This window comes from Camelus bactrianus, chromosome 11, assembly GCF_048773025.1.
Source record: "Camelus bactrianus isolate YW-2024 breed Bactrian camel chromosome 11, ASM4877302v1, whole genome shotgun sequence".
In the NCBI taxonomy this organism is placed as follows: Eukaryota; Metazoa; Chordata; class Mammalia; order Artiodactyla; family Camelidae; genus Camelus; species Camelus bactrianus.
Window position 1 is genome coordinate 22228329 of NC_133549.1, and position 72089 is coordinate 22300417.

Here is a 72089-nt window from a genome sequence, read left to right on the forward strand (position 1 = left end):
CTACACCATCCCATCTAAATTGGAAATTGTTAAAAGCAGAGCCTGTGCTCATAAACATTTAATATTTTATACTAATTTTTATTTTATGCCTGTAATAAAAATGATTTAACTGTGTTGTCTTCCATTTGAAAGGTTTGGACGTGCCTGTGATGGACTGTTACATTCTTGGCTCTCTGACCCGTATTCAGGATGCCATCTCTCAGCTTCCTTTTCCTTACATTTCAACAAGAACGAAATGGTTAGAAGGAAAACTCGCCACACTCTGGCAACTTAAATAACTGTGAGAACATTCCAGTCACAGGTTCGGATTTGTTCATATGAAACCCGGGGTGTAAGTTTGTCACAGCATTCACAGCTTTCTGATTCTCAGGAATCATCTCTGATTTCGACAACAGTCTCACAAGCTCCATCTCCAGGGGCTTCCAGGGCAGAGCTCTGGTCTTCCCTGAGTCCAGAATCCCTCGGACACACAGAGCATTCCAGCACCTCCGGGGCAGGGCTCAGAGTGCATCCAGGCACGATTTAGAACCCAGGCAAATTATTCATTGAAACCACAGGGCACCCCTTTTTGTTTTATATGTACATATCTACAGTCAGTTGCAATATGTCAGTTTCTGGTGTGCAGCACAATGTCCCCGTCATGCATATACATACACATACTCATTTTCATATTTAGGTATATTTTTTAAAGTTCCTCCAATCCAGGCCATTTTAAGCTTTTGTTTTACTTCTGTTCATTTTTGTGTCAGCTTTAAAAACAGTTTTTTAACCTGGCCAGCTGCGGCAGGGGAGGCAAGGGCCTGGAGCACCCCACCAGCCCCTCAGGTGCCCACTTGGCCGGAGGAAGTGGGGAGGAAACGGTTCTCCAGGATCCCCTGCTCCACTTGGAGTGCCCGCCCTCAGCCTCTGCGGGTCTCAAGCCGGGGAGCCTTCAAGGCCTCCTCGGGGGCAGGCCCCTCCTCGGAGCCGTGTCTGATCACCACAGCAGAAGCAAGCTCCCCTCCTTGGCAGAACTGCTGCTTTCGGGTTCCTCCCTGCCGGCCCTCACGGCTCCGGGCAGATCGTCGTGGCCACTTCTGTCCTTCGTGCCACCCTCTCATCTCTCTGGGCAACTCTTAAGTTCTTTGAGGGCAGGGGCTGAGCAGACTTCAACCTTGAGTCTCTCCTGGTGCCTCGGGAGCACGTAGACAGGTGTTGAATGGGAGGAGGAGAAGAGAGAACAGGACGGAATGCCAGGGCTGCGGCGGGTAAAGCCTGTGTGCGATGCAAAAATGCTGCGTAATATTTTATAATATGGCATAGCGGCGGCCGCTATGACAGTTAGTGACCGTTATCTTCAGCGTGAGGAAGTGCAGCTCACGGAGAGGATGACGGCTAACATGGCAGGGATGGATGCTACTCTCAAACTCCCCTGCGGCTTTGGCTCGAATACTCAGTTTCTTCTCCTGAAATCCCTGCAGCCTGGAGATGCCCTGAAGAGTCAGAGAAGCTCTCTGCTTCATAATCAGGAAGAGCTCAGGACTGGGGAGTGACGTTCAAGTAAAAACCCCAGTCTTTAAAGAAGAAACAAAAAGCCGTGTTTGTTCACTGAAGACAGAAACAGATGAGAACACAGCACAGTGATGATGGAGGATCCTTGTCATCCTGTGCGCCTGCCGCGGGCTCAGTCCAGATCGGGGGGCTGTGCCCACCCCCCGAAACCCGCTCCGCGTCAGCCTGACTCACTGCAGTTGAGGGGCTCCTTTTCCTCTCTCCCGATCGTGTGGCGTGGTTCTCTGGCCTCGGGCTGCGTTTCTCAGGGCCGGGCTTTGGACTCTCTCCAGCGTCTCTCCTCCCTGCTTACAAAAGAACTGGGCTGAGAGGGCAAATTGGGACCAGAAAAGTTTTTTTGGAACTTCTTTTGGCGACAAGCCTAAAAGGCCATTAAAGCTAAAAGCCATGTAATTTTTCTGCTGGGCAGAGAATGGAGTGGGGGTCTGGTTCTACTTATGAAGTAAGATTCCTGCTTTTGTGGGGAGTTCGTGGTAGAAACAACCCATTCTGTGTTTTTAGCTTAAAAAATTATTTCCTCTGCTCTCCTAGGTGAATACATAATTATGCGCTACAATGTGGGAAATCGTCGTTCTGGTCACAGAAGAAAGCCGCTGGCCACTTGGAAACGACAGACGATAAAGCATCCATGCTGGGTATCCGTAAGCCTTCACTTTTTCAAGTGTGTATCTTTGAAGAATGTTAAGGAATAAAGACATCCGGTAAAGGTCAAATTCGTGTTCTTATTTAAGGACTGTGTTCATTTGACATTTCGGTTGAGGAAAGACAGTTTCCCTGCTACTCAGAGAGGAAGTAAAAGTTGTCTAATGGCAGATGTAGTGCCGCTGTTAAACAAAGCCCCGATATTAATTTCCTCTCTGTTCTAAATCACTGGAGGTGGATGGGATGCTTGGTCTTTGCCAGATGAAGGGAGAAGACAAACAGTAAAGGAAAATAAAACAGTTCCCGGGCCATGAAAAGACACACACAAAGACCATGCTAAACGAAACATTTTTGACAGATGCCTTCAGTTTTAACGCACATGCCCGAATATGCAACCTAAAAAAAAATGGCTTTAGGGGAGAGAAAAGGAAACAAAATATTGGCAGACTGTTTTACAGATCTCAGATTGTGTGCTGACTTGGAGGAATAAAGTGCTTGATAAAGTGTGAGTTTGGACAGCTTGACATGCGTGATACTGTAGAGCCATGTTCAGCCACGCAAACCAGTGGAAGACCTTCCAAAGAAATGCCATTGTCGAAAGAGCCTTGATTGGTTTCTCCACCTCCTCCTGCCACTTCTTCCCAGGCACAGAGGCATCAAGGTGTCCAGAAGTCCTGGCTGGTAGGAGACACTGCTGCTGGACATGCCTGGGGTTCAGGCCCGAAGTCCCAGCCTCCGATGGCCTCTGGGCGCAGCCCAGCATCATTCCACCTGCCCACCTCAGACATCGTGGGTCCTGCTGAGCCCCACACCAAACTCCTTCCTGCCTCCTCAGCAGCCCCGGGAGCAAGCGTGCTTCTGCTGAGTTTAATTCATCTTCTCCTACAGGTTGTGTTTCACGCCAGCTGGCAAAGATCAACGCTTCTCGCGTGCGCGTTAGACCAGAGAGGAGATGAGCAGAGGTGCCCGCAGTTCACCACCGCCGAAACTGTCCCCGAACAGCTCTGTCTTCGAGGCCCTGGCCCACAGCCGTTCCCTTATTTGGACCATGGCTGGTGCCGGTGGGTTGAATTCTATTTAAGAAAAGTCGCCTGCCCGCCTGCCCACCTGCCTGCTCCTTGACATGATTATACCAGTTGAGATCCTTTGTGTGTATGCGGCCCTTATTGTAAAATCCTTGCTATCCGTTTATTATAAATAACTGCATTTTCAAGTTGCCAGAAAGATTCTTTTATATAAGGCTACTGGTGTATCTTTCTTTAAACAAGAATGATCCAAAAATTTAGGTAAATATTTATGGAAGGAGTAAAATAGGAAAGGACTGTTGCAAAAGTAATGATACTGAATGTTATTTTCAAAAATTCGGTTTATCACAACCTTTTAAGAGTAAATGCTCTGCGCATATTGTGGATACCTATGTGAGAGAGGAGCTTTTCCCTTCATGAAAGAAAGGAAAGAACCAGAAAGCGTCTGGAATGCGGGGTTTTAATTGAGCGAGTACTTAAGGGACGTGAAAGCTGTTATGTGTTTGGAGGGTGAGGAAGGGGAGAGGGAATGAAAATATCTTGCTCAACTGAAGGTAGAGGAGAATCAGCTCTGAGTTCTGCCTGAGATCAACCCCTGTGCCCGTTAGCACTAGGGAGAGTACCTTCCATCAGTGTTCGAGGACCTTGGGCTGCCTTTGCAAAGGACACTTGTGTTGATGACTCAGTGTTTTATTTTATTGGGATTTCTGGGAAGCACACGTCTTGGTAAACTCTGAATGCTACTTTCTGACTGCTCACCTCTAAATCTGTCAGGGTGGATGATAAAAGAGGGTCCTCCGCCCTCATCTCTCCCCAGCATCTCTCTGTCTCCCCCACCAACCCCTGTCTTTCTGTCTCTCTTTAAGATTCACAAGTAAAGTCTTCACACTGTGATAGTCTAAGACTCTTCCTGTGTTAAGAAAATGCTGGGACGGATAGGAGTTGGGCTACACAGGGTACGTATCGAGAAGATCACAATTTAACGCTTCAGTGGAGCACTTCATTATAAATAACAGGCAGTTCCCACGTTCTAGAAAATGCGTCGAAGTGCCCTCTAAGTTCTCTCTGCCTCTAAGATTCCCGAATTCGTTGTGTAATTTATTGTTGTTATTTGGATATCCTCCACTGAATGATGAGCAAAAGAGGCAATTTTTATTCTTTTTTTTTTCAATAAGTCAATACACACAAAACATTTTTATGCATTCTAACCTATTTGGTCTCCCACAACGCCCTTTAATTTGAAAGAAAATGAAGAATGACTATAGAAATCCACCAAAAAATTGTTTAATGCAAAGTGAGCGAGGCTGTTTTGTTTCTGCTACTGGTGCAGTATTTTCTCACGGTTATGTTCTTGAAACATGAATCTGTGATAGTTTAAGGGCTGAATACATAATTTCATACTGCCCAGGGCCAGCATTAGCTAAAGCAGATGTCTGTGAAAGATGCATGTCTTCACTGGAGGGTTGAGCTGCCCTAATTCGGTCCTTTTCACTCTGCCTCCCTTGCAGTGCTCACCAGACCCCTCTCTCCTGCCGTGAGGGAGACGCGGAACATCCCCTTTAAAGGTACCCCGCGAGGGCCCGTTACACACAAGACAACGAAGCGGCCCCGCATGCAGAGGGTGGTTGACTTTGAGGGCTGGTTTACATTTCCAGCTGTTGATACACCACTGAATCCCTGAATCTCACAATGGGAAGACCCTCAGAAAGCTACTGTTTTCTCCTTGATGCCTGGATTCTCTGCAGTATCCCAGCCAAATGCTCAAACACCTGCAGTGATGGGAAGCTTTCACAGATGCGCATTTGCACTGTTACAAGTAATTCTCACAAGGAAGCACCTTGAGGGTGGTGACTAAGAGCACCAGCTTTGGAACCCCGGCTCTGTCCTGTCCTTACTGTGCGAGCCTGAGCTAGTTCGTTTAACCTCTCTGTCTCTGTTTCCTCATGGCATTTACCTCATAGGGTTGTTCTGAGGAGCCAACAAGATAATGGATGTAAAACCCTTAACACAGTGTCTGACATATGGTAAGGAATATATGAGTGGAAATCATTACTGTAATTTAACTTTTAGTCAATGTCCTTTTCATTGGAATTTCTACCCTTTGATCCTGGTTCTGCCCCCTAGAGCTAGTTAGCTGCTCATCTCCCCTCCATCTGCCTGTCATCCAGATACCTGAGAGTGTTCATCATCTCCACGTCTTTCCTTTCCATCTACTGGATTCTTTATCCCAGTCACCCTTTATCACTCACATTTCTCCAACTGTCCGTGTTCTCTCCCATCCCTGGGCTTTTGCACATGCTGTTTCCTCTCAGCCTGGCTTCTTCCTCGATCACTTCCAACCCTCTTTGGCCTGATCAAATCCAGCTCAGCCTTCGGGTCTCAGCTAGAGGTCCCTTCTGCCGGCACGCTTTCCCTGCTCACTGACATATCTCCCAGCACCAACTGTCCCGTCTGGTCCCCAAGCACTACCTCCAGTTTTGCAAGAAGATACAAGGGAAAAATTAGGTAGAGGTGGAAGGACAAAAACAATGGGCCATGACTCGAAAATAAGTAACCCTGCAGCAATATGGACACTACACTAAAGTCGCTACAGAGGGTCATACTCATAATAATGTTATGTCCTGCGGGGCCAGTGACTTCACCTCTCAACGGCTGGGAGTGTTGGTCTCTAGGAGGCAGGTGGCTGTCTTCTTCACCTCTGATCTCCAGGGCCTAGCACGGGGCTTGGCACGCAGTCTGCCACTCACTAGGTATTTTTTAAACACGTTTGTAAACTTCTTTTTCGAGAGCTTGACACATCCCTTCTCCGACCTGCTCCTCCCCACAAAATCAGGAAGTCAGCACAGTATTCTTACTGTCACCCGTCTTTGCAGAGGAACAAAGTGCAAAGGAAGGGGCACTGGCTCACGTGTGACCGATCATAGCTACTGAGAGCAGGACTCTTCCAGGACACTGCCTGTCTCTCCATTTCCTTCCCCATCGCGCATGGAAGGCTACACACGTACAGCGTGACGAGCAAGCAGTTAAACTGATTAAACAGATATCTGCACAGACCCTTTCTCTCATGAGGGGAGAAAGGATTATATCTGTCATCTTTGTTTCACACGGAAAGTAAAGACAGAAAGGCAGATCTCTGTTTTTGTTTTTGTTTTTTAGTGGAGGTACTGGGGCTTGAACCCAGGACCTCATGCTTGCTAAGCATGCACTCTACTGCTGAGCTAGACCCCAGAAGGCAGCTCTCTGGTATCAAGAAATGGTAAGAGGTCAGCAGGTACTCGGTACCATCCCAGCTTAGCCTAGTTCTTGGCCTTGCTCTGTGTATGACAGTGTCATCTAAAAACCCACAGCTTGATCCTTGTACAGTATCTGGTGTTGGTTACGCCTGCGGGTGCCAGCTGTCGCCTCCTCTTAGCTAGTTCTCAGCCATTATTCACTGGGCCCTTCTAGGAGTCAAACAAAAGCGAGGGCCTTGCCTGTTCTGCAGGTTCCTCGCCCAGCCTTTGCAGTGAGGTGGAGGCCTTCTTACAAAGCCCAGCCTGAAGCTGGGAATGGGTCTTCATCTTCCTCTGTCTTCTGGAAAGAACTGAGCCCGGAGCTGATCCTGAACACTGAGCGCCTCTCCAAGTGTCTGGAAATAGTCGGAGAGACTTGACCGAGGCCAGAGAGACAACTGTTTGTTCCTTTTTGCTCTCCCAGCTCCGGGCTCCCCCTTGGATGTATGAGGCCCAAGCCAGTGACCACCCTGGCCAAATAGTGGGCCAGAGTCCACAGCTGAGCTTTGCTAGTGCCGAGACGTAACTGGAAAGCGATCATGAAGCTGGCCCTGAGGGCTTGGGGAGATAGGCGTAAACAGAACGCAGGGAGACTGGACTGTGAACCCAGACTCACCAGGCAAGAAGCCTATTTGGGAGCTCAGGCTTCCCCAGAAGCTTCCACTGTCCCAGCCACCCCAGTGGAATGCACTTACCCAGTGTAAGGAGAAGATGGGAGGCTGGACAGGGAATTAAACTCGTCGAAGGAGAAGGCACCATGGTGAGCTCGGAGGCCGGTAAGAAAGCAGAGCTCACGACAGTGTGGCCCAGATGGATTTTGAGCCTTTATCTCAGGAATTCTAAAATCAGCATGTCAGAGGTGATGGCATCTGACCCCTGAGCCCGCAAAGGCAAGGAAAGAAACCATGGGATTTGAGGAGAGAAGGGGTTAACACCAAGAAACTTACTTTTGTATGAGCCTTTGCCAGTCTGGTCTACGAAATCTGCCTGAGCATTAAAAAAAAATCCCAGATTTACTCACCTGAGTTAGACCACAAATCAGTATACAGTGTCCTTAAGTTTTGATTCTGAGTCATTTATCAAGATCCCATGTGAATCTTTTCGAAATTCTATGCAAGAGCCTGTGGCCACTGGACTATAGTAAATGGAGATACTTTAACTGATAGATTGATAGACAACATACAGCTCAGCAAGGTACAAGGAAAGAGAAGGCCCTTCAGTTACTCCTACTTATACACAGGATGATTCGTGTTTGGTTTAACTAATTCTCCTTTCGCCTCAAGAAATGGCTTGGGGTTATGTTCGTCTGTAGATGAGACAGGGGTGAGCCAACACGAACTGGTGAAGAGGATACCACACTGGCGTAAACTAAACGAAGGAGGCAAGAGACTCGACTGAATCTCAGGGAAACAAGCGCTATTGCTTGTGAAGTACTGAGATGGTAGATGTCAAAATTGGATCTGCAAGGTTTGGGGGCTGACGGAGAAGGCTGCTCACGTAGTTATGTCATCTCCAGAGTGCAGCCAGGGTTACAGAGCTTACTGTGGGAAGCTGTGGCATCGTCCCAGCTTCCTTTTCCTGGGAAGTAATTTTACATTATGACTACTCGTGACTAAAATGTAGTTCTATTGCACAATGTCATCATCAGAGCCATCTTCCTCTGTGTCCAGGCATCTGAATTACATCTGCAATGTGCCTTCAGGCATATTACACACAATTAGGAAATCTTCTTTAGTAGCTCATTTTTTTTTCCAAATATGTAATTTTGGCTGAATGATATTAAGGGATTTAAAAAAAAGATACCATTACATTAACTGAAATTATTACTATTTTAATTTGCCTGTAAAGCCTTTATTTCAAGTATCATTTCTTCTAACTTGTAACTCAGTGGGTATCATAATCCTGATAGAATTTCAGCTACTTGATAGCCTGAGACATTCTGGGGGAATCATTCCCAACAGAAAACCAGTTTAATGAGCATTTGTGGTGTTAACTGCGAACAGCTATTCTCCACACTCTTAAAGTACATGACTAAACCAGGGACTTATGCCACCTTTTTTAATGTAACACCTGGCGTTCTGTTCCTCCCCTCTCCTGACCCTAACAGTCATCCTCCAGTAACGCCTAGCCAATTTATGGAATTGATGGACTACAGAAAAAGCAGAGGAGCTGAGCCAACTTCCTGAAATAGCAAGTTTTAAGATGAATTTCTGGAAGCACCACCTGAAGGTGCAATACAATGAAACTTTCTCTTATAATTTTCAACCAGCCCAGCTTCTGCCAAGAGGCTATTATTTGTTAGAGGAAGTGACATCCCTGAGAATACAGAAAGCAAATCACTGAGAGCAATGGAAATATCTAACCCCTCACTGTATTTTCTCTTCAGCTAAAACGTGGTGAAAAACCGGGACGTGGCGTTCTGTGAAATGTTAATCATGCGTACGACATACGGTGGTCTTGTGATGAAGGTGGCGCTTGGAATTTTTCCTCTCTGCTCCAAACACAGCAATAACAAAATATGCAGCCAGCGTTTCATAAGCATTTTACAAATTAAATATTAAATATATATTATAAATGTAAAAGTATGGTCATGTTAAAAAATGACCTAACCAACCTAACAGACCAGAAACAGAACTACAAAGCAGAAAGCGCATCATTAGCCAGAAGTCTATGGGGCTTTGAGCACTGAAGCAGGCAGGGGGTAAAGATTTGATTCCTGTGGGGTAACCTGGACAGGAGCATCCTATGTACAGTTGGGGACCAAAGCTGGCCTTTCTGCAGATGACTAAGGGCTGGGTCAGGGTTTTAATATGTGAAATGAGCCAGAGAAAGCCCTAGTTGCCATTCACTGACTGTGACAGTGGCAGAAAGAAGCAGAGGGAACAGCACTGGCAGCACTCGTCCACTGGTCTGGTGGCTGGCTCTGGGACAGTGCCAGTATCATCATGGAAATGGACGCTGGATAACCAGGTTAAGACCTGGGGACCCAGGAAGCTTCCTAGTGTCCACAGACAGGTAGACCCGGTCGGAGAGTAGACAGAGAGGGGGAGACCCACTCAAGATGCACCTGCAAGCTGACACGTCAAAGCTCACGACAAAAAAGCAGCTCTCAGAAAAGCCCACGATCTGTGTCAGACGTATCAGTTTCCTGTTTCTGCTATAACAAATTACCACAAACTTAGTGGCTTCGGGCAACACAAGTTTATTATGAGTTTGTAGTTCAGAAGATGACAGGATCTCAATGTGTTCAAATCTAACAGGTTCTAACACGCTGATTCCTTACTGCAGGTTCTAGGGGAGAGTCCATTTCCTTGCCCTTTCCAGCTTCTTGAGGCTGCCTGCGTTCCTTTGCTCACGGCTTCTCCCTCCATCTTCAAAGCCAGCAACAGTGGGTCAGGTTCTTCTCACATTGCATCACACTGAGTCCCTCTTCTGCATCCGTTTTCCACATTCAGGGCCCTTGTGATTACATCGGGCCCACCAAGGTAATCCAGGATAATCTCTCTGTCTTAAAGTCAGGATTAACAACCTCAGTTTTATCTGTAACCTTAATTCCCCTTTTCCATGTAATGCAACATATTTATAGGATCCAAGGATTAAGAAGTAAACACCTTTGTAAGGGGACATTATTCTGCCTGTTAGATCAGGAGACTGATTTACTCCTGGCAAGATGGAAATGGTAGAGCAATCTCAAAATGACTTTACAATAACTGTGTGTAAGATCCCAAAAAAGATAAAAGAAGGAATAGCACCAATTTTAAAAAAGCAAAGAAATTATGAAGGATTTTATGCATGCTTAACATAGTAGAAAGTTTACGGGTTTGGGGGTTAGACTTGATAAACTGACTATCTCAGTGATGTTCTGATCTGCTAGCATGCTTTCTTGGATTGAAAAAACTAGAAAATTGAAACAAAACAAAACCTACATTTCCCAGACTCCCTTGCAGCTAAAGAAACCAGTGTGAACTCACTGAGTTCAGTGGAGGGAGAGGCAGGGACACAGGAGACACCCAGTTTCCTCTTGTGCATTTAGTGGGCACAGCATGGCCCTGAAGTCAAGAGTCCTGGCTGCAATTTCTCATCAGTAGATTGCAGCTTAAGTGGTGACTTTCTAGAGCTAATAACTGCAGTGGTGCCTCCTGATCCCTGGAAAGCAGCTAAAATCAGAGATCTGCAGCGATCCTGGGGGTGGCAGTTACCGCTGCGGCTTCCTGATTCAGTGGAACCCTCTGGAAGCTAGGTTCTGCAAAATTGTTCTCAGAGTCATTCCTGGAGGTCAGTGGAGAGCCTGCTCTTCTTCTAAGTCTTCCAATGAATGTTTAAGGTTCTAACTCCCTGTATAGCATCCCTTTCTGCCTAAAATAGTAAAAATGCCTTCTATTATTTACATCAGTACCCTGACTGATGTATACACAACATACATTTCCCAAAACTGGGGCTGAGGTCTGTTAATTCTTTCCTCACAAGAGTTGGTGGTACTCAGTTATCTTTCTCGTCTCTCATTACAAATTAGCTCCAGCGTACAGGTAAGCAACTTGTGCACTAACTAAACTTCAGTTTAAATTACAAACAAGTGACTTTACAAAGTTAAAAATAAGTTACCAAACAGCTGGAAAGAGACAAATATGACTTTCTAGGGAGGATCATGATTTCATTTTTTATTTTAATTAAGCAAGTATCTTGGAATTTGGGAACGTTAAAATAGTCCTGAGGTAACGGGGCGTAGCAGCCTTTGGTTAGCAGTGTTAGCAGATTATCTCTTTCTAATCCCTGGATGGCATGCATGAGTCAGAGCAGCAAAAAGGAATTCTTTTTCTTGATGACTTGTTTATTCCAAATGAGGCATTATAAAGAAAGAAGCTTGAGACTTCATGCTTTTTCCATTTTCTGATGACAGTTTTATGGCCATTTGGGGATGGGCTTAACTGGCCACATCACGCTTCTCTATGGCTGGCCCAGAGCTGTCACAGGAAGCTCCGAACTCCTTCACTTAAGGAATTTTTACATGAGTGTGAATGGGCCAAAGTAAGAACCTAGTCTAAACTGCAGGGTTTTGTTTTGTTTTGTTTTGGTACTGCTATGTAGAAAAATAATGGTGGGTCTGATTTGCTGAGTAGAATCAAAATAGCTAGGGGTCTAGCCCTAGAGAAAACTCAACAGCCATTGCTATCATTAGCATCTTTTTCCCATAGCCAAAAAAAAATCCAAATATCAAAGTTTAGATTTACTTTTGTAGCTTTCTCACATACTACCAGAGATCATAAATTGGAAGTTATACCACATTCTTTAATCTTTTTAACTTTAAGATCTTGACATGAGCCCATTCAGAGAATAACAGCCTCCCATTAACTTTTCCACCTGGCAGTTGTTTCCCTAAGAAATTTTTACATGCTGTTTGTTTTCTTTAAAACTCAGTTTTCAAAAACAGTGTCTGTTACCACAGAGGATGGTGAGTCAATGGCAAAAATAGTTGAAGCACAAAAATATATTTTTTTTTAATTAAGAGAAAGAAAAATCTGAAGAGAAAGCATCAATTATCTAACTGGAAAGTGGCCCTGTGTATTGGACCCAGGTAGCTTTGTTTAGACCAGTCAACTCTGATGAGATGCAGAGCATCCCTATTGCTAGGGGCAGTGTGGCCGCATCAGGGGTACCGCACTGCAGGGGGTGGGGTACCGCACTGCGGAGGGTGGGGTACCACACTGTGGAGGGTGGGGTGTACCGTGGGAAGGACATTGGAAATATGAGCGCCCTTTGTACACCGTACCTGAGCTCCCTCTATTAGCTCTTAAACTGTAGGAAAATGGATTTCCCTCCTTATCCTTATGTGGAATTTTGATCTAAAATGCACTTTGTGGTTCAAATTTGGCTCAGTGTTCCTCAGACAGAAATATGCAGAAATCAGCATCTAGAAGAAACTACTGCTGAGTAGGAAATCAGAAGCTAAGAAAAGAGTAAGTACATATAAGCATTAAAAAATTAAAATACAGTCAAACACCTAATTGGACAACTGCCTTCTACCCCTTCAGCACTTGAATCTTCCTGGCTACTTGCACAGCATTGTTAAAGCAGCATAAATCATTTGACATGGACTAGGTTTTAGGAAAATATGTGAGAGTCATTCAGGCAAAAAATCAGTTTGAAATAGATGAAATTTTCCATCTGAGTGGCTTCGACCGGGAGAGAATGTTTCTAGGAGTGCAGTATTTTTAATCTTGTTTTAAAATAAATACTTTAATGTATAAATCACTCAATTGTAAAGGCACTTCAATTTTATTTTCCTTTAGTTTTGAGGTTTTGGAATTGCTCTGTGCAGTTCCAAGTAAAAGCTCTTAGATAAAACTTCCATGCCGAAAACCACCATCACAAATGTGCAAGTACAACCATAAATTTATACAACACTCAAGCTGTTTGTAGTTTGCAAAATTTGCTAATAAAATGCAGAAGTAGGGTTTCCGTTTACACTCTCTGGCGCTGGCACTGCGTGTATAGCTCGGGTGCAGGCAAAAGATGGAAAATTCCATGCATGGAGAATCTTTTGTGGATGCGACAGTTTGCTAATATCTTAATGAGTGAATTATGATAATTATGTAAATCTTAGCTTTACATTATTGTGAAGTGTGTGTGTGAGTGTGTGTGTGTGACAGCCTTCCCAGGCAAACACAGCATTCTGATTCAGCAGCATTCAATGCGGGACATTTCTGTGCTAATAATACAAAATGGATCTTAAACTGCTGCGTATTAACCAAATTCATTAAAGTGTATTCATTAATTTGTGTGTATAACAGCCAAACCGGGAATGTGGAGTTTGCTAATTTTGCACAAAATACATGTATTAATGAATGCTAAAACTTCAACATGAGTACTAGCTTTAAAAATATTTTCATAAAGCAAAATTCTAAGGGTAATACTGATCATTTAAAAAGATATTTCCACTTTGGTTTCATTTTGTGTTATTTAGCTTTAAGTGGAAAAAATAAATGTGGAAGAAGAAAACGATTAAGATATAAAAGGTAAGCCCAAAATATTGTAAAGAAAAAAAAGAATATAATATTGGGCAACATTAGTATTTAATTTCCTACCTCTCATTCAAAATCAATTTAAAAATTGGTTCAGGGCACCTTCGACACGGTCACATCTCTACGTACAAAGAAACATGAATTTGAAGGTATATTAAGAAAGAGCCTTTCATTTCTTGTATGGGACTGGAGGCTGGGAGGAGCAAAGGAAAAGATAACATTTGAGGGTGTATCTGTATACTTGCATGTCTAAAACTAATGGACAATTGTTACATTTTCTCATAAGTCAGGAGATTTGAGACTTGAGGTAACAAATCAGTGACTAGTAAGTGCTCTTTTCAGCAGCACACCACTAAACTGGAATGATAGGAAAATCAGTGTGGCCCCTGCACAGCAATGACATGCAAGTGCACATTTTTTTAAAAGATAATACAGATGGCCAATAAGCATATGAAAAGATGCTCAACATCACTAATTATTAGAGAAATACAAACCAAAACTACAATGAGGTATCAACTCACACCAGTCAGAATGGCCATCTCCAAAAAGTCTGCAAATAATAAATGCTGGAGAAGGTACGGGGAAAAAGGAACCTTCTTACACTGTTGGTGGGAATGCAAATTGGTGCAGCCACTATGGAAAACAGTATGGAGGTTCCTTAAAAAACTGAAAATAGAGTTACCCTATGATCCAGCAATCCCGCTCCTGGGCATATATCTAGAGAAAACTCTAATTTGAAAAGATACATGCACCCCAATGTTCATAGCAGCACTATTTACAATAGCCAAGACATGGGAGCAACCTAAATGTCCACTGACAAATGACTGAATGAAGAAGATACACACACACACACACACACACACACATACATACACACAATGGAATACTACCCAGCCATAAAAAAGAATGAAATAATGCCACTTGCAGCAACATGGATGGACCTAGAGATTATCATTTTAAGTGAAAGAAGTCAACCAGAAAAAGCAAATATCATACTATGTCATTTATATGTGGAATTTTAAAAATAATAAACTTATTTACAAAATAGAAGTAGACTCACAGACATAGAAAAAAACTTATGGTTACTGAAGGGGAAGGGGGCACGGATAAATTAGGAGTTTAGGATTAGCAGATACACACTACTATATATAAAATAACTAAGTGACAAGGACCTACTATGTAGCACAGGGAACTATATTCAATATCTTGTAACAACCTACAAGAGAAAAGAATCTGAAAAAGAATATATATACATATATATAACTGAATCACTTTGCTGTACAGCTGAAACTAACACAACACTGTAAATCAATATATTTCAATTTTTAAAAAGGTAGCTATGTGGTATGATAGATGTGTTCATTGTGGTGATCATATCAAAATGTATACATCTTATATTGTACGCCTGAAAAACATACAGTTTTGTCGATTATTTGTCAATTTGTCAAAAAGAGGAAAAAAAATTACTACCTTTCTAACACATTTTTACCTGAATGTTAACTGCTCTTAAATACAGACCCCTTTTCTTGTCCTCTGCATCACTTAGCACAGTGCCTGGCATGGAATATGTGCTCAATTAATATTAAATTTAAAATAACTATTGTACAAAGCAAAATAATGGCAAGAGTTATAAGAGAGGTGTAAACATAACACCTGCAGGTTCAGAAGAGTCGGTGCAGGGAAACATTGTCAAGGCTTCAGGTGTAAATCAGGAAGCTTCCCCAGTTCCTTCTTCCTCTCCTGCCACGAGTTCTGTGCTCTATTTGTGTCTAACAAGCGCTCAGCGCAGGACACTCTAACTCTGGGAAAAGGCAATTAAACAAAGGAAGGAAGATGGGAATTTGTAGGTTGTGTTGGGTAAGCAAAAACAGTTGGGCTAGAACAGCATGACCCAGAGACGCAGGGCGTCCCATAGAACCCTAGTCCTGTGTGATTCAGGGGAGGGAAAGACTACCTAAGTGTAGTGTGAAATTCCTAAGTTTGATCCCAGACGTTGAGATTTCTTATTAATTAGGAGGAACCTGCCGACTCTCTGCCTGTGCGTCCTTGCTTAAGAACATAGCTGTACTTCATGGGCATTTCCCAAACTGTGTTCCCCAGGACTCTAGTGTCCTGTGAGGTGTAAAAAGGTAGGGAAATGTTCTTCATTTAACTAAGTTTGTAAAATCCTTCTGGTTCTCTTGTGATGAGAGCATTACAAGGTACGTGAACATATCGAGGGTTCAAAGAAGTCTTGTCCTGAAGACACCTGTAGACCTTGTATAAACTTAGTGCTTCCCAAAATGTTTTGCCCACAGAACCAATTTTCCCATAGGATCTATTAACACATCATGGGACACGACTGATGCTGCATATCTACAATTCCTCTGCTAAAAATTCTCTTGTGTTCTGTTGGCCGTAAGAGTCATAAAACCGTATAGAGGAGATCCAAGGGGGTTCACTGGTCTGTACCTTTGTCTTCAAGAACAAATTTCAATGGTTTAGGTAAGTGAGAAATTCTCCCGTATTTAATGAGCTTCTTGGCTTCACCCGCCTTCCCCTCGTAGTTTGCCTTCCACCCTCAACATGGCAAAATTCTCGTATTTATTTCCTATAAATGGCTAGTCCTGCCCTTTAAGAGACTGAGACAAAATGGTTCCATTCTCATTTTTATGTTTCTCTCCTCAGAATGGCTCAGTTGAAACCTCAGTTTTCCCTTCCTCAGACTCATATCATTCTCTATTTTTTTCTCAAAGGCCTGGAGTTGCAGCTCCTTTTTGTTGTCGTTACTGAGCTATAATCGACATACGACATTAGTTTCAGGCATACAGCATAATGAATCAATATTTCTATATGTTGCAAAATGATCACCACAGTGAGTCTTGGTAACATCCACCACCACAGAGGTACAAATTGTTTTTCTTGTGGTGAGAACTTTAAGACCTTCTCTTGTAGCAACTTTCAAATATACAATACAGAATTATAAACTATGGTCACCATGCTACACATTACATCCCTATGACTTACAACTGGAAGATTGTGCCTTTTGACCCCCTTCACCCATTTTGCCTGTCCAACCTCTGGCAAACATCAGTCTGTTCTTTGTCTATATGAGTTCAGGTCTGTTTTTTTTTAAGACTCCACACGTGAGATCATACAGTACTTGTCTCTCTGTCTGACTTATTTCACTTAGCATAATGCCCTCAAGGGCCATCCATATTGTTGCAAATGGCAAGATGTCCTTTCTTGTGGCTGAATAATACTCCATTGTGTGTGTGTATGGATAGACACTCAGGTTAATACCATGTCTTGACTATTGTAAATAATGCTGCAATGAAACAAACATGTAGGCGCATATATCTTCTCCAGTTAGGTTTTTCATTTCCTTCAGGCAAATACCTTGCAGTGAAACTGCTGGATCATATGGTAGTTCTATTTTTAATTTTCTGAGGAACCACTATGCTATTTTCCATAGTGGCTGCTCCAGTTTTCATGCCCACCAACAGTGCACAAGAGTTCCCTTTTCTCCACATCCCTGCCAACCCTTTTTATTCGATTTTTTGATCATAGCCATTCTAATAGGTATGAGGTGATATCTCGCTGTGGTTTCATTTTGCATTTCTCTGAGAGTTGTGGCTCCTTCTTACTCCATTCCAGGATCCTTTTAGATCCTCAGAAGGGAAGAAATGTAGAACTGGGGAAGCTCATTTGGTGAACACCTGACTAGTACTGAAGGTATCCGCCACGTGCAAAATTAAGTGCTTCATCGTTGGCTGGTATTAAATATTCTAATTCTGATTGCTGTATTAATTCCACTTGTACTAAACACTTCCCATCTCATACCCAGGCAGTTTATTTTTCTTTCTTAATTTTCCTTTTTTCACTGGCCCCTATTGAGTCTCTTCTCCCATCAAGGTAATTTTTGGTTCTAATATTATATTCTAACAATAGTTCTCAAGGTGCTGATCGCTAACCCTGCTTCTTTAGATGTCCTGTCTCTCAACTAGGATGACGAAGGGCAATTGTTTCCACTAATAATTAAAGTAGTGAAATTTGTGGACTGTTCACCTTGCTCATGAATAAAAGTAGATCCAGATGATAACACCGCCCTCATGCCCTGCAGTCCAGTATCCTCTGAGTTGGGAGAGAAGGGCCAGGTTCATGGGCTAGGAATGACACACATCTCACAGCCGTCTGCCATCGGCAATCTGGGTAAACCACAGGAGTGTGACCCCTGTGACGACCATCAGTCAGTCATGTCTGCAGAAGAAAGACAGCATTAAGATACCCACATGCCTTATAAATTCTACCTTGTCCTACCTGGTACGAGACGCCGAGCATCTTTTGGATATTGCTGTAGACAGTATGAAATAATGGGAAAAACACTGGAGTCAGAGGTTTGAGTTCAAGTTCTAGATCTAATCACTCAGTAGTTACGTGGCAGTGTGAGGACGAATTGATCTGACCTCTCATTTTCTCATCTGCAAAATGGAACGTCTCTGAACAGTATTATGAGGATGAAACGCTGCACGTGTATACAAGCTCACTGCAAATGTAGGCACTATGTGTGACACTGGTTCCAGTGCTCCAGAAATTCTAGAGCGTCCATGAAAGGGCTTGAGGGCCATGGAGAGTGCATCTAAAAGGCTGCCTCCTGGCCCCCACAAGCACTTTGATCAGAGCAGAGCCACCTTTGTCTGCTTTGCAAATGGCGCTTCCAAGTAAGGATTCCTCTGAAAGATTTCACTGAATAAAAAGGGGAGGAAAGTTGAAAACCGCTGATATAAAGTATTAATCCAAGTAATTACTATGATTGCAAAGTGATCATTTCGTATTTGTGCATAGCATATTCAGATCTGTACATGTAAATACGCAGTTTGTACATTCGTACATGTAATGCTCAAACACTAAAAGTAGTGTACTGCATAAAGTCTCTTGCTGTTCACAACATCACCATGAAAACCTATGTTTTGACTCTCAAAAAGTGGTGGCTTGGCTTCTTGTTCTTTAGAATAAACATATCAAGTGATGCTGTTCATTAAATTGCATGGTATAAAACAATATCGTACATGACACGTATACATGACCAACACAACCAAACATTAAGCTACACAACGTGAGCTCTCTTAATTATTAGCTGTCATATTGAGATTAAATTGGGCATTAAATTAAGTTTAAGGAGAGATTAAATGGTGACATGAGGTAAAGATACAATAGGCATTGAGAATAAAAGGCAATTATTCAGAATGAAATCACAGTATTAAGGACCTCAATACGTGTCTGATTTCAAATATAAATCTAATTTTGGTTTAAAAATAGGGATGAAAAGGTGAATTTCATCATCTTAGTCCCTTAATTTTGGAAATCTGCAGTCTATCACCTATTATCTATGGCTGAAGTTTTCAAATGCAATGCTGATTTTTAATTCAGATACTAGGACGTTTCCATCAGTCTATACCATATTTCCTGCTTTCATATGGTTATTTTCTCTACCTAAATTTCTTCTCAGTAGATAAATTCTTCAGGCCAGCTTAATAGTTTCTCAATCTTTTTTATTTTAACTTAATTAACTTTTCTCCTTTAACCACTGCATCTCCCCCATAAGCAAAAAAGATTCTGTCAAGCCTTAACTTCTGTAATTTGTATTGTGAAAAGATGAAGTCTACAGAATAGTCTTTCTCTACTACACTATGGTGTTTACCCTGGAAATTCCAATGTGCCCTCTACTTTTTCTGTCTCGCTCTTCCTGTTTGAAGGGCACCACTTTTAGAGAACATGGTGTTAAGAATATGACGTACACAAACTCGGAGTAACCTTGTCCGGCACACTGGTTTATGGTTGCAGCCCGCAGGCTACATTTCTTGGGGCTAAAGCTTATGTAGTTCTCCCTGTGCATTTTATTTTCATCAGAGATGCCTTCTTCTAAAAACGTAAAAATCAAAACCAAACGAAGAAAATGGCCTTACTCAAGGGATACAAATGATGTAAAATATTTTCTTTTAAAAATGAAATGATAAATTCACCACTTTACTTGCATAATCAGTCCATGCTGGAGATACTGTAATAAGCTCGTAACTTTAATGTTTAAAGCCTGGAATTTTAAGCTTCCAAGATGAAATTCTGTTTCCAGGATGGAAGTGCCATATTTTTACCCGAAATGATTCCTCTTTTTATGCCACTCTAGGATATAGTCCTAGTCCACGATTTGTATTTGGGTCTGGCATGGATTTTGAAATTTCATTAACAGGAACAAATCCAGTTTCTGGTTGATTTCTTCACAGAAGTCTTTCTACCCCTACAGACTGTCTTGTGAGCTCGTCCATAGGACTCTGGGAATGTGTGGTGCCTTGGATGGATCCAGGGTTCTGAACCCATGTCACCCATTCTACACAGGAAGCTGAATATTAAGACCTTCCACAAACACTTTGACAAACAGAAGCCTGTTTACAAAACGACTCCCAAAGCCAGCAGTCTCTCTGCCAGCAATTGTCTGTCAAGTGTCCAGGTTCTGAGGCACCACACAGCTTCACCACCACAGTTCTCCGCATGTGCCAGGCCACCCAGCCTGGGGAGAGGAGTCACGATGATGGTCACAAAACAGATTTCTCTAATTCCACCCCCCACGGAGCTGGGAAATTTCCTTTGTCTTATTTGCCACGTTCCTCCCATCCTCCCCAGCTGCCGTGGATGAGATCTGCTGCTGCTCCGGGGCCCGGCTCCACACCAAGCTCTCATAGAGGGACACCTCTGATTTCAAGGTGATCTGGGCTTTGCCCACCACAGCAAAGTGACAAAGCTCTGGGCTGGGGTACAATGTAAATGACACACTCCTGCTAACCCCCGGGTCCTCTTCCTCCACCACAAGCACAATCCTGTAAATGTTTTGCTCTGCATTTACTTCGAGGTGAGACAGAGCACCGCAGAGGTGAAAGGGTGGGTACAGAGGTGGGCCAACCATAGATGACCGGGGTTGCAGGCTGAGGGCACACCTACCTGGGCAAGTCAGAAGTTTATAGCCCATCTACCCCCTTAGGCAGTTAGTTTTACCCAAATCAGCATCTCAAAGAAGTCTTCCAACGCCAGAAGTGAGATGCATTGTTGTGAAAAAATACAATCTCCAAATCTGTATAGAATTCCAGAAGTATTCCAGATCTCCCTGTGGCCTCCTACAGCCTGGCACCTCGGACAGCTGCCCAGGTGGTCAGGTGCCACCCAGCCTCAGCCTCTGCCCGCCGTGAGAAGTCACTTCCTCTCCCTCCCGAGGTCGGTCCCCTCAAGTCCTGGGGTCCCTCGTGCAAACATCCTGGCGGGGCCTGACTGCCCGAAATCCTCTGAGAACAATGGCCTCGGGCAATGGCCCTGCTCCCTGGCCTAGGTCCAGCCCGGGTCAGCGGTAAGATGGTACATTCTTGGTAAATGCTCATCGCCTGTGAAGCCCCTCACCAGACACACTGAACGCTTTAATCTCTGAAGGTTATACCACGAATTTCTAGGAAGGTAATGCCTTTTCCCCCCTTTTTCCCCACCGTTTTCATCACCACCTTCCCAAGTGCTGCTTTGCTGTGAGCTTATCTTCAAACTTTGGGCCCTAAACTGAAATTCAAACAGAATCATGGGAACATTCATTTTTCATTTCTATCCAATTAACTATAGCCTTGTTCACAAATTTTAAAGTCATATAAGTAAATGGTACCCAGATAACTTCTTACAGAATTTATCCCACTACAGTAAACTAAATGTCAAATGAGAAAAGAAAAACGTGGATATTGTCCCTACGGTTTATGTGAATTTTCTCTCTACCCAGTCTTACTTGTTTTTAAGGGGAAAAAAATGAACTTTTTTTTTTGGTTGTGTGTTTTATTGTTAAATACAAATATTTAGAGTAAGGTAAGCACATAAAATTTAGAAATTGCCCAGAGATCCAATTATTTGCCAAAGCTTGCATCGCAAGGAGTAGCAAGACTAGAACAACATCCTGAATGTTTTGTTTTCCCTCTCAGTGCCCTCATTTCCCCTCTTGATATCTGTCAGAATTTATACATAACAACTGCAAGTTCAAGCATTATTTTCTAAATCAAAAAAGTGGAAACTTCTAGAGGAAGCTCAAAGGCTGTGCCTTGATTAGCATAGACAACTAGATTAGAATCAGTGGCAGTATCTCTCCCAGCAAAGTCTTCCAATTTTATTCTTGTCACTCCCTGGGGAGCAATTGCAATTGTGGGTGCATTACGCTCTCTGGCCTCCTTTGATCTCTTTATTCAGATCTCCTGTTTACTGTATTAAGACAATTCACTCCATTCATCCAGCAGTCTTTGTTCATCAGATCAGACATTTTTCACCTTTGTTTTAGTCAAGTGCACAGGGGTGCATTTGGCCTTGTTTGTAAGTCCTTTGACAAAGATTAAATTTTATTTTTTGCGTCTTTTGAAAGAGTTGTGCTATGGAGATTTACTAGATTAGGTGAGTATTGATCCCCCCCCCCCCCCCCGCACCCATCCCTCCTTTTGGATGCAGAGTCAAGTTTCCTTGCTAAGATTCTTGCTACTGAAAAAGAAAAGATGATCTCTTTGGAGATGTTTGGAGGAGCTGGGCATTGCATTTTAGAATGATGGGGTCAAGATGTTTGGATTTGTGACAACCCCTGTCTCTCCTGCTCTCATTCTCTCTGCAACAGGGGAGAGTGCCTTTTCTTTCTCTTCCTTGCTGTGCTGTTATTTGTCAGTGGGCCGAAGCTAGAAGGTGGTGCTGTTTAGCATGTAAATAAACCAACACTTTTTACAGTAAATAGCTCTGTCTAGCATTATATGCCAGGAACTCTCATCTGCACAATGATGAATTCAATTCCTGTATTGTGCCCTCCTTTCCTGTCCTTTCACAGAGGGAAAGGTGATCACACTGTAATTATAGAAGTCCTTTTTACTTTATGTTTTCTGATTGTGCTCCTAATTTTTCCAGTCTCCTGGTAGATAGCATTTCTCATTGCTAAGATAAAATTCCTAAGGCAGCTTTTTTTGAATTAATTTACCTCGTATAGTCTAGTGTTTTATAGATGATGTAAATGAAGGATGTGGCTTACAGATCTATTTAAAGAGACATGCTTATACTTCACTGTGCTGGCCAGATGAGTGGGCACATGCTTTTGCATTTTTATTTAAACCCCACTGAAATTGGTCATTATATTTTGAATGCCACAGCACGTCTATACTATTATTTAAAGGATCTTGTTCATTCATCCATATAATGATTGGCATTGGCTATAACTTGATGCAATGTTACACTATTTTAATTCTTTCTCAGGCAATGTTATCTTTGATCACTTCCTATTCACTGGGAAAAAACCCCGCACAATTGCAATCCCACATTACATTTCAGTGACGATGCCAAGAGCTCCCTGGAATATAGCTATTCAAGACACTTTCTCCTCCCTCCGGCTGCTCATTAAAGGGATGGCAGTTTCTAACTTTAATGAGTAAGGTAGCGTGCAAATTCCACTCTTCTTTCAGAGAGACTCTGTGGTTTCCAAAAAGTGTTTTCTACTGCCTATTTCTTTGTTTAACTGGGAATGGTGTACGCTCCTCCAAGATCACGGCTACAACTCAGTATGCAAAGTATTTCCTTGTCACTTTTCTGTTTTGGGGATTCAAGTGATATTTCATCAAAGAATCTCAGAGAAAGTTCTGCATCTTCCCTGAAAAGAAAAATGCACCACGTAATATGCATAGTGTATCTAGATCATCATCTTGTCTACAGATTAGAGTAACTCTTACATTCTTTGGTTTTTCCTCCCCTCTTCTAACCAAACAGTGATTCAGTATGTTCTTTTAACCCAGGGATGTTAGCGGCAGCTCCAAAACCTCATTGAAAAGTCTAGCAAGAAAGAGCCAAGAAAGAAGAATGACAGGGACCAGGGTTTAGGAAAGGCTGCCTTCCTTTCAAAATCTCGTAGCCTAAAACCCAGCCAAACTTAAGCTAGTTTCTGTGTTTAAAGGTATAAATTATCTTTCTTCTTTTTTAATAAATCAAGTAGAGTCTAACATTTTCTATTTATCCCTTACTGAAGCATGACCATGGAGCAACACTAAAATGCAGTACAGGAGGAATTTAAGATTTTTAAGCCACGTGTAGGTAACTCGAGTCATACCCGCGTTATGAAGTGATGCAGCAAATATGAATGAGCTTAGAGACATTTGTATCAAACTAAGTTTCTGGGACCTTCTTTCCTTAACTCAGAAATGGGCCCGTATCTGAGCCGCTGAGCACTAGCTGACTCACGGCTTTCTGGGGCAGCTGGATGAGAAGGAGCACCCCGAGGACACCAGCATGTGCATTCAAGCACTGAAGATGTCAGAGCAACTAACGGCACCCAAACCAAACCCTGCTCTCGCCATCATTTATTTAGTACCTGTTGTGTGCATGACAGTGTTCACACATCCTGGAGGATCCAAGGACAGGATCTGTATTCCCACGGGGCTTTGAAAATGCTTGGGGAAATGCATCAAATTTATCTGAAACGAGGAGAAAACAATAGAAAGCAGTTAAAACCAAGTGCTAGCTCACGCTCAGTTAGCACTGGACACACTTACACTAAAAAAAATTCTTTATCTGAAAGTCAGATTTAACTGGGCATCCTGTATTTTATCCAGCAATGCTACCTAGCCTTTCCACGGTGCACTGAGCATGAGCTGAGAGTTCAGGTCCCACTACTGCCTTCTACTGGCTAACACGTTCCACACGTAGGAGAGTAACCGTTTTCACACATGCACACTTACGATTTACAAAGCATTCCATGCACATATTTAAATTTAACCTTTCATCACAACCCTATGATATCACTATCATCTCATTTTTCAGATGGAGAAAATGAGTCTCAAAGAGATGATTTGATTTTCTAACTCAAGCATCAGTGGGGCTACTCAACCTGAATTTCAAGACTCTCAAGTCCAGTGTTTTTTTCAGACACACAGTTGCCAGCAGTGTTCCACAGCTGGTGGGCTTTCTTCACTCCACAAAGCTGCCACTCATTCAGATCTCCTGCCAAGTTTCCTTTTGGAATGGCAACTTCCTGTTCAGAGCTGTTCATTCTCCACCATTGTCCCTGGCTAGTGCTGCCATCAGCCTGCTTGGAGAGTGAAGTTCCAGGAATAAGTTTCTGGGAGAGACGGTGATGGTTTTTGCTGGGGCTCTTCTCTTAATCCCATTTCTGAATGTTCTTTATGAATGAACTAGCTAGCACCTTGGCTGAAAATTTGAAATTGCCTATGATGCTGAACTCGTCCAGTGGGCTAACCATGGAGGCTGGTTGCCTTTTTTTGTTGTTGTTCTAGAAAGTTTTATTTTGCTAACAAAGCAGAATACGAAAGTGAGTAAAGATACTTAACAATTTTTAAATTATTTCTGAATTTTAATTGTCATTTTCCTTGATTGTATAATGCCAACTGTAAAAATATTCAAACTATGTGTAAATGTAAGAAATAAAATAGAAATATTTTCATTCTACTTTTTTTCCACTTCTCAGAAATCTCCCTTGTAACAGATTGGTTTATATTCCTCCAAGAACATTTTCTATAATTATGCAAATATATGTCTTCTAAATATTTTACAAAAATGTGGTCACTTTGCTATGCAACTTTTTTTTTGCTTAAATAATTATCTTGGAGACTTTTATGTCTGTACACATAGATTTATCTTTTTATTTTTGATGGTAGCAGAGTATTTCATTGTATTGATATACCACAATTTCTTATCAATACCCTATTAGTGCACATTAGATTTTTCTACATTTTTTTCTTATTACAAACAATGTTACAATTTTTGTGTGTCTAGAGAATCAGTTCCTAGAAGTGGAATATCTATACCAAAGAGCAGGCACATTTTCTATGTGAGGGAGAATCACTAAATATCACTCTGTCAGGGTTTTGCCTGTTTCTCTTTCCATCACTTCCCTTTTCCAGTTTGCCTTGGGACTTTTTACTTTTTCTTATTCTCCACAAAGGATACACATTTTTATCCTATGTGTGTGGCAAACACATCCCCCAGCTTCTCTTTTATCTTTTGATTTTGTTTATGGTGTTCTTTATTGTGCTAAAGTGTTTACTTTTTAGGGAGCCTAACTGTCTGGTTTTGTGTGGTTTCTGGTTTCCTTGCCATATCAGGAAAGCTTTCCTCATGCCAAGATTATGCAAGTCACTCATGACTTCTTTTGGTACTTTCACAGTTTTAGATTTTTACATTTAAATCTTTGAAGCATCTAATCTATATCAGTGTAAACAGTGTGATAGAGACTTAACTTTATGTTTTCCAAATGGCTAGACATCTGAGTTATCCATCATTTCCTCATTGATCTGAGATGCCTCTTTTATCATACATTAAATTTCTGCATATGCCCCAATCTATTCTGGACACTGCATTCTGATCTATTGACATTTAGACAGAAACAGAAATATCAGAAACCTACTCCTGAGTCAGGATGGCACTTTTGAAATGCTGAGTTTTATAATATATTTTAATCTAAGGGCAAGTTTTATACTCCCCAAATAACAGAAGATCATTGAATAAAAAGCAAAATTCCCTTTCTTACCAAGCATGGCTCTGGTCCCAATCCTCTCATCTGTGTCAGCAGCTTAGTCTGGGTCCTTGCAGACCCTGATCTATGTATTTACAGACTTGAAAACACAGGTGTGTGCAGATATACAACATAAAGGGGTTTGTGCCAGGGCTGACCATCAGCCAGACGTGTCAGGAAAGCTGTGAAATATTGAACTAGTTCTACTCTAGTTGGTAAATGGCAGCAACCCCCAGGTCTCTCAAGAAACTCACTCTGGGCTCCCTCTGCTCCTCCCCAGCATAAAATTTATTATTATATCACATTTTGCATATGTGTTCACAAACAGCATTGGTCTAATGGATGTGTGTGCTGTTTTTGTCCTGTTTGGTGTCAGGAATATACTAGCTTTATTGAATGAGTTGAGAAGCCTTCAGCCTTTTTTTTTTTTTTTTTTTTTTTAATCTTTGGAAAAGGCTAAGTATCACAGGAGTCATTGGTTCCTTTGGAAAAACTTGCTTATGAAACCATCTGGGCCTGTTGCCTTTTTTTAGAGGGAGGGGAGAAGGTGGAGGTATGCAATTTTGACAGCCTGTTACATTTATCAAGGCTTATTGTTCTAGTTAGGTTTTTTAAATTCCCTTTATTAGGAAAATTGTGATAATTTTTGCTTTTCTGGAAAATTATTTTCTGTTAATAGTATAAGCAATAGAATCAGGTTGCTCTGTCCATATCCCAGCTCCATCAATCACTGGTTGTTTTTTTCTTTCTTTTTTTTTTTAATAGACTTCATTTTTTATTACGGTTTCAGTTTCGAGAAAGATTGAGAGTTCCCATATGCCTGGACCACAGTTTCCCCTGTCGTTAACATACGATGGTCCACTTGTAACAACAAATGAGCCCATATGATACCTTTTTATTAAATACCATAGTTTATTTAGATTCCTTTAGTTTTTACCTAATGTCCTTTCTGTTCCAGGATCTCATCCAGGTGACCAGGTGACATTTAGTCATTCTGTCTCCGTGGGCTCCTCTTGGCTGAGTTACTCAGATTTTCCTTGTTTCTGATGACCTCTCCAGTTTTGAGGAGTGCCGTTCAGGCATTCTGCAGGGCGCCCCTCCAATGAGATCTGCGTGATGTTTCTTCATGACAAGACTGGGGTTAATGGGTTATCGGGAGGAAGATCATGAAGTTTCGTGTTCACCACATCATATCAAGAGCACATACTCTCCATGTGGTTTATGGTTGTGGGTGTTGCCCTTGACCACCTGGCTGAGGTAGCACTTGGGAGGTTTCTCGACTGTGAAGCTACTCTTTTTTGCCCCCTTTCCATTCTCTACATTTTAGAAGGAAGTCACTATACTTAGCTGACACTTAAGGAGTGGAGGGTTAGGCTCCACCTTTTCAAGGGCAGAGTATCTACATAAATTATTTAGAATTCTTCTGCAAGATTTGTCTATTCTCTCCCATTTTTAACCTATTCAGTCATTTATTTATAACAGTATGGACTCATGGATATTTATTTTATGCTTTGAGTTATAATCCAGTACAATTTTATTGTGTTGCTTAAATTGCTCTGTCTTCAGCCTTTGAGAGTTCTTCTGGCTGGCTCCCGTGTCTCCTTGACATATCCCTGTTACTGGGGGCTCTTCTGTCTGTCTCTCTGTATGTTTTTTAAGCACCAGCACACTTTGTGGCTCTGCAGGATGCTCTGGGCTCCTCTTGTATATTTCCTGCCCTGGTCCTAGAATCATCCCTTTCTCCAAGGAGCCTTGGTTCCTTTCAGTGGAGAAGGGTTATCAGAGAACAAGACCTGGGCACTTGGCAAGTTTGTTGTTTGCTGGGGTGTTGTTTCTCTTTTAGTTTTCTTTTAACTCCTGCCCTTAGTTATGTGAACTATGTTATTTCATAGCTAGATATTTCCAATAATTTAGTGGACTCTTCTAGGAAAGAAACTTGGGGGGGAGGGGGGTCCTTTCTCTGGCTCCTGAGATATCTCTTCCAGTCTCTGCAGCGGCCTGAAGGGCTTCGGCTTCCTTAGACTTAGGAGCTCACCCTGAACACACAGCGCTACTCCCTTCAGCGTTTTGTGATACTAGGATTAGTCCTGAAGACATTTTATGGAACCCCAAGGGGTCTAAATATAGGTAAAAAGTTAAACTGCTTAAGTTTTGGCCAGTGTAAGTACATTTATTGAGGTGAAGTTGAAGTGAAGAGAGAGCTTCTAAGCAAAGCTAAGTTCTGCTGTGTGCAGGCAGTGATGGCAGCCACAATATACTCCTCTGTCTGGCAGCTGTCCTGTTTCTCTTAACATAATTTGTAAGATTTATTAAAACATCATCTTGTAAGAAAGAAAGTATACAACTGTTCTTATTAAATTTTTTCTATAACTTTATGTCTCATATTTCTTTTTTAATATTTTAATGTATGTTTGTTTTTTTTAAGGTTAGAATTTCCAGAGGTTTATCTTACCAGCTATTTGGAAGAATCTGCTATTGATTATGTTGATCAAATTTACCTTTTTGCTTTCTATTTCAATAATTTCTAATTTTATTCTGGATGTAAGTTATGAATAAGTCTTTCCTTTTATTCTTTTTCAAATTACTTGAGTTGAATGCTTAGTCATTTATTATTGTTAGTCTTCATTGTTTTCTAAAAAAATGTATTTAAGGCAATACAATTTCTTTTTAATAGAATTGTGACCACATCTCAATAACTTTGATTTGTAGTGTCTTGGTTTTTATCAGTTTTGAAATATTCTATAATTTAATTTTTATCTTATTTTTAACTTATGTTATCTAGAAGATAATTTTTAATGTCCAGAGTTTAGAGTTATTATGGTTTTCTATGTTTTCTAGTTTAATTGAAGGATAGTCAGAGAAAGTGGCATTTATGGTGTCTACCTTTGGGAACTGAGATTTCTTTAGGATATGATATGTGAACGTTCTGAAATGTTACATGGTTTTGAGGAGGATGACTGTTTTCCACTTGTTGGGCACATACTTCTGCGTATATCAAGTCTAATGTTTATAGTTTTAAATCCTGTTTTTCCAAATGTGTTCCTAGTTATGTTATCAATTTGTTGCTATTATAAATGGGATCTTTCCTTTTATTATATTTGCTAAGTAGTGATTGTATTTATGGATAGTAATTTTGTAGCCAAGCACCTTATTAAGTTATATTTTTAATAATAGTTTTTAGTTCATTCACTTGGGTACTCTATCAGTCATAACATCTAAAATAATGACAATTCGCCTTCTCCTTTTTATTGTTTATATGTCTTATTTGATTTGCTTGTCTAATTGCATCGGCTAAAACTTCTGGCATAAAGCTAAGTGAAAGTCACAATAGTGCCTGCTTTTAAAATGAATGCAAGACATTGGCTTTGTGCTGGTAACAAAGTATATGCTCCAGTTAGAAATTCATTTTGTTGGACATAATAGAAAACTTCGGTAATAGAGATTCAAACAAAAAGTTCTTTTTTCTCCAATAGCAAGAAAGCTGGAGGTCGAGGCTGTGAGTTCATTCCATCCCCCAGCCTTGCCCAGTGTCTGAGTCTCAGCCTTTCTCTCAAGGTTGCAAGGAGGCTGCAGCAGTTCTGGGAATGCAGCTGTGTTCAAAACAGAGGAAGGGTCAGTGCATCCATGCTTGTCTGTTAGCTGGAATGTGGACACTTTCCCGAAAGCCCCCAGCAGATGTCCCTTTAGCAAGGGAGGCTGGGAACCTGGGGGACAGAAATATAATGACTGACTTTTCATTCAGGTTTTCAAATGTATTAACTAGAGTTGAGCAAAATATTGTTCTGCGTCTTTTAACCCCCTTTGTATCTACGGTTGTTTTTCTATTCTTATTTCTAATTTTGGGTTTTTGTGATTTCTCACTTTTTTCTTGATTAGTCTATCAATTTGTTTGTTTTACTCCGGAGTTTTCCTCTTTCCTCTTAAAGAGCAAGGTCTTGATTTTATGTATCAATTCTTTCCGTTTTATTTGCTAATTCATTTATATCTGCATTAATCCTTATTATTAATTCCTTACGTTTGCTGTTTGTGTTTGTTTTGTTGTATTTTCCTAAATATTTGATTTGGATGCCTAATTCATGTGCTTCATTTTTTAATGATTAGTAGTGAAAGAATTTAAAATGGATGTTTGCATCTGGGTACAGCTTTAGGATTTATTTTTGCATTGTTTTTCTTGTCATTATTTTTAGCTACTTTACATTTATTGTTTTGATTACTTCTTAAGGCTTAAGAGTAGTTTAGGAGATGTTTCTATATTTACTAATAGCAGAGAGTTTTTATTTCTATTGTTTTCCTTTGCTGTTTAATTTTAAACAGCAGAGGTCAGAAAATCTGTACCTTTTATGTTTTCTTAGAATATGTTGAGGTTTTATCTTTCACTCAATTTTTGAAAAATATATGGACACTTAAAAAGGAATTTCGATTAGTTACATTAGTCAGATCCAGTGGGGTTGTATATGTGTGTATATGTCTTTCTGTTTACTTGTGTTAAGACTCTGGAAGTCACTAGTGAGTAAGAAAAGTGTGTTAAAGTCTCCCCTTACTATTTTGTTTTAATTGGTTTATCTTTATATTTCCTGCAGTTTTTACTTTATGTATTTTGATGCCATATTGTTTGGTGTATAAAGATGAATGAAACTTACATTTTCATTTTGAATTTTGTGCCTCAGCATTATAATGCTTTTCTCCTTGAATTCAACTTAATATTAATATTGCAAATCCTGCTTTCTTTTAATTTTATTTGCAGCTGCCTGGTGTATCTCTGGCCATTCTTTTACTTTCAAAGTTTGTCACTAAGAACATTTAACTGGCTTTAGTATTTGATCCCATTTGCATTGATTTTTTATAGTAACTATGTTTCATTTCAACTATATAATTCTATTTAATGTTTTCTGGGGTTTTGTGTCCTTAATTTTTTTCTTTGTGTTCTTTCTTTCACTATATATTTTGGCTTGTTTTTGATTCTTCATTGCCTTGGGAGGCATATGGAAGATACACAGTCTGTTTTAATTTCTAACAAATGGCTACCTTTACAACTTTAAACAATATTTTTAAATCTTTCTTCATTTCTCAATTTAGAAAATGAAACATTTCAATGAAATTAGTATCCTTACATTTCTTTTGCTTACTTCACTTCTTTTCTTCTTAATTTTAATGTGTACATTGTGGTATATTTAACATTGGTATATATTTTTAGATCTCAGTCTATTATCATTGTTTTTATTTTTGCACAAAACATTTACATTCTCTTTTTAGTACCAATTTTTGTAAAATTTTTAAATTTTTCATGTAAATTTACATTCTGTTTTTAATAGCATCACTGCTGTGGTTGTTTAACTTTATTTATGTAGATTCAGTGCTTACCTCTAATTCTTTAGAACCATAACTTTCTGTTTTACATCCTCTCTTCATTAAGTAGAAGTTTCCAATTCACACATAAGGGCAATGTATCTCTTTAGGCCTTGCATACTTCTTAGGAATGTCTGTGTTTTGTCATAATATATAAATGACAGCTTGGCTGCACAAACAGACTTGGGTCACTTATCTTTTTCCTCAAAATCTATAACGTATACTCCACTATCTGTTGGCGTTAAATATCACTTACCTAAGCTCTGAGGCCAGCTTAACTTTTCACATTCAAAGAGACTTGTCCTGTCTTTCTCTCTGCACGGAGTGTTCTTTATTTCTAAAGTTCAGTAAATTCCCCAAGATATGTCTTCCTATTGTTGATCATTGTTTTTTCATTGAATTTAGTGATCTGGTTTGATGGACAGTGTGATGGTTAATTTTGTGTGTCAACTTGTCTGGGCTAAGGATGCCCAGATTGCTGCTAAAATATTTCTGGGAGTGTCTGTGGGGTTCTTTCCAAAAGAGGTTAGCATTTCAATCAGACTAAGACAGACCACCTTCACCAATGCCAGTGCGCATCATCCAGTCCACTGAGCTCCTGAATAGGAGAAAAGGGTGGAAGAAAGGCAAACTAGCTCTCTTTGCTTGAACTGGGACATCCATTTTCTCCTGCCCTAGGACACTAACACTCCTGATTCTCAGGCCTTTGGACTAAATGACACCATCAGCTTCTTGGGTCTCCAGTGTACAGGGGGCAGACCATGGGAAGGCACAAGGTGGTAGAAAGCTTGGAACATTTATGGGACATGTGGATAGAGATGATGGTTGCTTATGTAACTAGAAATGGTGAGTGAGGGGAAGAACAGTAAAATTTGAGGCTTGAGAGGTAAGGAGGGGACAGATCTATAGATCATGCTAAGGACTTGTGTTTTGTTTGGGTTTTAAGTTCAACAGTAAACCACTGAATGGCTTTAAGCAAGGGACGTGATCAGTCTAACGTACATTTTAAAAAATTGACTCTTGCTGAACATTGAGGATGGATTGGGGAGGAAAATGAGAATGAGATGGAACCAGTTGGGATACAAACACAAGGGAAGCTAACCTCATCTTCAATCTTACACTAAAGGAGAAGAGCCCAGTGTTTTTAGGTTAAATTTACTGGAAATGTACACATACTACCAGCTAAATGGCTCATCCTATGTTTAAATCCTTAAAGAGTCAAGTAACAAGTTGTCTAAGTCTTTTTATGTTCCATGTTCATGTCTTTTATCTCACTGTGTTGTCAAATTCACACAGTAGTATTGTCCAAGTAGGGGACCATAACTGAATCACCAGCACCTCTGCAAGAACCGGCTGTGAAGTCTTTAACTTTGGCTTTACCTGGTTGCAGCGAGTGGCTGCGTGCATCCTCATGGTTGGCTGACGCTGTTCTGGAAGGGAAACCACCCCAGGGTCCTTGCAGCTCCCTCTTGTTCCCTGGCTCCCTTTCAGGTTATCACGAAGGTCACTCTGCCCTCGCTTTCTCTGGCAATCTTTGCAGCTCTGCTTCCTAATTCCACAGTCTCTGGTCCCTTTTTCTATTCCACCTGCTCTGAATGTTTGGGTCCTTCCTTTCTTCCTGGCCCAGCTCTTTCCGGTAGATAAACTTAAGTGGTCCTGCCCCCTCCCACAATCCTGGCTTTTAGAAGCCCTTCATGCAGCAAGTCCCAAGCTCCCACTTGCCCAGAGCTGAGGGGTACTCTGAGGACGAACGCAAGCTGCACCGTGGCCCCTAAGATAATAGCCACACACATTCTTCAATTCTTGGGTGACTCTTGGTTTTGGTATTGTCCTGGTCAATTGAACTGAAAGCATTTGACAGGTACTTGAAAGCATATCCTGACATTTATCTCTAGGTACGTTGATTCCAAACCATGGTTACAGAGAAAAAATGAGCCCGAGCCGCTTGGTGATGCAGACTGATGAGTGGCAAGGACGTGGCCTGCTCTGATGCAGGTGCTGCACTGAGGCCCCAAACCCCACAGGAGGAACTGCTGTCGGTGATATGATTTCCTGAAATGGGGGAAAGTTCGTAGTAAAGTGCCCAATGAAACAAAGTCCAACCCTCCCTCAATTTCCATCATTGTTGCCTTCCTGGATGTTTCACTGTATATGAAAACCATGCAAGAAGTGTTTTGTGCTTATGTAATGAACAGGGTTAGGGGCTAGGATTAGATGACCGTGCGTGGGGGGTTTACCTAGCTGAATGTGCAGGGGGACATTTAGAGCTTATCCCAGATAGGACAACAGATGTCAAGTGGGGCTGTCCCGTCCGTTGCAGGACCTCTTAACCAAATAAACACCTGCAAGTGGTGCCAACCAACCACCGTAACGACCAAAAATTGCCACTGCAGATTTCTGAAATGCCCCCTAGGGGGTGGTACAACTCCCTCGAGAACTGCTGATGAGACTGACTGAGTCCTCCCTTAGGATCCCTTTAATAGATCACAGGAGAGATGAGCAAATGAATTAATACTTATAAAGACTGAGGACAGTGCTTGGCATGTTGTAAGCTCTGTACATGTGTTTATTGTGTCCATAAACAAATAGAGTCAATCACAATCAAAATAGACCAAGTTTTTCTTAAGTTAATGAGCAGACAATCATGAGGGCTAAGCCCATGTGACCTGCAGATTTTTTTCTTAAGGGCATAAAATGTGCACAACTTAGGTTGTGTCATCATTTGTGTAAAAAGAGAGGGAGAATATATATTTAATCTATATATTTACTTTTATAAACAAGAACACATAAGAAATTAGTCATGTTGTTCGCCCCTGGGGAGGGGAGCTGCATGCCCGAGGGACAGCATCAGAGGAAGACTGTTCACTGTACACACTTTGCAACTTTTGTATTTTGAACAAAGTGAATGAAATACTTAATTCAAAAATAGACATTTTAAAAATTTCAACAGTTTAATTTAACATATACTTGAGGATAACAAGATTCTGTGTGGTAATGAGACATGAATAGAGTTTCCATAAATGATAGTATTATTTACTTTTTAAAACCAAACCAACTTTCCGTAGTTTTTCACTTTTCACTTGGTTCTCCATTCTGTATTATTAAAGTCAACGTCAACAATATTCCCTGATACCATACAGTTTAATTTTCATTGAACTAGAGCTACATTTGTCTCCTTGACATTTAAACCCAGCTCACTTCCTCCAAACCTTATTAGGTGCCCAAGACGTTGGAGGCTGGTCGGCAGTGAAGATTCTACACGCTGATCTTAGCTTGTTGGACATTCCTAGAGAGGAGGCCCGTGCCCACCATGCAGCCAGGAGGTGGGAGAGATGAGGCTGCAGGACACATGAGAAGTGTAGCAGACACAGCAAACATGATTAAAATATCTGGGAATTTCAGAACCGTAGACTCTCATTTAGAAGGAAGCTTTAGAGACCATCCAGGTTACTCCTTTTTTCTCCTTCCCTCTCCCTGCCTCCCCTTTTCTTTTCTTCCATCTTCTCCCTCTTCCTTCCTTCCTTCCTTTCTTCCTGAAGAGATGATGAAACAGATGTTCCAAGAGAAGAACTTCCTCCAACATCATCCAGTGAGTGGGCAGCACAACTGGAATTCCAACCCAAGTCTTCCTTCTAAGAAAAAGGAGGCAGATACAAGAGGCCATCCCTTTATCTTCTCAACCTCTCTCAGTGTCTGCTTTATTTCCCTTCCAGAGTGGATGGCAGGATGGGAAGGACAGTGAAGGGTTTGGGCATGGAGGCTTTTCTGTCCAGCATCAAAGTTTAAAAAACACTCGGGCAGCATCTAAAGGACCATAGTTTTCCAACGAGGCAGGGTGACGGCAGGCTTGGGGTGAGAAACAAGACAGGAGCCCCTGCTGCTATGAGGCATGATGCAGGCTGGCCGAGGAGGTACCCTTCAGGGCCCACCTGTGCTCCCCAAGGAGGAAGTCAAGAGCAAATAGAAAGCACCTCGGCTCAGGTGTAAACCCTCCTCTCAATGTTAATGCGTCAGAAGACTCAAATACGCCATCTTTGTACTACACCTCCCGCAGGCACCTCATTGTAAGTCAGAGAATCTTTCTCATAAATAACTTGTAAAACCTGTCCTTTGCATGGTCTTTGCAATGTGGACTGAAAAAAGATGCACAGCCTAAGTTGAGAATTAAGTTTTGTTTGGTGGGCAGAACTGAGGATTTAAGCCCAGAAGACAGCCTTTCAGGTAGATCTGAGCGACTGCTCCAAAGAGGTAAGGGAGAAGCAAGAACATATAGGAGTTTTTGCAATAAAAACCAGGTAGCTGGAACATCAAAAGTTTCCTGTTAATTAAAGAAAACCAGGTATCTCAAGTCAACGAATTTAGTGCTTTCCTATGTATGGGAAGATGCAAGCATCTGGGCTCTTTGAAATCATTCCTGGGACGTGCACCTTAGCCATCTAGGACCAGTGTCCTGTTCTTTCCTATCCTGAGTCCCTTCAGGATGTGCCGCTGGAGGTGGCCGTAGTGTGTGAGGGCTTGGCCGTGGGCAGCCTGTTTGTCTCCATCCTGAGTTCTAGGGCACCATGGGGGGGCTGTTGTGGCTGATGGTTTGATGGCCTCAGCGTCCTCTGTTTGCTGGTACATCAGGCAACATTTTTCATCCACAGCGGCAAACAGTGAGGTATAAACTAATATCTCAGTACCACATTCATCATGGACTTGGGAAGACCCATATGCTTCCCTTTCCGGTGGAGGTGGGGCGGGGGGAGACATCAGAAATTATCTCACTTTATCTCAGACTAAGCATCCCTGCAAGGCTTCTTTTTTTGGTCTCTTTTCTCTCTCCACTAAAAAGCATAGGATGATTAAAAAGATTCCCACGTCTATTTTCAAGTTATCTCAGAAAAGTAGATTAAAGGTTTTATGTTTAGGAAAACGGGGATAAAATATTCAAACATAAATTATGGCAGTATTAATAATTGCACATTTGTGCTAAGTAACTAGAAAATTATTTGAGCATTAATTCCATTTACATATGTTCATTCAGATTTGTATCCCTGAAGCATGCAAGTATTTGGGGTTTGAAACATTTAATCACTTAGTAAGCAGCCCTCCATGGGATTGCCATTTATTTATTGTCTTTATTGATTTTCCTACACAGGAGAATGCTTGTGGTGAATAGACACTGACTGCTAAAGTGAAAGAACTCTATCTTTTCTAGTGCAGAACAAAAGCACTTTTTTTTTTTTTAAAGAGCAACCTGTTTTCTTCAGATCATCCCAGCTCACAGCCAGAATGCTGCTTCGTTCATTTGTTAGAAACTCTTCTCCTGTTAGTATGGCATTTTATCGTTTCTAGATGGCACACTGACTAGCACTTGGTTTTCTGTTCAAGTTGAATTTTCAAAGGAAGTTTCCATCTGGAGTATGGTGGACACCCTAGACTTCCAGAAGCACATTTGGTTCTTAGCTAATATGGGGATCCTCCAATAGGATACCTGGAAAAACCTACTTCGTTGGAGTAGACATATCGTCTCCCTTAATCTGTTTCCAAAGAAATCCCCTTGGTGACTTCATTGTAAAGTTTTTGTTAGGAAGAGGACCTGAAATCAGCACAATAGCTCTAGTAACGGGAACACTGAGGCGGAGAACGCTCATCAGAACTGTCCGGTTTCCCAAAACCTGACTCAAATCAGCTTAAGTGAAAAGGATGTCAGAGTTGAAGGATAGCCTCTTAAGGAGATGAAGCATAACTCCCGCCGCTTAAACGTCACCTAGGCTTTGTCACTCCCTTCCAAAGAGTACAGTACGGTGCAGAAACCGGGAAAAGTAATGATGCAGCGGAGGAGCTTGGCAAACATAGGCGATCGAGGTTGGCCCTGACGAAGAAAATGCCCTTGACGTTCAGAAGCTGGTCTGGCTCTCACAGTTAGACCATACTCCTCTCTGAGACCCAATCTCACAGAACACCAAGGTCAGTTATTCTGACACTGCGATTAAATTAGACAAAACAAAGGCACTTCATACTTTCATCTGAGCACAGGCAAAAACAAGATCGCTGTGCCACCCACAAAAGACCACACACACCTCTCAGCCAAAATGTGGGACTTTCCTCCTCACCCTGATAGAGTTTTCCGTGTTCAGCCTCCCCTCCCCGCAGACCAGATTTAGATAGCTGTATTTGTCTATAAGTAGGTAGATAAATATAGGTAAGGATCAATAGCCTTCAGCTAGAGATTTACTATATCCATCCTCGGAGAGGAAAAGAAAACACATAAAAAGAAATAGCTAGTTTAAAGTCCAAATTCTGCTTTGATAGACGTAAAATGTCGAGGCTGCTACTGGATGAGGGCAGCTTGCAGCCGTGCTCAGACAGTGGTTCTTTGTGCAGGATGTTCAACAGTGTGTTCGACAGTGTTGTGCCGGCTGACAGGAGGAAAGGCCGGGCTCAAGGAAGGATGTTCACTTAGGAGAAAGCAACACTGGTCATCGCACACCTTCTCGACTGCGTTCTGGGACAGAGAGCTTCATCAGTTCAGTAAGTCTAGTTAATCCAACCAGATAATATAATTATGTTTTATTTTGTAAGGTATTAGCAGTGATCTCCTATTTTGGTGTCACTTTTTCCACAAAGTTTCAATTATGGGGAGGAAAAATTTGTGCCAGAATCCTCTGCCTATAGATTAGACTTATTGAGACACCAGTCATAGAACTGCCCTGTTTTCTGACCAGCTAGAGCTTACAATGCAGATGAAGTCCTGATTCCTTAGACCTGCCCCAAACCAGCCAACCAAAGCCCAAGTCTTTACAGGTTCTTTCCAGCACCCTCTACTGAGACAGCCACAGCTCCCCAGTGTGCACTCCCTCAGTGCAGGACGTACAAACCTATCTCATTTAATTGCAGGAGTGTTCTTGATGGTCTTTGATTAAAAAGCATTCACAGCATCCTCAGTGAAAAATCATGTAACCTCGATATAATGTGGTAAGTTCCTCCCTGAACCTGACAACCCCAGTCTAATTATGAGAAAAGGATCAGACAAATCAAAATTGAGGGACATACTATAAAATACCTGACCAGTCCTCCTCAAAGTCACCAAAAACAAGGAACATTTGAGAAGCCGTCACAGCCCAGAGAGGTCCAAGACGTGACGGCTAAATGTAATGTGGTATCCTGGACGGGATCCTGGAACAGAAAAGGGGCATTAGGGATAAACTAATGAAATTGCAATAGAGAATAGAATTTAGTTAACAAGATTTTTTGTTTGAGATAGAGTTGACTTCAGGGTACAATTCAAATGGTGTTGATAATGTTTCTCTCCATCTCTCCATCGTTTCCCTGAGTTGGCCATCTCTCAGGCAGAGTTACTTACCCAGAGCAGTGAGGCTGCTGCAGTTTAGGCCCATGTGGTCCTGTCAGCTTGAGAACCTCAGGCGCAGATTCTCCAAGTTACCTAATCGCAACCTCCCTGGGCCAAGCGCTTCTTCCTAGACTAGGATTCAGCCGTTGGTTACACTCAAACCCCATGGACCAGGAAGATGTTTAGGGATTGAGGGACAGCTGGTTTCCTAGAAGGGACACGTTATGACACAACCCACCCCTAGCTCAGTGACAAGAGGGCTTGAAGGGGCAGTCTTTCCCCAGGGAAAGACATCACCACCCCAGCCCCACTGCCTCACTGCGGGAAAGGACGGCCTTTGTTACCGAGCCTCCCGAGTTGGTCCCAACAAGGGTCTTTCTGCCTGGTGCTCCTAGTACCATTAGAATGAGACTGTTGCGGGAAAACGTGTTACAGCTAGGAGTTATAGCTCAGTTGTGATAGCAACCAGGATCCCGGCAAGACACCAAACAACACTCACAGAGTTGGAGAACTCAGGTTTATTATGCCAGCAGACCCAACTGAGTTAACACTTCAAACTCTGGACCCCATCTGTAGGTTTACACAGGCCTTTTATAGGTTGCCAATTTTACACTTTGCAACATCATATGCAAATCAGGTATAACAGAAGTTGACCAACCAGAAACAAGCTTTGTAGAAATAGCCCAATCAGGAGTGAGAGAAATAACCAATCAGGAGTGAGCTCCATGCAAATGAAGTACTACAAATGGACCAATCAGAAGTTAGGGAAGTGGACCAATCAGAAATGAGACTAATAACCAATCAGGAGTGAAGGAAATAACCAAGCAGAAATGAGCTCAGGGAACCAATAGAATTTTAGGTGCAAGTTAGCTGCTTTAGAGGCAGAAAGTGAGATAGAGCCTCTGGGCTAGGGAACCAGAAGGGGATGGGAGAAAAGCAGCTGCCCTGCCTAGGGGTCCTGCCGGTATTTTTATGGGGCTTCCCACATCAAGACCAAGTTGGGTTCAGAAGGAGGAGGAGACAAACGTTTATTCTTTGATCCAAAAGTGCACAGTGAGCTCTAGAGAGAACACTCCAGAGACAAGTCTTTCAGAAGGGTGGTGGGTGGGGCTGCTTAATAAGAGTCTCTCCGGCCAGGCGGGGACTGGGCGGTGAGGGGGCGGGGTTCTCGCTGGGTGTGCGCAGCCGCAGTGTTCACGCTCCGGATCCCAGTGCCGCGCGCAGCGGCTCTGCACACGGCCCTCCGCCGCCGCCAATGCTGCCGCCGCTGCCGCCGCCGCCATCTTAGGTTGCGTCAGCGCTGAAGCGCTTCCGTTAGGACGCTGAGCTGAGGGGTCGCTGCAGCCCTTCCGCCCTGGGAGCTCGGGTCTGAAGCGCCGGGGGCAAGGCCTCTGCGCAGCTCCAGCAAGCAAGTGAGGCCGGACTGAGCACAGGGGAAGAAAAAGAGGTTAGATATTGTTACGCCGCTTGTATTTTTGTTTCCTGGGAATTGTTAATGGGCTTTGCTGGTGATATAAGCCCTTAGGAGCAACGGGCAGATCGCGTGAGGTGTTGTTTGTCCAAGTGCCTGGGCCGCGGTGATGCTCGGGGAATGCTGGTTTGATCTGCGCCTTTCCTGTTCCGAGAACTAACATGAGTAACCCTACGTCCGTATGAAGAGCTAAGCAATGGTTACAAGACCGCCCGGGTGCACTTAGAGGACTGCAGTTCTGCCGTGAGTAACAGTGACCGGTCTCCTATGCTATTAACCTGTGTAAATTTTAGATTTTTAAAAAACAGTAAGTTACGTAGGTCACTGCATTGTACCTGTAACTAATTGCAACATTAGTTACCAAGTTCTCGTTGTTGGCTAATTTGTCTTTAAAGACTCAAGAATGCAATTCAAGTAATTACCCCCTATGCCGTGTTTCATTTATGGACTCTGTGAGTCATGAATCTTCTTTCTATAACTGAAAACATTTAGTGCAATTAATTCAAGAGGTCTGCCACATATGGTGTATAACCAAACTTAACTCAGATTGCATAAATGTGTGTGATATTTTATGATTGCACCCTGGGATTCTCACACAAAATACGACATCTCCTGGCAATACTGGTTGGGCCTGGAATGGGGGTCGGGGTCATAGAGAAGAACTGTATTCTTCTTTTCTTTACCTTAATGAAAGTCTCATTAATTTTTTTTTTCTTAAAGCGGAGCTAGAAACCCTTGAAATATCTTTGTAAAACATTTCGCAATTCTTTTTTGAACTTCTGAATTACATAAACACACCTTGCTTCTATTTAATTTTGATTGCTTTCTTGGCCTAGTTTCCCTGCAAGCATTTGGTAAGATTGAATAATTTTTAGTTGTGTTTTCTCACCGTGTCTGTGCTAATCTCCTAATGGTTGGTTTTTGAAGCGTTGCTACAATCTACTTTCTTTATCTTTTGCTGGATTTTTAAGGAGTATTTTATTGCCTGTCAGTACCATTCACAGTAGCTTGTGGGCACTGTCATTCCACCAGCCTAATGTGTATCCCAGTGTGCCATTCACCGGGCCCTCTCTTAGAATTCTTAGAATCTCTTGCCTTCCCCAAGAGCCACATCTTACTCCTCCTGCAGCTCTGTGTTTCGGCACCCTTCTGATTTTTCATTTTAGATGAGTCGTTGAAGTTTCAATATGAGAGAATGCCTTCGAGGATGAGGATAAACTCCTGATGCCTGTCGTGACTTATTTAGCACAGAATGTCCCCCAGCCTTTGCCTAGACTGCAGCATAGCCAGTGATGTCACGTCCCGTTTGAGTGGCTATTGTGGCACTTCCAAAGTTCTCTAGTAACAGGATCATGATGCTGAGGGACCAGATCCACCTCCTCATCTGTCAGAGGGGTGACAATGTCCTTTTGCAAAGTGCAAATTGAAATCTTTCCACACAGATGTCTTAATTTGTTTCCTCATGGTGAAATATGTCTTTGTGTTGTACTTGGACACAGTTGAACGGATGAGCATGGTCATCAGATTCAGGCAGCACAGCTGCCTTGGCTTTGTGCTCCCCAGATGGGCTTTGCTGGCCGAAAGATGCAGGCAGAGAACTCCTATCCGTGTGAGTTCTGCATTCATTGACCATCTACTGTGCACCAGCTGCCAACCAGAGAGCTGGCTGTGGCACAGGAATAAGAAAAGGCTCCTGTCCTTAAGGAGCTGGCATCCTTATCTGTTTGCTTGAAAGTTGACATTTTTGTCCTCATTCATTCATTCATTCATTCAAGAAATGTTTGTTATGTGCTTGCTATAGACCAGGCGCTGGGCTGGGTGTTACGGATACCGCAGTTAGCATGGCACACAAAGCGTCATCCCTGCCCTACTGGCGTTAAAATCTAGCCCAGTTTCTAGGTTAGGAAAAGACTCAGCAGAAACTAGTTTAACTTACAGCAATAACTATGCAGCTAGGGTGCAAATTTTAAGGAGTAACCTTTAAGGAAGGGTCAACCTTCTTATCTCTGATAGCCTGATGACCACGAGACTGTTCCTGCTGCTTCAGTGTCTGACAGTAAACATAAACCTCTCTCTCTTTTACAAAATATACCTGGCTTTCTCTCAGTGTCTCATCCAGGGGAGAAAGTGTTGAACTACTGTTTAGCTGCTCTATGTCCTAAGAGGGTGCGGATCTGTGGTTTTATTTTGCAAAAAAGTATTGCTCACTACATGAATGAATAGGAAACCAAACACTTTCACAGGTGTTTTAAAATAGATTGAGGGAGAAATCAGCAAAGAGATTTTCTAGAACTCACAGAAATTGGTTATTTTAAACTACTATTAGGTTGCCCTCCAGATTAAATTGGTGTGCAATAGGACTTTTTGACCAAAATTAGCATTTTATTATAATTAATGCTCTTTAAATGGTGACGTCCATGTGATTACAGCGGGTAATAATTCACAGGAGTAGTTTATATTGTTGCTTTCCTTTAAGGGAGTGGTTCTCAAATGGGGGCTGTTTTACCCCTGGAGGGACTCTGGCAATGTCTGGAGACATTTTTGGTTGTCACAACTAAGGGAGTAGGTGCTACTGGCAACTAACAGATAGAGGTCAGGGATGCTGCTAAGCGTCCCATGATGCGCAAGACGGCCCCCACAACAAAGACTTATCTGGCCCCAGATGTCACTAGTTCCAAGGTTGAGAAAGTCTCTTTTAAAATAATCCCACTGTAGAGACAGTGCTACCTGTGATGTGTAGGTCAAGTTGCCAAAACCAGAGGAATTTTGTGAAAGCGAGTTTGGATTTTTCCTCCTGCTCTCTGATTATCTTCTTTGTCTATTTACCCATCATTTAGTTCCCCTGTGTTGTAAAGCTTTTTGTGTTTTTTTATGGACTCAATGCTTAACTATATGAGCTTTTCATTACCCATTCTAAAATCGTGACTGGTTGTAATGTAAATTGTATAACACATCTTTCTGCGGCTTCAGATTCTGCAACTTAAACCTCCTAGGCTGCTTATCTGTCTTCCACCACCTACCTGCGTTTTATGCTCTGCACTTGGCATTCTTGATTGTTCCTTTCATATTAATTTCAATGGTGCCCGGAGGGTACCTCTCACCATATAATAGGTTGCTTTGTGAACAATTCCAGTAAGAGAACCATTCTGGCCAAACAGTGAGATACTCTGGAATGTAAAAAAGATACCCCTCAGTGTATCATTCACATTTCCAGTGTAGCACGGTATTCTGCAATTGTATTGAAATTAAAATGAAGATGAATTATTTGTTTCCCCTTTCACTCTAAAGGTGCCCCACGGTTCCAGGTAATACTCCCAGCCACACAAAGTGCTTAGAGCTTGAAAGTTACCAGTTGGACATGGATGAATATTTATTTTGTACTTAAATTTGCAAATCATTAAGTATCCCTTGTCCTGGAATCATTATTTTCATCACAATAGACTTCTGTTACATTCAAGTTGTTCCAGCTTTTGATTGACCATTTGGAATATGACAGTTGTTTGTCGCATTTCGTTTGGCTGACGCTTCCCTTAGTTCATTTGCAATTGTCCCTCGAGCATAGTTTGCTTTATGTGATGTCTAAAGGAGCTTGCCTCCGTCTTTTCAGAAATCTTTTTCCTGATGGGAAAACTAAAAAGACTTTCTGAAAGTAGTGATTTTTTTTTTTAATGCGTGCCTTTGGTTGGCAGGGAAAGTGGAACATTTCAGATTTTTCAGAGATGCTGGATTTGAGCTGTTCACTTGGAAATCAAGTCTGTTACAGCACAAGAGCCGGTTGGCATCACTGTCCTATCTGTGGATTAAGAAAAGGCACAGTGAAAAACCAGTTTAAAATCAACAGTCTGATATTTTAAAGTTGAATCTTTCTTTGCAGAAAGCTTCTATTACCATCCTACTCTGTAGTCCTTGTGTTAAAACCTTTACAATGAATTTGGACAGTGGTGGTATTGTGGATCCCTTACCCCTTGGCTGCCCAGCACCTCACTGAGTGTCCAAGAACTGCTGATTCTTCCTCTGAGGGGTGAAGCCATCTTCCCATCCCCACTCCAGGTTCAGCGTACCCTCCCACGCTGCCGCTCCTGGGCTGGCTCCTGCTGACTTCTGTCTTTGTGCCATACCTCTGCTTTGTCCTGTATACATGGAGGCTTGAGTGGTTATCCTAGTACTTAGGCTGCCTCACTTCCTAAGCAATTTCAGAAGAACAAAGATTAAAAACCCTTCAGCCTGTCCGTTCAGGCTTTCTGCAGTTGAGCCCTGAAGTTCTCTCCTCCACATTTCATTTGCCCCCATCCTGGAATACTCTGCTCCAGCCAAGAGTCTTTATTCTCTGTCCTACAAAAATGCCTTTCCCTTTCTTATCATTGCCCACCCCACCACCCCCAGCGATGGGTTGTTCTTTATGAAAATCTTGTGGAAATTCAAATGGAACCTTCTTTATGAGCCTTCCTTGACTACCTCCAGTTAAAGGGGGAATCTCTTCCTTTGAAACTGATTTACAGGTCACCTGTTCTTACTATTCATTTCATTGAATTCAGGTCTCCACTCCAATGGAGCGGTTCAGAAAGGCTTTCCCTTCTAAAATAGCGCCCAGTCATCCTTTGTTCCTTTACCCTGTTTAATCTTCCACTAAGAAGTAAGCTTCATGAGGCGAAGGGTTCTTCATGAGAGCTAGAACAGGCTCCCAATATGTATTTGTTGAACAGATGCTTCTGGGTCTTTGTCTTCTTTATAGTGTTGTTTGTCTTTACTCTGAACTGTGAGTGTATCTTGCCTTCCCAGCTACTTGTGAGTTCCTTTAGGGGGGATCATATCTTACCACTTTTGCATTCTACTTCCTCACCTTCCCCGCTGCCCCCTCCTGAGAAACAAAAACAAAAACCTAACAGGCCAATGAACATGGTAGGCACAGTGCCTGGTACATAGTGGATGTTGAATAAAACACTGTAATAAGAGTCCTTTCAAAAGAATATTAATGAAACTTCCACTTCTGGCCACAATGAAGTAACAGGTTTTACAGATTTCTGTTCCACCAGAAACAACTAAAAAGCAAGACAAACTAGTAGAAACAATGGCTCTCAAGACATTGGACATCAAGCAATTAAGGAAAGAGATTCCTACAAGATGGGGAACTAATGGGATGAGTCCTGTAATTGCCCCAGCTTTCTGCCTGGAGAAAGCTTCCAGGCCACAGCCCAGGAAGGGGAAATCTAAGCAGAGTTCAGTGGACTCCTTGAATCGAGGAGGCAGGGTAGGGAGTCCTGGGATGCCCAGGCAGCTAAGAGACAGTCAGGGAGGAGTACTGTAGAGAAGAGAGAGCTCTGAAGTTCTACAGAGGGCTCCAGTTGAATATTCAAATGAGAACTGGTCACTGTATCCATGTGATGAAACTACTCAAGCCAAGGGAAGGAGTCACCTAAAAGAGTTAGAGAGAATCGTGCCTGAAATTCACAGAGGGCAGAAAATAGTGCCTACTCCCAACAGCTATAGTGGAAAACTTCATAATTCATGGAGTATTAGTTAGAGTACTGTAAGGGTATTACCTCATTAGTGGAGTTACCAATCCTGGACTAAATATACCTCTGATTTCATCTAACAAAGCTTAAAAGCAAGATCCGAAACTATTTCCAGCTGATTTAACTGGATGCCAGATCAAAGCTCAAGAATATTTTTAGGAATAAATAAAAAATTAAAACTTACCAGGCATACAAAGAAGCTGAAAAATACAGCCCATAATGAAGAGAAAAAGCAATCAATTGAAACTGATGGAGAACTGATGCCAATTACAGAATTAATAGACAAGGACATTAAAACAATTATTGTGACTATATTCCATGTAAGGAAGCTAGAGAAAGATAGAGTATGTTAAACAGAAACATAGAAGACATAAAAAAGGATACAATTCAAACTTCTAGGGTTGAAACTATAATATCAAAGACACAATACACTAAGTGGGATTAATACAGATTAAATATCAAAAGGAAGGATTAGTAAACTTGAAAACATAGCAATAGAAACTATCCAAAATGAAATAACACAGGGGAAAAAAACCTAACAGTAAGATGAATGAGCATCAGTGAGCTGTGGGACAACTCCACAGCCTTAATTTTCCTATAGTTGGAGCCTTGAGAGGAAAGAGCAGGGAAGGAAAATAATTTGAAACAAAAATGAAAAAACTCTGAAACATCCAAATTTGATGAAAATTATAAGCCCATAGATAGAAAAGCTCAACAGACCCAAGCTCAAGAACATAAAACTATACCAATGCACATAACCAAGTCACTTAAAACAAGTGATAAGAAAATATCTTAAATAAGAAACAGAAAAAAGACATGTACAGAGGAACAAAGATATAGCTACCAGATTTCTTGATGGAAACAATGCCACCTATAAGACGTTGAAGAACATCTTCAAAGTACTGGAAAAAAAGAGAAAAAGTCTTAACCTAGGATCTTTACCCAGCAAAAATATCTTTCAAAATAAAGGCAATACATACATATAAAAGCTGAAACAATTCATCACCAGCAGACCTGAACAATAGGAAATATTAAATGAAATTCTACAGGCAGAAGGAAAATGATACAGGATGGAAATACGGATCTACAGAAGGAAATGAAGAATACCAGAAATGGTAACTACATAGATAAATATAAAAATTATCATATTATTTCAGTCTCCTTAAAATGTAATTTACTATTTAAATAAAAAATAGCAAAGAATTATGGTTTTATAATACATGCAAATGTGAAATGACAACAATAGCACAAAGGCCAGGAAGAGAGAAATGGAAGTATATTCTCGTAAGCTTTCTGTGACAAATAATGATGCGATATAAAACCACGTGAAGGTAGACTAGGAAAAGTTAAATATGTATAATATAAACCCTAAACTAAACACTAAAATCACACAATAAAAAGTAATAGCTAATAAGCCAACAAAGCATATAAAATGGAACTTTAAAAAACAGTGAATCAATCCAAAAAAAAGCAAAAAAAGAGGCAAACCAGAACCAAGAATTGATGGGACAAATAAGAGGAAAACATCAAGATGGTAACTTTAGGCTCCTAAGTGGTTGAGCTAAGGTCTCAGCAAATCCTCTTCCCAAGAAGCAACTTAAAATGAGAAAATGGTCACAGTCATTTAGGGGCTCTAGGAACTGACCAAAGGCAGACAACAGATTGAGAAGTTATTCAAAAGAACTATTGAACCTTGAAAGGAACAGTGGGAACCTGTGGAAGTTTAGCCTAGGGCTACTGCCTTCCTCCTTTTCCCCTCAACTCCACTCTGTGGTGGTTCTACCAGGGTATGGCAGAGAGGCTGGCTTTATTTGAAGCAGAGTGCAAAAATCTATGCCCAAGAAATACTGAAGGAAGTTCTTCAAGCTGAAAGGAAATAACAACAGACTGTATCTCAAACCCACACAAAGAAATAAGAGAATCAGTAAAGGTAATTATTAAAGTATAAATAGACATTTTCTCTTGTTAATTAATTTAAAAGACAATGACATGAACAATTATAAAACTGTATTATTGAGCCTACAACATATAATTGTGTGACATATATGACAATAATAGAACAATGGAGGGGGTAGGAAATAAAGGTATATTGGAGCAAGAAAATGACTCCAAATGATAAGTCAAATTCATATGAAGAAATGAAGAGTATCTACATGATAAATACGTAGTTAATATCAAAGACTCTAATACATTTTTCTTCTTTCTTCTGTTAACTTTAAAGATGTAAGATTATAAAAATCAATACTTAACAAAACTGTATTGTTGAATCTGTAATACATATAGATGAAATTATATACTGACAATCCCACAAAGAAGGGAGATGGGAGTGGAACTATACTAGAGAAAAGTTTTTCTGTTTTCGTGAAATTAAGTTAGTATTAATCTGAAATAGATTGTGATAAATTAAGATGTACATTGTAATCCTCAGAGCAACCACTAAGAAAATAATTCAAAAATAGTTTAAAAAAACCAACAAAGGATTTAATATAGTGTACTAGGAAATACCTGTTTAATACAAACGAATGCAGTAAAGAAGAAACGGGAGAGGGGAGTGGGAAGGGACAGACTGGGATTTCAAGATTTATAGATCCTGACAGGTATATATAGAATAGATAAACAAGTTTTTACTGTATAGCACAGGGAAATATATTCAAGATCTTGTAGTAGCTCACAGTGAAAAAGAATATGAAAACGAATATATGTATATTCATGTATAACTGAAAAACTGTGCTGTACACCGGAAATCTACATAACATTGTAAACTAACTATAACTCAATTAATTAATTATTTTAAAAAAGCCCTTGTGAGCAATGTAGAACCTGAAAAAAAAAGAAGAAACAAACAAAAAGGCTATGAAATATATAGAAAATAAATAACAAAATGGCAGATGTAAATTCAACCACATCAATAATTATAAACTAAAAATGAACAGATTAAACACTGCAATCAAAAGACAGAGATTATCTGACTGGATTAAAAGCAAATACAAAACCAAAAAAAACAAGATTCAACTTATTTTTCTCATATATGCCTTTCTACTCTTCAAAAGATGCTGGTAAGAGAATGAAAATATAAGCTATGGATTGGAAAAATATTTGTAGATAACATATGGCTAAAATTAAAAAGACTGACCATAAGAAGTGTTGGAAAGGAACATTGGAACTTCTGGAACTCTCTATGGAACGCCTGAAGCTCTCACTGCTGGTAGGAATGTAACCGGTTTGGAAAACAGTTCGGCAGTTTATTGCAAAGTTAAACGTGCATCTACCGTATAAATCAGCCATTACACTGCTGTATATTTAAGAGAAATGGAAACTTTACACAAAAACTTGTACGCAAATATTCACAGCTTTATTTATAGGAAACTAAAGCTGGAAACAGCACAAATGTCTATCAAAAAGTGATTGGAAATATAAGTTGTGTATCCTCATCATGGAATACTACTAAGAAATAAAAGGAATAAATTACTGATACATGTAACCACATGGATGAATCTTAAAATTATTATACCAAGTTAAAGAATCCAAACAACAACAAAAAGAGTACATACTGTGTGATTCCAGTTACATGAAATTATGCAAAATGCACACTAATCTGTAGTGACAGAAGTAGATCAGTTGTAGCCTGGGGAACTAAGGGGTGGGGCTGGTGGAGAGAGGTGGAGGAGGGGGGAGATTACCAAGGGGCATAAGGAGAGTTTTGGAATAATGGTTATGTTCATTATCTTAATTGTGATGATTTCCCAGTTGTATATAAAGTCAGAATTTATCAGATTGTACTCTTTAAAATGTGCAGTTTATTGTATGTCAAGTATGTCTCCTGTGTTTTTACAGGAGTACTAATCAATGAAGTATACTCGCTCTAGCTTACCTACACCTTTGTCCTTCCCCCAAACAATTAACCTACAGGCACTTAGTAGCTATCCCATAAATGCTCCTTGAACTCGTGAATGAGTAAAAGAATGACTAAATGAGCCCAGTTACCAAGCTGTTATTTGTCCTAACATAAATTCCTTAGTATTTTCATTTCCTTCTGAAAAACTGAACAAACAGGTCATTCTTTCAGGACAATTTTCGTATGTGGCTAGACATTGATCCTAATTTCAAAACACTTTTAATATATGGAATGCTAAGTAGCTTTGCAATTTATGTCTCTAACATTTGTAGCAAACACAAAGTGGGTGTCACACTCAGTAATTAGAGCTATTCATTTTACTGTATGAAGGTATCCAAGAATTGCTTCTGTCTCCAAACCTATTTCTTAAATCAATAAATTGATATCTTTTAAACTACAGTTCACATAAAATTAATCCAGATGATTCGTGCATTTATAATATTGCTGTAGTTACCTATCAGAATTTAAGGTTCTATTCCAGATAGTCTCTTTAAAGTAACTGATTATGATGATTATCAAAACTAGAACTCTAGGACAAATAGCTCCTGAGCCTATGAAATATTTATAAACCACCCCTATTGTTGGTTTATATTGTTGGTTTTCTCCTGGATTCTCATATGCATCGTGCTGTCATTTGTCCAGCTTCTTCCAGATATTGGGCTCCTGCTCTTTAAAGAATAGTAGACGATTTGTGTCCCGGGAAATTTATACAGCAGCTGTTAAGCAATCAATAGTACTTCGATTTCTCAAACAGTCCCTTAGCTTAGTTTTGTAAAACATCACTTTCATATTACAAAAACAGCATCCTCCTTGAGAAAAGATCCAGATCATGATTAAATTGTATTGAAATTTTTACTTAACAGTGCCTTGATAATGAAGTTGAATCCATGGGGTCCTATGAGAGGCAGTGTACCTTTGGAAAAGGGCATGAGCCTTGAACTCATGACCTGGGTTCAAACTCTGGCCCCTCTACTTGTGAGCTTGGGCAGGTCCCCATCTGGTTTCCTCATTAGTTTAGAAAATGGATCTGTATTATAAATACCTTGCAAAGTTCTTGTGAGGACAAAATAAGGTAATGATTACTAAAAAGCACCAGCATGGTACTTAGCACATAGGAGGCACTCAGCAAATTAATACATGTTAGATTATTTACTTATTTTCATAGACTATTCAATTTTCGTTTAGAGTAGCCAAGTCCAAATATTATCTCTGCCACTTGCCAGCTGTGACTTTGGATAAGCTGGGTGTCAGTTTCAGCATCTGAAAAATGAGAATAATCTTGTTTTAAGAATCGTAACTAGATAGTTTACATGAAGAGTTTTGTCAGTTGCAAAGTATATGTAAAGGTAAGATGGTGTTCCTCTCTCATAGCTTCGGCCAGGCACGGTATTTGCTGGAGAGGAGAGAGGGTTGTAACCAAGTGTTGGTGGCCTCATTGAACGGGAGTCCGTGCTGAGTGGAGAGGCCTAAGAAAGATTTTCACCAGAAATACATATATCACTTGACTTGGGTCTGGGTCTGTACTAGGTACTGGGATCCAGTGCTGAACAAGCCAGACAAAGTCTTGTTCAAACAAAGCAAGGCTGGACTCCAGGCAGCGAAGGGCTGGCAGGGGACCATTCGAATCTGTTTCCAAGTTCTGTTGGTTCTACTTCTCAGTAGCTCCTCTGTCCATTCTGTTCTCTCCATCTCCATCCGCTACCCTAGCAAAACTGCCTTCATGGTATCTTTGCCACTATTTATGTACATGGCACTTAGATTCATTTCTAAATAATAATTCTGAATAATACGAACAAATTAAAGGGTTATATTTCGATCATCATTTCCAAAGTTTTTTTTCTTCTGTCTTATTGCTAGTTTCAGATTTTAATGCAGTATGGGCAGCAAAGGTGGCCTCTGAGATTTATGCTTTGGGGAATTTTATTTTTAGCATAATTCATGTTTTTGTGAATGCTTTATGGATGTTTGAAGAGAATAATGATTCTCTATTTTTGTTTAGAAAATTCTGTATAGTTACTAGATCAAGTTTATAAGTTGTGCTGTTCCAGTAGCCCCTGGGCTCACTTATATTTTTGTCAACTTGATCTGTAAATTTCTGAGAAATGTCTCCTGCAGCCATGATTTTCTCTACTCTCATTTCTCCGTAAATCCTACCCCATCTGCTTCCTTTTACCCGGGAAATCACTAACATTTCTTTTTCTTCTCAACGTTACAGAGTTAATGTTAGAAAAATTATTTTTCCTACTATGTCTAGGGCTTGGGGGCAGGAGGAAAAATAGATACCTATAACCAATGAGCCTGCCCTTCTATTATTATTATATGTGTCCAAAAATTCATATACTAGAAAGTGCCTGCACTGGGGGTGAGGAGGTCTGCACAAGAATTCCAGGAGAGCTACATTCACTGCAGGTCCATTGTGCACACACGTGGTATGCAGAAGGCAGACCGGGAACTAGAGCATGGTTCTCAGCCTGACTCCACATTTAACAGCTGTGCCACCTTAGCAAGGTGTTTCATCTCCTCTGCTAAAGCTTCCTGATCTGTAAAATGGGGATAATAATAGGAATGGCCTTGTAGAGTTGTTGTGGAATTACATGAGACAACAGGTCTGAGGCACTTGGAAGGGATCTGGCACAGTGGAACCCCTTGGCAAATATTTCAGAGAAACAGTCACGGCTCTTTGGAGCATTTCACTGAACTGAGCCACCTCGGAGACTACAAGAATGAAAGGCAAGGTTGAGCTCTGAAATCTCTATTTGCCCAGCTCAGCACTGGATACAATTAGGTACTTAATAGATATGTTTGATTATTAGGCTGAGTTGAAACACGGTTCTTACACTTGAGGAATTTCCACTCTAATGGAGAAAAGAGAACAAACAAAAACCCAAATTCTCAAGAACACAAATTAGATTTACATAAATAGGCACAAATATATCTCACCGATTGCAGGCTGAGGAGTTGCTAGAATAATTAGAATCATCCAAACAAGAGTGGATTGACTCCGTAGTAAATTCACCTCCAACCTAGAATCAGTTGCAGGCTCTTTTAAAGGATGAAGAAGAAGGCCTGCACAAGGAATGTAATTCAATCTGTTTGTATATTTAAAGCTTTCTTTTATGAGTGTGAGAGAGAAGATACCAAACAGCTACAAATAAATAATATTAGAACTAATTCATCATGAACTCACTAAACATCCCCTGAAGGCATGCTTTGTTTAGCCAACATTACTTTAAAATGTTTTCCTGTTGTCTTACACCAGGCTACTTCTCGATTTCACACAGTCTGCCTGGAGACATCTGAATCTGTGGCCCCTTTCAGAATATTCTAGCGAGGCCTTTGTTGCCTTTAGAACTGGAGAATCATTCTGTTGACTATATATTTAACTCCTCTTGGAGGATGTATTTTTAATTCTTTTTTAAACCGGAGATCTTTCAAACCAATTGTGATGAATAACAAGCATGATCAAGATGGGTAATTAATTCCATTTTGGGTCAAAATGAAACCTGAATACAATGTGATAGATAGTAAGAGCTACTGCATGCACAGTGCTCATCGTATACTCAGTGTACGTATTCGTCTAAACAGCATCCATTATCTATCTAACTACTAATTTTATTAATCTTTACAAAAGAGCTATATGAGTAAGCAGTCGAACTGAGACTGAAACAGAAGCAACATGACGTAGATTCTGTGCTCTTACCCATTGGACCATATGGCCATTTGTGAGTAATTAGACTCATTTTCTTGTGTAACTCGTAAACTGGTTCAACCTTGTGACAGCGCTGGGATTCTCAACAGCAGATACTGTAAAACTGATAATGCCAAGTGATTGCCTTAGATTAGTGGAAATTTGAGATGGAGATTTATACTGACATTTTAAGTGCATCACAACTGGGTTTCAAGATTATTGGGTTTCATTCTACTTTCCATTGGTGGTTTCCTTTGGAGAAATTACTTGGCTTTTCTCCCATTTCCTTACTTATAAGAGGCAACTAGCATCTGCCCACTCCCTGTTTTATGATGGTGTGAGGAGTAATTACACGTCGTGTGCTTGGTTTTGAGGAGTGCCATGTTAGAGGCAGCATAGGCATTAATTATGTATTAGCCTTTATTGCATACTTTATGCTTCTTCTGAGACTGTATTCTTGACTTCTTTCACTGATGTTGTAACAAACACAGTGGAATTAGTTTTCTTTGATCATTGCCTGTAGTGATCAGATAAAATTCTTCCCTGAAATATTTCTCAAGGGACACTTGTCAGAGATGGAGCAGCATAATGGATTGGATGGAGCTCACTTCGCAGAATGAGATGGAAGCCAGGAGCTTTAGGAGGTGTTGGAAGAGAACAGCCAGAACCCCAGTGTGTCCAGGGGGCAGCCATTCCAGCTCATCCCATATTTTGGATTTGGGGATATCCAGCCAGGTTGGTGGGATCCAGCAGAGGCAATTCAGAAGTCTGGCAGGCAGTGGTCATTGTTCCAGAAGACCTGACCATGAACTCTGGGGTAGGATTAGGGCAGGATGCAGGCCCTGTGAAAGGGAGAGGCAGATGTGCCGGGGTGCCACCCGAGAATGAGGAGCTGGGTGAGGGAGCAGGGCAGCCAGCTGTCACCACATAGGGCAACTGAGTCAGTAGCCTACTCCTAGAGCCCTAAGCCAACCGAAGCAGTGGGGGAAGGAGTGCTGTGGCTCAGAAGCTGCGTGAACCCAGAGTTCGACTCAGGGCCAGAGGGCTCTAGGGCTGGATGCCAGAGAGGCCCCTTTGTACTGTTGCTGACAGTGGAGATAAGGAGCTGCGGGCCACCTCCCAGGGACCACTCAGAGAGGGGATGGATTACCTTTGCCTCTGGGGGATTTCGTTTGGAGAGTTGGGTGTGCCACAACGTTGCATAGCTCCAGGGCCCCGTTCCCACTGCACTATGTGTGAATCTTGTCCACTTCTCCCCCATCCAGACCCCACCACTGTGCAGTGCACAGCCTGCTAGGCTTTAGGCAGCATTCCTGGGCCATGGTCCTTGCGGGGGAAGCCATCTGCAGACCTAATTGCCGAGAACTGGGGGAACAAGCCAGGAGCCAGGACTGCCCATCCATCCAGAGCACCGCGCGGTGCCAAGTTGCCAGACGCCATAGTCACTCATCTTTCTCTTTGTCTTATCTGGCCATAGAGTGAGGAAGGAAGAACTGTGTAACAAGGAAGAAGAGTGACTACTGGGGGCTTGGAAAAGGAGGTACAAAAAGATGCCACGCCTTGCGGATAGGATTTTCCTGCAGACTGCTCCACGTTTTCCATTATAGTGATTTCTGATAAGCAGATATAATACTGTTACACTGATGTAAGAGAGGTATAAAGGACACTTGTTATCATGGTTCTGTTTGTTCTGTGCTTAGGCTTTCCTTCTGTTTTTAAAATAAGTCCTTGAACATGAATGGTCATGGAAAATTTGCTGTAGTATAATTGCATATAATCCCCAAACTTCATCCAAAAAACAATTCCTGGGTAGCAGAGAACTGTCATATTCAATTGTGTTTCTTCATAGCAACAACCTTTGAGGGGGAAAGCAATTTCATTTGCCTCATTTTCATACAGAGTAGAAGTCCAGTTGTGCTCTTGTAATTAAGTTCCCTCACATCAAGAGAAAAGAGTATGTCTATGAAATGTGCATTGAACCCAAATGGAAAAGTTAATTCAAAATAAAAAGAAGAAAAAAAGAAAAAAAAATTCAGTGATTCTCTTGTGTTTATTAATGATATAAATATTTAATAAAATATCTCTGTTTTCATCTTTCTGCTTAAAACATGGCAATTTAAAAGCATTTTTGGACGTAATAGCACATCAAGGGCTTGATTTACTAATTAGATTAAGTACTCCCAATTTCTCAACCACGTGCCTCTTGCCCATATCTTCATAGAAATAATACGAGAGTTTGAGTGACAACAGCCTCATCAAACCCCCTCTGTCTGTCTTGGGGTAAGGTCTTACCTGAACGTTGGAGTCCTAAGTCAGAGGCTTAATGGGTTGTGCTGGGAAACCACAGCATATCGTGCTGCCAGATTTCACCAACTTGTAACTTGGAGTTCTAAAACATTGAGATTTGGGCAAGACATTTTTAACCCAACTGCACCCCTGCCGGAAATCATCCTTTCCTGATACCATCATACCTCAGCAGGCCCAGAAATTCTCTCGTCAGGAACTTGAAGGGCTGAGCCCGGTCCCCAGTGGCGAGATCCACCCATTCCTTGTTTGAGCCTGTTCATGTCTTTATCTCTCTCTTGCTCATGTGCCCATTTCCTCCCGTTTTTTCCCCTCTGGGATGCATCACAGCTCAGTGGAAAGAACATAGGTTCTGAAACACTGTATACCAGATTCAAATCCTATTTCCCTTCAGATAGGTTAGGGGAACAAGCTGGAGACTCGGGGGAGTGCTGCAGATCAAGTCCAAAGGCAGTCTGGTGGCAGAATCCCTCTTGCTGGGGGGACATCTTTGTTCTAGTCAGGCCTTCAACTGATTGGATAAGGCCCACTCACATTATGGAGGATAATCTGCTTTATTAAATGTCTATCAAGTTAAATGTTAACTTCATCCAAAAAAATCACATTCACAGAAACATTCAGAATAATGTTTGACCAATTATCTGGGCTCTGTGGCCCAGCCAACTTGTCACATAAAATTAACCATCATGGAGTGATAGCAAAACATCTAATAGCTGTGATGTCACAGGCATCCCAAGTCAGGACTGGACTCAGGCCATAGCCAACCAGTACAGCTGCCCTGTGTGACCCTGGGCAAGTCACTCAATCACTAGGAGCCTCAGTTCCCTCGTCTTTAAAATGGGGGTAACAATCTCAACTTCCCAGAGTCCTTGAGAGCCTTGTATGAATACAGCTGGCTTAGAGCTGAAATACATTTGAGTTCTTTTTGAGGGCACAGAGCATGTGCTTTCCCTTCTGCATATTGTAGTGATTTAAGTTACAGTTGTTATAGTTATTTTGGTTTCTGCTGAATTCATTTGTTATTAAACACATAGCTTTTGAGCACATACTATGTACCAGGCGCTGTTCTGGATGGGGGACCTAGTATTGTGGATCTGCTTTGTTTGCAGAGCTTCATTCTCTGAGGCATACAGTCCAGTGGGGTGGCAGAGGGCAGACAAGACAAACAACAAGTAAACGAAATAAATTAGTGATCAGTGCCAAAAGGAAAGTGCCTTAAGGCAGTAGAATAGAGGCAGGAGCATGTGAGCTGGTTGGGGAGAGCCTCAGGAAAGAGATGGTGTCTGAACTGTCCTGCCAGCAGAAGGGAGGAGCCAGCCCTGAGATGCTCCAGGGGCTGCATTCCCAGCAGAGGGAACCACGGGTGCTGAGGCCCTGAGATAGCGAGGAGCTCAGTGGACACGAGGAAGAAAAGAAAGACCAGGGTGGTGCTGGGATGTGGTCAGCCAGTGGGAGAGTGTTAATAGCTGAGGTCAGAGACGGGTGCGGTAGGGGCAGGAGAGGCTGGCAGCTCCTGTAGGGTCTTGTAGGTCAGTTTTGGAGGGTGGGAAGTCCAAAGTCAAGGCACTGGCAGATTCAGTGTCTGGTGAAAATCTGCTTCTCGGCTCGTAACTGGCATCTTCTTGCTGCATCCTCATGTGGCAGAAGGGGTGAGGGAGCTCTCAGAGGTCCCTTTCATAAGGGCACTAATCCTATTAGCGATTACATGACCTAATCACCTCCCAAAGGCCCCACCTTCTAAAACTGTCCCGCTGGGGGCGTAGGTTTCAACATATGAATTTTGGGGGGACACATTTAGCCTGTAACAGAGACTTTCTTCCAAGAAGCACTGGAGTCAGTTGCAAGTGGAACCGCAGGAAGCGGGCTCCTGCATAACCTGTCAGCTGTGTGCAGGCTGGGAAGCCTACCAGCTCCAGGGAGCCGCAGTTCACTCTGTGGGTGCCTAACAACCTCACGTCTCCAGGTGGTTCAGACCTCTTCTCACGTTGCATGTTGGGGGACGATTTTGAGCCTGCGTCAGCTTGTTCTGAGCTCTCATAAATTGTTCCATGCCACGCATGTTAAAGTGGATGTAACTTTTTATTACTACAGCCACTCATTTGAAGGCCCATAATACCATCTGCAAGTGTTTTTCCAGGCAGTAGTAACTGATCACTCAGGAATTCAACCACTTAAAAAAAAAGACATTGCTTTGATGTTTAGCTCTTTGTCTCCCATACTTGACAAGAATACCCCTCCTTCTGTCTGTTATGTACCTCCCTTTTTGGTATCAGTCTTAAAGAGTAAGTTTCTTTGGGGGAAAGGTGCCTACACTTCCAGAAACTTCCATTCATCCAGTCTCCAAACTAACACTTGGGAAATGTTCCAACTCAATTTATTGTGCATAGCCTTCTTTCAAAGTCACAGCAGATCTGATGGTGCTTCCACAATGACATCTCGCATAAATACTACTTACTAAGCACAGCTTCCTTGTGTGAGCAACTGCTAAACTCTTTGTATGACTTAGAGCATTTTGCCCTCATTAACCCCAGGTGGAAGGTTTTATCCTCATTTTATGGATGAGGAGGCTGAAATTTAGAGGCCAAATAACTCACTAAAAGCTTCCCAGCTAGTAAGTAACAGAAGTGGACCCAGGTCTGACCAACCCCCAAACCCCGCGTGCTACCCTGCTTCCTCAGCACCCATCCCCTGAATGTGTGGGAGCCATGAACCCTAGACCACCAAGGTCACATCGATGGTCAACAAAATTAGGTCCAGGTCTGTTTAGCTTGATGCAGCAAGAGAGGATGTATTCCCCCCCACTAAAAAAACTGGCGATATATCTCAACAGGGAAAGATGAATTTATGCTGGATGATTCTAAGGATGGATTAGAAAAAGGAAGGCCAGTTTCAGTTGGACACTGTCAAGATATGGGGCAGCCAGCAGCTGGTATCTCACTAATCTTTGCTCAGAGGGGGAGGACTAAAGTGGGATGGGGGCTGTCGTTAGCAGGAGAGCAGCAGTCCCCCAGAACCATCATGCAGACGTCTCCTGGGCTGAAACATGGCCATGGATAGAAACATTGTTTATGCAACGTTCTCATGACCAGTTGGAAACATTGCTTGTATTTAGCTAGGAACATCATAGTCTGTCCATCAACAGGGCTGTTTTTCACTTTCTTAAATAAAAATTATATGGCTGACCTTATGCTAGGTGTTGAAGATACAGCAGTGAACATGACCCTCCTCTCGAGGCTGAGAGGCTAGCAAGAGAGGGCCAGGGAAGTGGGGTCCATTACTGAAGATGATCTATTCCCACTTTGTAACCAGGCCTTAGGCCTATTTGTTAAAATCTGCTGTGTCCCTTCCTACCATTGGAAACATTTGTGATAGTGAAATTAAAAAGGCATACACATCAACTCCAGCCCCACAGCCACTGCCCTGGTTATCAACTGAAACGGTCTCCCAACAGAACTAATGGAACAGTCCAGCTCTGTCCACCTCCCATCCTCCTCCATATTGCCCCCAGAGAGAGCTCTGATAATCCAAACCCTCTCACCAAATTTGAATCCTCCATCCGTTCCCGTAGCATTCGGATTCTGTTCTGCTTCACAGTTCCCTGCCTGATCAGCCTTAGTTCCCACGAGTTGTCCCCCCCCCCCCCCCGTATCCCCAGCGCTACCATCCCAAGTCACCCCTCTTCCCTACAGATTCAGGCTCATATCCTTCTCTCTCTGCCTGGAAAGCCCTGCCCCAGACCATGCGCCTGCAAAGTAATTAATTATTTATCCTTCAAACGGAGCAGTGCCTCCTACCTGCGCCCACCCCCTGGAACTTTTCCTGCCAGCACGGAGCAGGTCTTCCTGTTTGCTCCCGCTGGACCATGTTGAGAGGAAGTGTTCGGTAAGTAGTAGTTAATTATTACCATTTTTTGTGGCGCCTTCTCACCAGTCTCCTTGCATTTCTTCTCCTCTCCCACCCTCCTCCCCCTAAACACAAAGAAGAGAGAGGGGTCTTAAAGATGCAAATCTGACCACATCACTCCTCTGCCTAAGCCTCCCTTGCTCCTAGAGCAACACTCAGAATCCTTAAGTTGGTCCCTGCCCAGAACAGGTCCAGAACCAGAGTGAGACTTTGAGAAGCTTGAAGCACAGGAGTGACGATGTTGCCTGTCTACAAAATGGAATGAAACACAAAGACAGAACTAAACCCCACAATAAGTGTACGATCGTTTAATAAAACTCCTATTTTTCACACAATGACTACTTTGGTGCTTTGAAAAAAAATTTTTTTTTTAATATAATTCTTAGAAACATCCTTTCTTTGGTGGCCCTGTTTTGCTGGCACTTGTATCAGTTCCTCAGGAAGCATCCCCTGGATCCTTGCACAAGGACTATCTCCCCATCCGAGGGGCTCACACTCAGCAGTGAGTAACTGTGGAGTCGTTTGTGTCATGTCTGTGTCTCATGCAGGACACCTGTGCCCCAGGGAGACGGAGGTGGTCTGTCTTGTCCACCACAGTCCCCCGGTGCCCAGCATGATGGGGACATTGACTGGTGCTCATTTGATGCCTCTCGTAGACGAGTGTCTTCCTGATTGCATGCTCATCTCGCCACTGAGGCATACACCCTTTAAGAAGAAGGTCCATGTATTTTCATCTTTACATCTGGAAATTAGCGCAGGACTTGTCACATAGTAAGTACTTAGTAACTATTTCCTATAAAAGAAATGAATGTTTTCCTCTTTGATCCCACAGTAAGTCATTTTAGAACCATGAAAAGAGAATTAAATAATCCTGTGTTATTTTACTTGACTTGAATAGAAAATTTTAATCTCCAGAATTTCATCGTTTTCAAGTCTCAGTAGGCATGAGAAATTTTTGGGAGTTTTCATCACAGTTCAAATCACCGTGCTCCGTGTAAAATGGAATTTGTATTTCTTGATCAGTATGGGGCCTTAGGCTCTTAAAAGAAAAACACAGCATCTCTCACTGAGGACGCTTTAACTCTACATCTGATGGTAACCACTTCTCTCCTCTCTGAAGGAAGTCTTTGAAAAGAAGTCATTGAAATTACTGACCTAGCAAATAAACAGAGCTACCCTAGGCTTAACCTTCATTACTGGGCGCGTGAAGCCTGCTGCCCTGTTGTCTGGGAAGGCTCGTGGGATGTAAATGCCCTTCCAGCTGTGAGCCCTCGGGAGAGCAGGCCTTCAGCTGTTAATCTCTGCTCTCTGCCTACTGTCTCCAGCGTCAAAATGCAGCCTCCAGCATGTCTTGAACAAGTAAATTACTGGGGAGCTTGAGTATGTTCTTTAACAACTACTCGCTTGAGAGGCTGACAGTTTTAAACTGGTGCATTTCCAAGTGACCTCGTCAGACATCTCGGCACGATACTGGATGAAGATGTGAGCAGCCCCGAGTCTGACAAGCCCCCAGAGCGAGTGTGAGGAGTGCCCAGGCAGCCACGCGGGGGACGCGGGACTGACACTCACCTGAAGGGAGCCCCACAGGCATGGCCAGTTGCTCTTTTGAAGATTTTTCTTTTAGGTTTTTCTGTGACTTTGTAAAACCCTGGCTTTTCCTTATCTGAGAAGTTAGTATTGCTCCTAGTCAGAAGTTTGAATAAAGTGATAAAGTCAGCTTTCAAAAAAAGTGATCCTCTTCAGTTCCATGCTGATTTCCTCTGCTTCCCTCACGCTATTTCCTTGTGCTGCCTCGTGGGGCTTAACGTTCAAGATCTCAACAGAGAGGGCAGAGGCAACAGAAGAGAGGGCACTTCTTACCACCCTTGAGAAAACTCAAGCCTTGTTTTTAAAAAGAAAACTCAAAATTGCTAAGGGTGGAGAAGCTGGAAACATCTCATCCTGATTTAACAACCAACAGAACTTTGCTTATTCCTGCTCAGATTTAATCAGCATTCTCCACCCAAAGAAACGGACCAGACTTGAAACAGGGACAAGATGGGCTAGTCACTAGCTGAGCCTTTCTCCTCTCCCCTGGGGCATGAGGTTAACCGCAGCCCTGCCAGGCTGCTAACTAACTAACCCTGCCAGTGGTTGTTAGGGTCTCTAGCTTGGCGCAGCAGAGGGGCGTGGCTGGGGAGACAATATAGCACATCTCCCCCGTCCGGGAGATGAAGACAAGGAACTGCACGTGGGCAACTGTGTGTCTCCAAGGCTGTGACCGTGTAGCCATCTTTATGGTTCTTGTTTTGATAATACTTTGTAGAGTATTTTTGCAATATCAGTTCCTTCAGTCATTTTCAGCGCTGAGCAGGGGGACACAAGATTCATCCAAATCATTGCTTTGAAGTCACCCAAATAAAATATGTATTTCTGGTACATTGCTTCTAAAACACTCTGTGATGGCCAAGGGCAATTTAAAAAATCAATTGCTATCCATCCAGTCTTCCTTTTGGAAGGGGGTGTTACGGCAGATAGGGGAGGGCATGGTATTCATGAGCACGTTTCAGTGCTGTGGAGTCCCATAATATTACAGCTTATTGCACGGCTGATGCTGGACAGAGTAGCCATTCAGTAAATACTTGTGGAACTGGCACTGGTTAGATAGACCTTGGGTCACACCCTGTCCTGTTGCACCTGTTGTGTACAGAACAAGCATCATATACAGCTCTCCCAAGAGGCAGGGACTGAGGCAACCTACCAGGGTTAAGGTCCATTTGGTCTTCCGTGTTGAATTTTTATTAGCAGATATTCTATTCTGCACTCATTGGAGCTACACAAATTTAAGATTTTAAGTACAAATAGAATAATTATATATTGTACTTGAATAATGGACAAAGTAAGTGAATATCATGTTATCTCTTAATAAATACATTCACTCAAAACATTAAGCATTATTCTTATTTACTAAAAAGTATTAATAACCATAGAATTCATGTTAACTTGTGCAATTTTATGGAGCACAATAAAGGGTTATATTTTTCTTAACATGAGTGACCTTGCGTCAGTTTAAGAAAGTCAATCTCCTGTCCAGGATGTATAAAATTAATAATAGACCTTAAGGAAAAAGGTTATTAGTATCTAACTCATATAATGCAGGAAATATCACCAGTTGAATGTAATATCCAAAAGCCAGATATTGGTTAAAAACAAAATATAAAAAAGACACTTGTAACATTTAGATGTCAAAATAATACATGCTGCTTGTATTTTCATTTAGTTTATCTTATGTGAAGATGAGTTTAAAACTAAATGGAGTGAGGGTGGGGAAAGCACTTTAAGAAAATCAACATGTTAAAAGGCACCTACAATGAGCACATTAAATTCATTATTCAGTAGCAAAATTTAGTGAAGCTATATTTGCTTCTGAAGTTCTTACCATTTCCAGAAAGGAATTCTTTCTCCCTTAGTCTATTTTCTGCTGCCTGACTTTACCCAAGCAGTTCTGACTTATTCTACTGATCAAACAGGCTGAGCAAGATAATTATCTATGCATGGATGCTTTGGTGTAAAAGACATCTCGAGAGTAGTTCAAGTTTCTAATTTTTTAAAAAACAAAAGGGGCAAAAGAGACGGGGAGAGGAGTAACAGTGCTTAATACGCAGCTAATGAAATGCTAATGTGCACAAGTGAATTTTGAAAGAACACAAACATTGCTTTGAAATTAATTATACCTCTTCCATTGTCTTAAAAAATGGAAGATTGAAACCTGTATCACGATGTTTACTATGTTTAATTTTCAATTGTTTCTTTGATGTTTCAGATAGAAAGATTTGCACCTGCAAAGAAAAAAGTCTCTGAACAGATTGCAAACACTCTGCAAACACTTCATCAGGAATGTTAGTTGTCAGCCTACCCCCAGCACAAGGGAGCCTTGATGATATCTTGTGTGCCTGTGACTCCTTTTGATTAATAAATGCAAACAGTTTTTCTCAGTAACCTCTGTTGCAATCTATGCATGACAATTAGGGACAACCTCTGGTGAAGGGATGCACTGAAGTCTGTTTTTGCTTCCTCTGCTGCAAAATAAATAGTTGATGTTTAATGCTTTTTGACAATTAGAGAATGAAATCTCTGCAGCTCTGCACTTTGAGCAACTGTTTATTATTTCTGTTCCCTGCAATGAAGGATCAATGTTCATGACAATTTTAACTCCACTCAGGATGGACAATTTGATTATTTCTTTCCCTGAGTTTCATGTCCTGTTATTGAATTCTTGGGTGGAGGTATCGTTGGTTTTCACAAAATGGATTTGATGTTTCCACCAAAACAATGTATTGAATGGGCATTATAAGGAAAGCAAGTGTGACTCTCATGGAATATTCCATTGTTACTTTCCAGGGCAAAGACAGCAGCTAAAAGTTGTGAGAGACTCAAGTTTGGTCCTGCCCTAAGCCCTGTGAGCTTCCTTTTGGATTGGCTGGCAGTGCCTTAGCAAGACGTGTCCTTCTTGTAGGTATCAGGGCACCGGGGCATGTCCAGCCTTCTGGAGTTGCAGTGGTTAGACTTACAGTAGTGCTGCCAGGGAGCATCTGCAAAATGTGGAGGTGGCAAAGGGGGGACAGGGCTGCGGCACTGCACAGCTCCAGGAGGCACCGTCCCCAGGGAATCCAGAACGCACAGTGGCCTGAGGCTGTGCAGTGCACTCAGAGGTCTGGTTGGTTTGTGTACAGCCTGGACGTCACAGACTGCCAGGGAGACCAGGGTGCAGAGAAAAGAGCCTGAACCTTAGAGACACTGACACAGGTGGGTGTGGACCTAGGGGTGTGATCCTGGTGTCTGAGTGTCCTTCCAAGCAGAGCCTGTGGCTTGTGCTGTCATCCATTCATCATCTCATCCAGTGATTCATTCAGGTATTCAATATATGTTCACTGGGCCCTCCCGATAAACAAGTCACCCAGGGGCAACTGCGAAGAATTGGTGGCCCAGTGGAAAGGAGGGTGGGTTGGCACATGTCTTAGTTATGGCTGCTGTTACAAAATACCACAGTTACTAACAACAGAAATTTCCCGGTTCTGGAGGTGTACGTCCGAGCTCAGGGTGCCAGTATGGTCAGCTTAGGGCCTCTTCTGGGTGGCAGACAGCTGTTTTCTCTTATCTTCACATGCAGGAAGGGGCTAGGGAGCTCTCTGGGGTCTCTTTTATAAAGACACTAATCCCATTCACAAGGGCTCCATCCTCATGACCTAATCGCCCCCCAAAGATCCTTCCTCCTAATACTGTCACACTAGGGGCTTGCATTTCAACACATGAATTTAAGAGAAGCATATTCAGCCCATAAGATCAGACTGTGGCCGGGCAGGGGGTTAAGGACTAGACCAAAGCATGCTCAGGCCAATGAGGGCCAACAGGAGGCTTGATCTGAGTGCTGAGAGGTAGCACTGCTCAGAGACGGGTGGGAAGTGCTGGACAGAGCTGCTCCATGGCCGAAGGAGGAAATGCTAGCTGCTTGGACCAGAGTGGGCCAGGAGGCGTGACAGACCAGACAATGGCGAGTCCAGAGGGGAGGGAGGAAGACGAGCAAGGGACCCAAGGGAATGCGTTAGCCAAAACAAACAGGCAGCCGGAGGGAGCAAGTTGTCCAACCAGTAAAGTCTGGAGAGAGAGATTTCCTGGGACATGGAGGGCAGGGCTGCTAGGGAGAAGAATTTTGTGCAGCTTGTATAAGCTAATCCTGCAGGCAGACAGAACATTCCTAGAGCCTGGAGAAGTTGGGGCATTGGGCAAATTATGGCAGCTTGAAACCAGGGACAATAACACCTACCAGGAGCCTGGTTGAGTGGCTTTAATGAAATAGTGTCTATAAAGCAACTGGAACAGAGGGTGTGCTAACAAATGGCAGATGTAATGACTGATGCTGTCATAATTAATCTCCACGGGACACAGCACTTTCGTGAGGCTCTCACCAGGCTGAATACTGAATGTCCCTCTCCTTCACTACAGTTTTTAACTTTCAAAATTTGTCTTAATGATCTTGGTATCTGTATATTTGTTACCATAAGTCACCTCAAAAAATTTTTAGAAGTGGATGGGGGTACATTATAAGTAAGTATAGTTATCTAAAGTAATAAGTAGCTTTCATGTCCTGCTGATGAATTGCTTCATTCATCTTATTTTCAAGGTGCTTTCTGTTCAGAAAAGGATAAAGTATCTGGGAAAAAAGATGGAAGAGAGAAGAATCTCAATTTTAGATCATTATTTTTAGTTGGATGAACTGATAGGAAGAAATACCCTAATTTTATGCAAAATGAGATTTATGTGATATGAATGTACTGCTGTCATTGAATCAAGCCATATCATGTTCCATCCAGCAATCAGGGTGACAGGAGTTCAATGTGAAGAATGATTGCAGGTAATCAATACTCCATCCTTCATATACAGAGCTGATGTTCTAGACTGTCCAACACTGCTCTGATCCACTGGCACTTTCTGAACCGTGATGTCAGGCTGTGGGAAAGAGGGGCCAGCCCACGTGGGACCAGGTTGGGCCTGAGATGCAGTCCTCTCCCAGAGGGCAAATTTGGGAGGGAGTGTCCAGTAGCAGGAGTCAGGCAAGCTTAATCTTGTATCCTATCTGCCATTCACTGTCCAGTAGCATGACCTTACAAAGAAGGACTTTTAGCCTCTCTCAGCCGCAGTTTCCTTATCTGTAAAATGGGTGAAAATAACATCCACCTTGAAGGGCTTTGTAGGTTGAGTACTGGCTAAGCACCTCACTCTTAGTCTCATATACAGTTAATGTGTAATTTTAAAAAGTTTTTTTTAAAGAAAGATAGCAATAATAATAGTCTTGAATTTGGCTTGGTTGATATCAAACTTCTACTGAGACTATAAGCCATGGAGGTGCTTTTGGAAAATAAACTTTAAAGCTTGGATGAATAAAGTGAAGTGATAGAAGCCTAACAGTCATCGTGGATCTGAGTGAGTGATGCCCGCACTTCCTTACGCAGAGGGTAACACTCAGGACTGGCTACATCTGGCTGGCACAGGTTTGGCCTTGGCCCAGGGAAGCAGCAGTGGTGAGTTTTGAATTTTGGCTGGGCCATTCTTTCTTGAGATTGAGGCAAGAAGAGAATCAACGAGGACCATGTTCTTCTACGAGGTGTGCCCCCAGGGGGAAGACATGCTCCACTGACCCCTGTAATAAGACCTGCGTGCACCCGGTGCCACACAGGTCGTCCCATTCCATCCTCAGGACCACCCCCGAGGGAGAAACTCTCACTGTACCCATCTCACAGAGGCTCAAGCACGGGAACAGGGAGTGTGATGTGGAGCCACAGGCTGCTTGACCCCAGGGGGGACGCTCTTAGCCATTGTCCCTCCCCGGGCGGGTACTGGGCCTATAAAGGCGTGCTGTGAAGATACAGCCAAAGGTAGCATGCCAATGGAGACACCCCTCAGAGATGAGGTACATCACCGATTTTGTTTCATGTTCACCAAAGCCAAGGTAGAGAGGAGTAATGTTACATGTACAGCAACAGATCAAAAAACCTTTAGGGAAGAGGGATAACTCAGAAGCAAGGGTGGAAAAGGCTGGATTATCTAAAAGAATTGTTGGTATGAAAGGAGGTACCCTCAGAGCAGCCCACAGAAGAGTAAGGAAGTCAGTTCTCTGGGTAGGGGGAAAATGTGCAGCCTTTTGGAAGCGTTGACTTGGGACACCTGGTAATAGAGGAGTCTGCGGTCATTATGGATTGAGCCTGCCATGGGCTCCTGGCGTGAACTTGTTATCGGAGTATTTTATAGTCCACCTGACCGAAAAGAGCAACTGGACTGTGAAATGATAGAGCAAATAAAAAAAGCCGTAAAAGAGCCAGAGTGATAGTAATGGGAGATTTTAAGTACCTGAGCACAGAGCAGAGTGCATTAAGTGGATGAAATAAAGCTTGAAGTGTGTGTGGAAGAGGCTTTAGGGATGGGAGAGTGGGAGGTGGGGAGGAGGGTGGCAAGGAGGGAGGGGAGTTTCTCCAGAGGGGACTGTTTAACTCAGCATCTAACATATTAGTACCTAATACCAAAGGTATAATTAAAACGAGCATCTGCATTAGCACACTTTTTCCCCTGGCAGGGCCGGCCCGGTCCTCTCTCTTGGCCTCTGTGCCCAAGGAAAGTCTTTGGTACTCAGCTTTCTGCATCCTTAGACGGTTTCTGCACAACCTCCAATTCGTCCAACCCACAATCTAGACATCTGGGGAGGGAAACTGGAATTCCAAGATAAATGTCAGGATCGATTCCTAAATTTGCCACACTGTAGCCTTGTTCAGATTGCACCGTTTAGTGTATTTATTTAAAATTTAAATTACATTTCTGGATTACAGTTTTAAAACATGTTTCTGAATAAGTCTCTGAGTGAGTGCTTCCTGTCTCAGTAAATTAATAGATGTATGACTTCAGGATGAGTGCCAGGCCAGGGATCTTCAGGTCAGTTGTGTGTCAAGCATCCCTGTCCTGCGCTAAGGGGTCAAGGCTGCAGGGCTGGGCACCCAGCACTCACACGTGCTGAGGCAAAGGTGGGCCCAGGGAGCCTCACAACAAATCCTCAGTGATTAGTGAAGCAACGAGTGTGGGGAGGGAAGAAAGCCACTCTCATTTTCTCTGTTTTCAGGATGGTTTATGAGCAAGCTGCCCCCAGCCCTGGGGTGAGCCTGATCCAAACTCTCAGTCTGGGTGTGGAGAAATGGAATCCCAAACCACTGGCCAGCCCAAAGGACCAGAAAACAGGACAGTGTGGGTTGACGCTCAGCCCAGATGTGGCCAAGAGTGTGTTACACGAGCTGATGATTTAAGGGCGTAACTTAGAGATGCCAAATTCTGAGCTTGCAGATGCAAGAGGCAGAGTGGATGGGGAACAGCCCAGGGTCCAAACCACCACAGGAGTACCAGGCAAGGTGCAGGAGTCTGGGGTCTCCCTGTGGGGGGTGGTCTCGCCTCTGCCCTTGTCTGCTGTCCCCTCTCTGAAGGGCATGTGGACTGGACTCAAAGATTGTGGGGAGGAATGAAGTCTCCCCCATCCCACCCCATTCGGTTCAATTTCCTTTGTTTTTAAAGCACTTTGTTCTAATACACGAAACTCCAAAGGACTGCTTAGCCTCCCGCCTTCACAACGCAAAAATAAAACCCTGGCAAAATATTATTTCAGCTATTCTGAGATGATGCTTTCCATTTTCAGGATGTTAATAATGGGCTCTGGGGGGATTTTTTTCTGGGCCCAATAGCAATGTTATAAAATTAAACATCCATGTGAGTGAAGGAAATTGAAGTAATTATCCTGCAGCGTGGAGGAAAGCCTCTTCTACTCCGAAGCACCCTCAGCCCGTGCACCGCGCGGTAACTCGTAACAGCCGTCACTCCAAAAGCCTAATTCCTCTTCAGCGTTAGGCATGCACCAGCACTCGGAAGCTTCAGCGCTCTACATGATGTCCCTAGTAAGCACTTCGCCTTTCCTGGTGGCTCTTCAGGGCTTTGTGGGGCAGAAGCAAGAGCAGCACAGGGGTTTGTGTGATGGACACCCACGTTCCTGCAGGTGTTGCCTAAGGCGACCCTTGGTACCGCCTCCCATCACCTGCCTGGCTATCACCGCTTCCCTGACCACAGTGGCTGAGGACAGAGACAGACTGAGATGTAGGGAAGGGAGCTTTTCTTGTCTCGTTCAAGCCAGCCTCGAAGGATGAGCTAAACAGCAGCAGCTGAAAACTTTCAAGCTGGAGACCAAGCCTAACTCAGGGCTTCTAAGTGGGAGGAGTCGGGGGTGTGGACCCCAGGAGGCCCCCAACACAGTGGTGCAGCTTGGATGCTGGTGCGCACAGAGGGCTTCATTCCCTGACTGAGTGACTTACTCATTCATTCTCTCCTTCACTCGTTCGTTCATTCAGAAGACTCCGGGCTCTGCTGTTTACTGGCTGTGAACTCAGGCACATGGCTGAATCTCGCTGTTTCTCCATTTCTTTTTGTAAGTTTCAGGACCCAGTGCCTCCCTCGCAGGATCGGGAACATGCGATGAATTCACGTAAAACCCTTGGAACAGGGTTTGATGTGTAATAAACACTCAGTAAATGTTAGCCATGATGATGACTACAGAGATTGTTATCAGCAGGGGTCCTGATAGTCAGGGAAGCAGAAGCTAGACCAGTTATTGTAGCAGGGAGAATTTAATATGAGAAACGGGCTTAACAAGTATTGGTGAGCAGAAAAAGTGAAAGGGAACTGCAGGGAGCAGCCAGCAGGAACATCGAGATGATTATATCTATGGGGTGTGTGTGTGTGTGTGTGTGTGTGTGTGTGTGTGTGTGTGTGTATGTAAAATTATATACATTTTATAACCTGGGCCCTTAGTGGAGAGAATCCACAGAGATGGGACTCAGACCTCTGAGTTGGGGAACGAATGCCTAAGAGCACGATAGAACCTCTGGGAGTGCAGAAAGGAAAACAAAGCAAAACCAAGAAAACCTGGAAACTGCTAGGGAAACTGGCAGGAAGAGCAGGAAGAAGCAAATCCCTCCTCCCTCCTCCTGCCGCCTGCCCAGGCTCCATCGAGTGCCGCTTACTGAGACCAGCTGGTAAAGGGACAGCCCCCAACTCCAAGAGGAGAACAGAGGCTGGGTTTGGAGCTTAGAGACAGAAGTTGATAAAAGACATGATGCAGGTGGGGATGATGCCAATGAAGTGGGTTATACCAGGGAACAAACCAAAACAGGGCTACTGAGGTGGGCAGATGTTAATACATATACATGGAAGTAAACATGTCATTACACAGTTTGATGAGTTCTGAGAAGGACACGAATAGGAGGACAAATGTGGATGGAGTGACCTGGGAATGCCTCTCTGGAAAATCTTTATACATGAAGTTTCCACCTGCAGAATATGGGGGTGAGGGTGGAGTAGGGGAGGGTGATTTTTCTAAGCAGAGGGAAGGAACACACAGACCAGAGCCAGAGGTGGGAAGAATTTGGTGTCCCAGTGAGAGAGGGTCTGTCTCCTGCTGGGTCCAGACGGAGCTGAGAGGACTGTGGGGCTTCTGTCCAGCTCACCCTTGACCCCTGGGCCACCGAGGGCAAGTGGAGCTTCCCAGAGCATCGGTTTTCCATCTTCACAGAGGCAATATCTGCCTCACTCTCCTCCCAGACATACTGTGTGTGCAGATGAAATAGTGGATAGAAGTACTTTTTCAAAGCACCATACAAATGCAAAATAGCGACACCATTGTCTAGATAGCTGAGATCAATCCTTTGTTTTATTACAGTACAGGGACTACATGGCAAAAGTCCATTAGTGGAGTCTTCTGGGCTAGAAGATTCCAGTTTGGATTCTAGCCCAACCATGACTATTGTAAGCTGTCCAGCTAGTACATATTAAATAGCCCCATTTGCTGACTAAGAGTCATTTACATTGATGGTTCTCAGTTTCCACAATCACTAACCTTTCCGCATAAAAATACGTGCGGTAGCCCTGCTCCCAGAGCTCTATATTTGCTTCGTGTGGATTGGTTTTTGACGTATTTCTGCTAAGAAGGACAGTTTGAGTAATAAGATGGGAAGCTTTCCTTTACTCCGTGGTCTCACGTCTTTTCTTGGAGTCAGGAGTCACTCATTCATTCATTTGTTCAATAAATATTGAGCACCATTATGTGTCAGCACAAATTCCCAGTCATGATTCTTTCTTAATAAATCTTACAGTGTTTATATTTCATAATATCTTCTTAGATCCACATGTATAAACCTCCACAGATCCATTTATCAAGGACAATCTGGGGACCAGTTGTTAGTGTTCAGTCTCAGCACTGTTGCTGGATGGACCATCTCCAGCAAGTCATTAGGATCCTCTGTGACTGGAGTTTCACTGCTAGTTGTTCAGCCACATCTAGCCCCACACCAGGCAAGTTTTGTTTTGCAGCATCCTGTGTGGGCTTCTCTCCCTGGGGAGAATGTCCAGTGGCCACAGGTGGTGGTACTTGTGGACCTTACTTCCCAGATGACCAATGAGTTTTGAGCCAGGAAGGAGGGCAGGTTAAGCTGGGGAAAGTCATTTGCCAGTTTCCACCTAGAAGGATTCAAAGCAGAAGATACCTTGGTCAAGTGGCCACCTCCCAAGGAGAAAGCCAGGGTGGAGGATGAGGAGGGGACCCAACTCAGCATTTAGCATGAGGGCTCAAGCAGCGGTGCTTAGAGCCAAATACATGGAGCCTGCTCTCCATCCTGGTACGTAAGTTAATGAGGGGTGTTTATTTTATTTACTGCTATGTCCCAAGCCTTTTATGGTCACCCCATGCATATCTTAATGTGCCAGCGGTCCCTGCCTGAGTACCTCCTGACATTTAATGCATCCTGGTGACATTTTTCCCAGCAGTCACCACATCCTGAATTGTTTTAATGAACCATTCCATTTTACCCACCAGGCTGAAGGCTTACCTGAGTTGTAACCCAGACAGACGCAGCCCTAACACATCACTTCGCCTCAGTGGGGACCAGTCGGCACCACCAGGCTCTTTGTTTTCCTGAATCCGTGGTTAGGGCATCTGCAGATTAGCTAATGGAGGGTGCTCTGTCTT

General features: G+C 42.4%; 2 long non-coding RNA genes and 1 pseudogene across 3 annotated transcripts; all 3 read left to right on the forward strand.

Moving 5' to 3' along the window:
- Positions 1 to 16: 16 nt before the first annotated feature.
- On the forward strand, positions 17 to 3961 carry LOC123616242 (uncharacterized). Its single transcript, XR_012510403.1, has 2 exons — positions 17 to 1993; positions 2083 to 3961. It is a non-coding gene; the product is annotated as an uncharacterized LOC123616242 (long non-coding RNA).
- Positions 3962 to 35288: 31327 nt separating this feature from the next.
- Positions 35289 to 37926, forward strand: LOC123616294 (small ribosomal subunit protein eS27-like pseudogene; annotated as a pseudogene).
- A 2055-nt stretch (positions 37927 to 39981) lies between these two features.
- LOC105067273 (uncharacterized) lies at positions 39982 to 55315 on the forward strand. 2 transcript variants are annotated; one of them, XR_835133.3, is made up of 3 exons: positions 39982 to 40179; positions 53860 to 54034; positions 54777 to 55315. It is a non-coding gene; the product is annotated as an uncharacterized LOC105067273 (long non-coding RNA). The 2 variants fall into 2 exon arrangements; XR_012510404.1 differs by lacking the exon at positions 39982 to 40179 and adding an exon at positions 40211 to 40446.
- The last annotated feature ends 16774 nt before the right edge of the window (positions 55316 to 72089 follow it).